The sequence below is a fragment of the Mesocricetus auratus genome, unplaced genomic scaffold, assembly GCF_017639785.1.
Source record: "Mesocricetus auratus isolate SY011 unplaced genomic scaffold, BCM_Maur_2.0 Super-Scaffold_100013, whole genome shotgun sequence".
In the NCBI taxonomy this organism is placed as follows: Eukaryota; Metazoa; Chordata; class Mammalia; order Rodentia; family Cricetidae; genus Mesocricetus; species Mesocricetus auratus.
The window spans coordinates 1,084,506-1,156,594 of NW_024429196.1; the positions used below are offsets into that span (position 1 = coordinate 1,084,506).

Genomic DNA, 72,089 nt, shown 5'->3' on the forward strand with positions numbered 1-72,089 from the left:
GCACTCCTGAGTCTGACGCTTTCTTCTCTGCATTGCTCTTCTTTCTGACATACAATTCTTCCTTGATTTCCAAAAGCATGCATGCTCTTAGCCAACCGCTCTGTACCCCAAGATGCATGTAACATGAGGGGTAGAGGCTTCTGAGCTCCTTGGGCTCTTCTTTCCAAGGAATATTTAGCTCCTGTCTCAGAGTGATGCTACTGAAGGGTCAGCCTGGTGAAATAACTGTAGAGTGTGCACACTCTGCGTAAGAAATAGTGCAGGGACTACTGATACTGATTGTGCAGCATCACAGAAATGGGTACAGGACCCTTCTAAGGCTGGTCACCAGCCATTGCACAGCTCCTTTCCCAGGGAGTCAGTCAAGCCTGCTACAAAGTCCTCAAACAGGTCAAACAAGAACACTGAGTGCAGTTCTGCCCTACCTAGCACCAGCACTACAGTATTTCCCACGGATTCGGGTAAGGGGCTGAGGATTTAAATAAAGACAAGACAGCGGGTCACTCATGCAAGGAGAATGCCGTTTATTACAACAAGAGGGGAGCCTTATATACCAGTCAGCAGGCACAGTGGAAAACTACCCAGGCCGGAAGTTTACGTTCCCAGGTCCATCTGGCAATCATGCATGGGTGGATAACAGGAACTTGTGGTCAGGCCTTCTCAGAAGGAGGGGAACAGGATGTTTTTGCTAAATAAGCTCCTAGTCACAAGCTGGTCAGCAGATCCCTGTGGCGGAAGGGCCCAACAGGTCCCATATATATAAATGAGCATCTGTGTTAGGTTACCTGGGACATCCACATCTGCTTTGCCCATCATTGAAAAGTCTGCCCAGGCCTCGAAGACCCTCTGTCTTAGGTTGACAGATGTCTCCCAAGTCTTATTGATTGTTCACTTGTTCTGCAGGCTCATCCAGGCCTCCTATGCTGAGGGGTTATCTGCTGTCAAGGAAAGCCTTATTTGCTTTTTGTGAAAATGACACTGGGCTTGTGGCTTTCCCACAAGGTAAAGGCAGATTAAGGCTAAAGCTGTGCTGCCCAGGGCCATAATCTGAGGGCTAATGACCCACTCCATTTCTTAATTAATCAACCTGCTAGTTGCAGTCTCCTTAAGAGGGGGTCTCCCGAAAGGGGAGGAACCCTGATTTCACTAATCTTAATAATTTGATTAGCCAATTGAGACATGTAATTTGTGAAATTGACATTAGAGAAGTTCGCTGATTAAGATTTAAAGTGCCCAATTGTACTAGAGAATTGATATTATTCTGGGAACTTAAGGCAGAGGCAAACTCCCTTAAGAGCTTATCCAGTGTGCCTGCTGTGGCAACTGACTGAGAGATAGCGATGCCAGAAATTGTAACTGCTGTGGAGACAGCTGCCAACAGCGGCTGCAATGGCCATGATGCCAAGATCTCTCTTATGTCATGTAAGGATGAGCTGGTTCTCTCCTGAGTGTTCCGCTGGTGTAGGCATGATACCAGGAACATATTTCACCACTCCAACAGCTTCTCCAGTGGCATCATGACAGGTAAGTTCCTCATGAAGGCCCAATGGCTGGTGTGTATCAGCAGGAACAGGGTGCACACAATGTTCCAGAACCCAAACTGGGAACTCGACATCCTGTGGGAAGACACAAACAGATCCCCAGACCCACACAAAAATCAGATCTAGCCCTTTCCAAAGGTCCAAAGGAAGGTCTTTCCATTTATCTAGAGGTTTTTGCTGTGTGTTGTGCCCAAGTTGCAAAGTCCCCAGAGACCACCAGGAAGGCAGACCCACTAAACTGTAAAAGCAAGGTTTTAATTGTATTGATTGTTCATCCAACCATGACAGGGACCCCATCTAGCAAGCTGATGCAGCAGCCTCCAGAGGGAGTGAAGTTCCCTGTCTACTGCTAGGTTTTAAAGACAAAAGTTACAGGATTATATCAGTAGATACGGGTTGGTTTCTGATTGGTTGACATTTGGGAATAATTAGGAGCATTTCTCAAAGTCATAATTTGGCATGAAACACATGTGTACCAATTATTTTCATTGGTCAGTGCTGAGAGGGAACATTTTGTAGTTTCTATGGCATTGTCTTGTTACTTGAAGGTGGCCTGTTATACATAGATACCAATAGTTTTTGGAACTATATCCTGGAGACTACAGGGCAGGTTTTGATCTCCCCTGGAGTTTTTTTGTGGCCAAACAGTTCCCAGGAACCAAGTATCTAGGAGGCTGTGGGGGTGGGGGGTGTCTGGAGTTTCTTTGTGTTCAGTTTTGGCTCTAGACTCCAGGAGGCCAGAGGATCTGGAGTTTCCTTGTGTCAGAGGCCTACATGTCTTTTCTGTAGCCTGTCATGGTTGCTAAAACAGGGGCTCAGTGAGAGTCTGGCCCATTTATTTCTAAATTATTAGAAGTGAAGCCTTTGAGTTTAGTTTACCTTTCACTGTGCAGAGGACCACCAATGATGATCTGCCACGGAGTTACCAGAAGCATCCACAATTAAAAAATTTAAAATATAGAGAATAAGTGATAGAGTAGAGTGAGGGGAGCCAAGGTGACCCTCAAGGTCCCCCTTCTTTACTTTAGCTAAATAGGCTTTCAAACTGTGATGGACACATTCCACCGTAGCCTGCCCTTGGGGGTTGCAAGGAATACCAGTCTTTGGCATAATTTCAAAATCTTGACAAAAATGAATGAAACCTCTGCTGACACAGGTGGGGCCATTATTTGTCTTATTTTGACTTGGGACCCCCATGTAAGCAAAAGCTGGTAGATAGTGGCTCTTAACATCTTTCACCAGAATGGGCAGAGGCGAATATCAGGTGGGAAAAAGTATCTACAGAAACATGGACAAATTGCAATTTACCAAAGGATGGCACATGGGTCACATCCATCTGCCACATGTGATTGGGCAAAAGTCCTCGGGGATTAACTCCCAAGTGAGGCACAGGAAGAAATGTGACACACAGAGGGCAATTCTTTACTATTTGGACAGCTTGTTCTTTGGTTATCCCAGTGTGAAAGCGTAAGGACCCTGTGCTGAGATGAAAGCACTTATGCAAGGATTGTGCTTTAGTGAGCTCTTATGAAACCACACTGATTTGAGGATACCTGTTGGCCATGCGATTTCCTTCACTGAAGGGTCCTTGGCAAAGGTGTTGGTTAGTGCCTCTGTGGTGAAGAGTTGTAGAGCCAAGGCCAGGACTAAAAGTTCGGCCATTTGGGCAGAAGCTGTAGCAATTCTGGCTGTCTTAATGATGGGATAAGATACAACTACAGCTCTACCCTTTGAAGAATGGTCCGTGAAAACTACTGGCTCCTTGGAAACAGACTGAGAGACTGCAATCTTTGGGAAAAATCAAAGGATGCACCTTAAAAAAGAAACCAAATTATTGGATGGGTAATGATTATCAAAGTCACTCTTGGTACCAGAGAGAAAAATGGTCCAATCACAGCTATTATTTTGTAGCCACTCTATTTGTTGATGGGACAAGGGTGTAACAACATGATTTGGCTCCCTACCAAAAGTTTGTAAGGCAACGTTTTGTGCTTTAAATAGGAGTGCAACTATATCTTGGGAATAGGATACCATTGATCTAGATGGGGAGGCTTGAGAATGAACCCAAAGAATAGGACCCATAGGAGCATGAGCAGAACAAAACACTAATAATTTTAAAGGATGGGAATAATCTACATAATCCAAAGGAACCCTTCTAAGGCCATTTCAATTAAATGAATGCACTCTCATCCTGCTGTAGTAAGGACTTGAGGAGAGTTGGGATCTGAATCACCTTGTAAAATATCAAAAAGAGGTTTAAGTTGACCAGTAGTAATTTTTAAACTAGGTCTGAATCCAATTGGTATCTCCTAGAAACTTTTGAAAATCATTTAAAGTTTAAGGGTATCTAGCCGAAGACTAATCTTTAGAGGGCACACTCTGTTATGAAGCAAGGGATGTCCTAGATAATGATATGGAAACTCTTTTTGTACTTTCTATGGTGTTATCCACAAGCCAGTCAATCCTAAGGTGGTCTGAAGATCCCTACAGGTAGATAGCAATAGCTTTTCTTTTGGCACAGCAGACAATATATCATCTATATAATGGATCATATACAGTTGAGGATATTTTTGTCTGACTGGCTTTGTAGCCTGAGAAACACTAGCTTGGCATATGGTGGGGCTATTGGCCGTGCCTTGAAGCAGAACTACCCAATGATATCTCTTATAAGGTTCTCTTAAAGATGGAACACAGAAAGGAAAGTGGTGACAATCAGCAGGATGTAAAGGAATGGTGAAAAAACAATCTTTTAAATCTATCACAAGCAAGTGCCAGTTTTTTGGGACAGCCACAGGGGTTGGCAACCCTGATTGAGTGACATCCATGAGCATCATGGTCTCATTAACCTGTCTCAGGTCTTGTATCAGCCTCCATTCACCTGATTTTTTTCCTAATAACAAATATGGGAGTATTCCAGGGAGAGGTAGAGGGGACAATATGACCAGCATCGAGTTGTTTCTGAACCAGGGCATGAGCAGTCTCCAACTTTACTTTGGATAGGGACCATTGTTCTACCCAAACAGGTTCATCGTTTTTCCAGGTGAATTGGAGGTTTGTGAGCCTGCAGAACAATGGCTCCCATTAAAAATGCCCCAGAACCTTTCCGGTCTCCAGGGAATCTCTGCACCTGGGGCTTATCAGACACGGGCAGGGGTTGCCCTGTAAATTCTTTCCAATCCCTTTGCCTGGGCAATAGCCTTGCTCCCTAAGCATATGCTGTATAGGAGGTGTGTTCAACATAGCTTCCATGGCTTCTAGGATATCTCTGCCTCAAAGATTGTTCGGGATGTGAGGCAAAGCCACTGAGATCTGCGCATATACCACAGGGTCGTAAATAATTTGTGGGCCTAGGGCTGCATAGGCTCCTGTGCCAGTAAGCATTTCTAAATTTCTTCTGGGGAGACCAGCAGCCGTGTTGTGCTGCGCTGTTTGGTTACATAGTTTTTGGTATTGACCCCTCCAAATCAAATAATCTCCCCTGACAGTTTAGAATGACATAATTGTTGCCAAACACTGGGGGTACAATTCAAAGCTGCAAAGGATTCAAAACTTGCCAGAGTGAAAGGGGCATGAGGCCCGTATGCCATAGCTGCCTCCTTCAGCTGTTTTATATCCTTAATGTTAAGAGGGGTATGTTCTCTCTGACTCTGGCCTTGAGGATTAACTGTCTCTATAACTGGGAACATCACTCCACCCCTCTGCTCTTCAGGAGAGTCTGAAGGAAGAAGAGAGAGATAGAATTCTTGGATTACAAGCAGGGGGGATGCGGCTCAAGGGATTTTCTAAGTGTAGGCTTTAATTTGAGGATGTCCTTCTTTTTTATTTTATTTTATTTTCCAGTTTAAATTTAGATAAGAAACAAGGTTGCTTCACAAGTCAGTTCCAGGTCCCTCTCCCTTTCCCTCCCCTCCTCCCGTGCCCTCCCCCCAGCCCCCCCCCCCAGGATGTCCTTCTTGAGTTGAAGTTCATCACCTTCCTCAGCCTCATCCCCTGAAGAGGAGAGAGAGGACTCAGAGGAAGAAACATCAGAAGCTTGAAGTGACTTAACAGACTCTTGGTCCTGAGCTTCTGCAAAGGCAGTTCTGGCTTCCCCCGACCTGCTCTCTCAAGTTCACATTATCACTAAGAAGCGCGTCCTTGACGAGATGCCACAGAGAAAAGGTAGCAATTGGTATGCTATTTGGTCCTTCTTTTTGTAATGTCTTTTGTAGATCTCCCTTCACCTACTCCCAATCAGGGATATTGAGGTCACTAGAGACCAAAAACCAAGGACTGACCTCACGTACAATTTTCAAGAAGCATTTTGCTGTCTTAGTTTGATACCTGTGCTTGGCATTTTTAACAATCGGACTAGTTGGTCCATCATAAGAGAGTGGGAACTAGCGGCACCATGTTCAACACACTAGCTCCTTACCTTAATGAGAATGCTGGCCAGCCTTCACGGGTGACCCTTCAGCATTTATCCTTCTTTTCTGATCTTGATGGGACCTCCATTTGTAGTGCCAGCAATATGTCTCACAGATTCGGGTAAGGGGCTGAGGATTTAAATAAAGACAAGACAGCGGGTCACTCATGCAAGGAGAATGCCGTTTATTACAACAAGAGGGGAGCCTTATATACCAGTCAGCAGGCACAGTGGAAAACTACCCAGGCTGGAAGTTTACGTTCCCAGATCCATCTGACCATCATTTGTGGGTGGATAACAGGAACTTGTGGTCAGGCCTTCTCAGAAGGAAGGGAACAGGATGTTTTTGTTAAATAAGCTCCTAGTCACAAGTTGGTTAGCAGATCCCCATGGGGGAAGGGTCCAACAACCCTAGAGTCTCTCAAATATAGGAGGTTAACACAATTTGGGAAGTATCTTTGAATTAATGATGGTACTAGGGATGTAAAAAAGACAGGATAGTTCAAGAATATAGATGTTTGTTTTGCTCTGTGGCACTGGAGGTGGAAGCCAGAGTCTCACACATACTAGGTAAGTATTCCACATTCATTTACATCTTTTAGCCTTCAAGAATACTTTCTTGAACTTAGAAGCATGAGGGTTCTATGGGGTTCACGATACCCATTGAAGACATCATTTCAAAGCATCTTGACTAATAATCTCCTATTGTTGACACTTTCATTCTCAAATCTGATACTCAGATCTTCACTGTTACACTTGGATTACCATAGTAACTGTATCAAATCATCATAAAAATGTGAGTTTCAGGTGGTACATTTAATTACTGCTTCAAATTCTGTACTTTTTGCTTTCTAACAAATGCTTACTGTTAAACTGAAGTTCACCCAAATGTCCATGCTTTGTATTAATCCTCCACCTCTTCTGTTACCTGGACCTTTAAATTTTTCAGTTTTCAAATATTTTCATAATGTTAGTTATTAACACTCTTTCAGACTCTTAGGTGGCCTATTAGTTTAAACAATTTTTTCATTCTCTCTCTGTCTTGCTCTCACTTTACAAAGGTAAGCTTCAAGCCTACAATGTAAATTGGCTTCTGAAGGTTGTAGAACACCAAGCTTGGCAGCTCCAGGTACTAAGAACAACAGAAAGGATTACCTCAGTCTTAGTATGCTCTGAAAACATTTTTTCTTCCTTAAATGTCTCTGTGAGAAACTGAAATCTTCATTTTCTATTCAACCACAGTAGCAAACAACTGTCTCAGTGATTCTCCTGCACCATAAGTTGAGTGGACCGAGGCTGTGACTTCTCAGAGCTGGTGATGACCTAGAGCAGCAGCATCTAAGGCTCACCAGGGAATGGCTGAGTTTTAAACTGCTGTTCTCACCACTCAGTCTACCTCAGGCTATAGATGCCAGCCACACACACTCTTCTAGCCTTTCCCCACCCTCCCTTTCTCCCTCCTCCCTTTCTTTTTCTCTTTCTTCCTTCCTTCCATCCTTCCTTCCTTCTTTTTTTTGAGCCAGGTCTTATGTATCTCAGGTAATTGGCTATGTAACCAAAGATGAACTCAAATTCCTGATCCTCCTACCTCTGAGATCTCGTAATTGTGGAGATTACAGACATGAACAATGCACAACCACTGGACATTTTTGTGCTTTCTTCATTTGGAGGTGGAATGAACAAGAGTAGAAGGAATACTTTTCCAGCTCTTATTTCAATAGAAATGTGATTTAAAAGCAAATGACATTTCATGTGCCCACAGTCATCCAAATTTGCTTCTTAAAGGTATGCTTCATTCCTTTCAGGGCTATTTGCCAAGTGAACATGGCATTGAGCACATGCTTTTCCAAAGGTTTGTGAGTGCAAGGCCTGGCGCACTTCTGGCTATTTACGTTTGCCAGTACTAGTGAAGGCACATGGTAGCATTGGGTAGGAAAAAACATGGCAGCTAGCTTTGATGGATTATGAGAGCTACTTGCTTTGTTGGATTAATCATGCAGGCCCTCTTGGGAGATAGAAGGACTGCTAAAGGACTATTAAAAGTTTTAGTTAATGCTTCTCACAGTACGTGGACCCAGAAATGTGTGGTCAGTGTTTTGGTACAAACTTTCCATAGCAGACAGCCTTGTCTAGTAAAAAAAAAACATAGCCTGCTAATTGGATATTTTCATCACATGTGTACAGGAATGCCTTTAGTCTGCTTTTGCTGATTAGAAGTCCCTTCTCCTGAGGTTATATTTCAATATCACAGTTTGATCAGGGCTGCTGCCAACTCTAAGACTCCAGAATAAAATGTAACATTCCTCAGGTATCACCATTTTTCTCTTCACCAATGAGGCTGGCGACAAAGCTCAATAGTAGAGTGCTTGATAACCACAAAGTTTAAACTCTGGGACTGACTGTAAAAGTTTGATGTGGTGGTTTGTTTACATCTTTGGGCGATAGAATCAGAAGGATCAGAAGTTCAAGGTCATCCTCAGCTGCATCTAAGGCCAGACTCAGCTAAATGAAACCTCACCTCTATATGAACAAACAAAAGCAAGGCTGAAATAAACCATTATTATATAGATCTAAGAATATGAGTGCACTATTAGTGGGTATAGAGTGTTAACCACAAAAATACTGGAAAGCATGGCTCATTCCAGTACTGCTGTTCTCCTGGGAGCCTGTCTTTGCTCTAGAGCTGCCAGTGCACAGAGTTCAGTTTTTCAATTTGTAAAATGGACTCTCAGAAGGCTCAGATAAGCATCACACAACAAGGCAGGAGGAATGGGCTCTAGACACTGGTCTTTCCACCCCATGAGCTCTCCCTCCTCTTTCCTACCTGTCCATATGTTGAAGTCCATGCTTATGTATTTGGGGAATATCTTCAGAATCAGCATTAGTGACTCTGGATAAGAAGAGGACAGAAGAATCCTCATAGGCTTTGTATTCTGGCCTGGAGTTTATGTTCCTTATTTCACAACAGCTCTTGGACATGCAGGCGATGACATCTTGGACATCTTTCATCCTGGGCTCTGGTTTGCATTTGCTTCCATTTGAGGCCAATAAGGGTTAAATATCCAGTCTTCAGATTTTCCATTTTTAGCAATAAAGACCAAGTTTTATAATGTCTGTTTTGTTCAAACTCTTCCCTGAAGTGATCCAATCGCCAGCACATATGGAAAACTGAAATTGTCTTAATCAATTGCTAAAAGAGACTAAAGAAAATCTTATAATCATCAGAAAAAACATTAACTTTCGGATGTGGTTCTTCAGAGCTGTTCAAATAAGTACTTGTTAAACCTCTGTACATGGGGAAGCCAAATTATGGCCACCACCAAAGGACCGAAGAGTTAAGCTCGAGACTTTTCAGCTGTTTTCCAAAGTAGCACAACAATGTGAATCCATGAGCACATGTGACATGAAAAAAGTGTCTGCATATGTACTGCCTCCAAAACTCTGTTTTGGCAAGCTAAGCTTCTTCTAAAACTATTCATTGTTTTTAATAATGTGACCAAGCTGTGTATATACATTACATTTTTATCAAGGTTGTTCATATCTGACAATAAGGCAGGCTTAGTCCAGTGGTTTAAGTAGGATGGAAGCTGAGGTGTTCAAACTACATAGAGTGTAGAGAAAACATCTCCCCTATTTTTTTGCTAATTTTAATCTAATTCCCTTGTTATCTAAATGGAAGGAAATCCCATCTTCTGCTTAAACACCAGCTACCCAAATCTGAATTTTGTGATTACGCCCCCTGTGATGGTCAAAGCTGGTTGTCACTTTGAGTATTTGAGACATACTTGCACAGTTGAGTACTACTTCTGCAAGCATCTGTAAAGGAATTCCCATAGACAATTGAAATGTGGCTCAGGAAGGAGTGAGGTAGTATTGTCCCATGGGCAGTATACATGATGGAGCAGGTATGGAAAGAGTGGAGAATCTTTCACATGGGCACAAGTTCTGTTCACCTGCCTTGGGGTGCAGGTGAGCTGCTCCATCACCCATAGATATCTGACTTGAGTGTCTAGCATGGTCTTGGACTCCTGATCCCATGCCTAGCTTCCAGGCTTCACCATCAGTTGGGACTGAGTCTCTAGTCCCCTTTGTTCTGAGACTTCCAGCTTTTTGAACTGAGATGCTGTGATTTTCACTAGATCTCCCACCTACAGCTGGCCACTGTAGGACTTGTCAGCCTCTGAATTTGTAGGCCAGTCTCATCAAGACTCTGGTTTGGGAGGATCTAGGAGGAACTGGGGTGGGGGGAGGGAAAACATAGTATTAAATCAAAAAGTGTTTAAAAGAGACCCATTTGTCTTTATGAACACTACATTGGATCTATTCCTAGGGACACCTCTAACACACCCTCTTTTGTTGTCCAGTGACTTCAGAGGATATTGTTGCCTGCTTGAGGACAGGCCTTAGGATCCTGTAATACTCAGCCATTTCCTAGCATAGAGAAGGCATTTGGTGTGTGGTATTGGGTGGAATCAAGTTTACATCAATGAATTTTGCTGTGAACACACACACACACACACACACACACACACACACACATACATACACACACACTTCTCTTTTCACCATCAATATGTTGCTTGTGTTAAAACTGATTTCTCACCATATAATTTTATTAAGAATTCTTCATAAATGAAAGGTTTGGACATTAAAAATATGCTATCATATAACATTCAACTTTCAGAAAATTCCTGTTAAATAAAGTAGTTGCTGCATTGTCCATGCAAAAATGTAATACCCTATTCTAGCTTTTCTGTTTCCTTGCAAATTAGTGATGGCACTGAAAATAACTCAGATTGCCCCCTCCACTTCCATTTTAGCTCTTAAAGTGCACTTCTGTTCACAGTCATCTTTTTATTTTGTAAGTTTGCTCAATATCCAAGAGTTGCCTTGAGGCTGTGCCCATAAAATGAGATTTATTTTCCTCTGGAGGAGGGGAAATTTGGCTTCTGCAAGCCACTTTTATTCACATGCCCAGTCTTCATTTTTCTCTGTCCCACCCTTGGAGTATAGCATGAGTCCATGGTGACAGCTGATCCTGATGTCATCTAGAGCCCAGCTTCTTCAATTGCGGGTTTTGACCATATATGGCGACTGAACATGAGTGTAGTGAAAACTCGGCAATAGCAAAACATACCTGAGAGTGCAAGAGGTAGTAACAAAAGATTCCTGTCAAAGGAAAAGTTCATTCAAGATCTCATGCATGCTTCTGATCTAACTGCGTTTGGAACTGTGTCTGGTAAAATGTGCTCCTTGAATTTTTGTTTTAATTTGGGTTCCTCCTTTTCTCTCTCTCTTCCTCCCACTCCAGTGTTGAGGATTGAACCTGGGCCCTGCAGATAGTAGGCAATTGCTCTACCACTGAGCTCAAATAGCCCCAGCTTTAATTGCTGCTATATGTATTAAAATCTTAAGGCAGTTCATTGTGTATAATTAAGAACATTCCACATTGAGAGTAGAAAAGCCTTGAGAATCCACATAAGCAATCATGAGTACATAAAGTATTTACGTGTTCAGTTGTAAATTCATAAATTATTGAGTCCATACTGTATCTTCAGAAAATGCTTTTTCTGGGGTAAGTTAGCCAATCCCCTGTTCTCATACAGGAAGCTCACTTCCCAGTATCCATCTAGCAGATCAGAGGAGAGCATGGCCCCTTCGACAGCTGTGGCAGTGCTGCCTAGTGGCTAGCTGCCTGCCTTCCCCTGGGCTCCTAAACTAGAGGTGGGCCATTTGGGTTCTGTCGGGAACACCGCGTGGTAGTCACTAAGCTTCTTCCTCCGTTGTACCATTGTATCAGGTTTCCATGTGGAACACTGTAGTCAGTTAGGTGATAGATCTTTTTATTGAAGTTTCCTTGTTGTTAATGCTTCTTTCCCATATCAGGCCATGTTTGACTGTTACTGTTTATTGGTCCTGCCTGGTTTGGGCTCCTCCCACAGAACTGTTTTCTGTCTCTCCCAGTTCTTCCTGTCCTCTGCTTTGAATGTCCCCTTAGACTTTGCTGTAACATTCTCTTGTGTCTTCCACTTTGAGAAATGACCGTTGTATTTTCTGATTCTTTATTTCTCTGGGATTTGCCCTTTTTTCAGAGTTATCTTCTCTAGCTACTTAATTCCCTTTTTATGCCTGATGCATTATGTAGCTTATCTGCAGAAGTTTTTAGTTCTTCTGTCTGTAACTTCTATTTCCTTCAAGGTTCAAATATCCAGAGTTATTATGTGTCCTTCAAAAGTGCCTAGGTTTTTAAATTTTTAAAATTTTTGTTTGTTAGTTTTTGTTTGCTTGTTTGAGACAATGTTTCACAATGTAGCTCTGGCTGCACTCAAACTCCTTATGTAGCTCAGGCTGGCCTGGAACTCACAGAACTCTGCAGTGCTGTGATTAAAAGAGTGTGTCAAAACACTTGCCTAAAATGCCTAGTTTTGAGTTTATATTTCATTACTTCTTTATTGTTTTTTCACATTCTTTTCAGAAACATATTTTGCACATAGTTTTGTAAATTCTGACAACCAGAGTTATATGCCACTAGAGGTGTACAGTTTTCTCTTTACTTATATAATGTTAGAGGCTTGTTTCATTATGTACATTGAACTTTTACTTAAAAACTCAAAAGCTGAGAGTAGTGATATTGTTATCAAAGTACTGTGACTGTAATATTAGCAAAGTTATTATTATCACAGTTATTGATAATATCTCTAAAAAACTCTGCTGGCTGCTGTACTTACATTTGTCTCAGAATGATGGCCCCATCATTTGTAATGGTCACATCGCCCTTTCCATCTTGAACCATTTTGCCCATTCTGTTAGGTCCAAGTTCTTTGTCCGTGAAATGTTGCTGAAACAGATCCAGGCTGGCTTGTTAGGGTCCTGGTGGGTGCTTTTTCTTCTGCTGCCCAGCCCTGTTCCTGCTGCCAGCGACTGGCTTCTGGGAAATACATTCTCCAACATGGCAACCTTGGTGATGTCTGCACAGGCTTGGAAGACAATGGATGCAGATTCCTATCTGCTGACAGGGTGTGTGTGTGTGTGTGTGTGGGAAACCTAGATTAATACATTCCAATAAAAAATTACCAGTTGACTAGTCTTCTTTATAATGTTAAAAATTCACATACACAATATGTAAAACATATGCATATAAACGCTTTGGGCAGTTGCATTATTGTGTTTATGCCAGTAGTTTTTAAATACAAATACGACTATATAAGTAATATATAATGTAAAATTTCCCTCATGTCCTTTTCCTTGCACCAGCTTACCTAAATGCAAATAGAAGCTCATATACTTTAATATTTTTCTACTATTAATGCGATTGAGGTGATTTCTAGGTTACTTGTTTGTTTGTTCATTTCAAATTTCCAGCATGACTAAATATCTTAAGGAGTTTGGACAAACATGATTAATAAAAATGTAATTCCCTTCCAAAGATGATGTAAAGTATGTGGTTTGCATGATTCCCAAATATGTCTGGTAACACATTTGGTTGTTTCTATTGCTGTTAATTGGTGGGGTTTTCTTTACAAGTGTTAAGTGAGACCAACTTATTACTTTCCAAGAGATTATTATCTAAAACTGTTACCAGATCAGGGTAAGTTTCATGGCTACCAGTAGCTACTGTATCTGCTTCTAGTGAAGAGAGTCCTAGTTTGGTTTTTTTCCTTTTCCCCAATTTGGTATTTTTGACACTATAACTAGGACTCAGAAACTGCCTTTGCTTAAAAGCATCGCCTCCTCCCCTGACTCCATGGGAACAAAAGCAGGATGGATGGGAGCCCACTTCCTGCCTTCACTTCATGTCCGTCTCTTTGAGCTTAGATCAGACTCCTTGCTTGACTTTGCTTCGTCTTGATAGTTGTTCAATGAGTAGGCAATGGCTGCTGTTCTTCAGAGACAAGACTATGCCCTATACCTGTAGTCAGTTTGGATTTCAGAAACAGTTGAGCCTTAAAGGGCAGACACCCCATCAGATGAGGACAAACTGCTACCATGATGAGGCTTCACCCCCAAGGAAGTAATGACCCTCTGAGAAACACCTTCTCCGCTTCAAGCAGTAAGGACTTCTTTGGACCACCTTGCAGAATCAGAAAGAAATAATTGGCTAGACTACTTGACTAGAAATGCTTCATCAGGCATCTCCTTTGGTCTTCTGCTAAACATATATCTCTTGCCAGTACTCCAAAGGCAGACTTGGAGGTAACAAGACCCTTTAATATATTCTTGTTCCCAATGTAAACATACTGAATCAGTTTGCTTTCTCGTATTTATCCAGGCCTACAAATAGACTTTGAGTGCCCATCCCACAATGAGGGAATGCTCTCTCAGCCTGGACTCTTGGGGAAGCACCTAGGTCCTACCCTGGATGAAATGACAGACTCTGGAGATCCACCATGGAGGGCCTCACCCTCCCTGGAGATCAGAATGGAGATTGGGTGAGAGGCTGGGGGACCTGGTAGGGAGGATGGGGGGAGGAGGGGAGGGAGAGTCAGCTGGGATTGACATATGAAACAAGCTTATTTCTAACTTAAATTTTAAAAAAAGGAAGAGGAAAAATAAGTTTGTTTTCTCTACTTTTTGCTACTACTCATTTCTTTGATTGGAATCCTGGGACAACCTGTTGAAACTGTCAGAGCCTGGGATTTCACCCTCAGACTCAATTCCAGCACCAGTCAGTTTTGTAGCTTAATATGAGACAATGAATAATGAGATTATCACAATGTCTTGTGTCTTTTTGATAACTTCTATGAGGTTTTTGAAATTACAGGTAGCAATGAGACTTTTTTTTATTACTTTAATTTTAAATAGCTTGCTTCACATGTCAATCCCAGTTCTCTCTCCCTCCCCTTCTCCCACAGCCCCCACCATCCCCCCCAGCCTCCCACCCTATCCCTACTTCCTTCACATAGGGGATATCCAGAGTCTGTCATTTCACTCAGGGCAGGGTCCAGGCACTCCCCTAAGAGTCCATGCTGAGAGAGCATCCTTCTTTGTGTTATGGACACATGAAGTCTGTTTGTCTGCCAGGGATAAACACTGATCTACTGCCCAGGGCCCCATATGTTGCCCAGGCCTCCTCACTGACTCTTACACTCAGGGGGTCTGGATCAGTCCCATGCTGGCCTCCCAGCTGTCAGTCTGGGGTCCAAGAGCTCCCCTTTGTTCAGGTGTAATGAGACTTTTGATATTCAGTAACTATAATTAATCTATGTGGCAATGAAAAACTATGTGCTTGACATTCTGTATCAGTGTCACCTGGAATAAATTAAAACACAGTGCTAGTGTCCTTTTGGTAAAGCAAACAAACAAAATATGACGATCTACTTTATTTTAATTTTATGTGTGAATATGTGCATTTGTGTGGGTGTGTGCATGTGAATATAGGTGTCCAGAGAAGACAGAAGGGGCCAAATATCTCCTGGAACTACAGTTACAAGCAGTTCTGAGTCAACTGATGTGGGTACTGGGAACCAAACTTGGGTCATCTGTAAGAACAGCATGTGCTCTTAAGCACTGAGCCATCTTTCCAGCCTTTTTAAGTACTTCTTGGATAAGTTTTCCAGTGCATGAAACTTTTCTGTTCTGATTATACAATAGAGAAAATCATCAGCAGGAGAACAAAAAAACTCATTGTGCCCCTTTTCTGTCACTTATCCCCTTCCAAAGAAGAAACGTTGGGCTCCAAATGGGTGATGTTTACTGGATATAAACCAAATTTTGAAATTTCCTGAGTTCTTCAGCAAGATTGGTTCACCCATCGTGTTTGCAGCAGAACTATCACCAGGGGAACATCCAGAGAAAAGAAGTTTTCCATAGGACTCCTGTCTATTTTGTCAGGGCCTACTGCACCAGAAGGGTGGCTCACTTTCATTTTAGTCGTAAAATCTATGCAGCTAAAGGCAGCAGTCTCATTGATCTATATTGGCTATGAGATCACAGCTACACAAAGGTTATGTTTCCTTCCTCAAAGTTGAAATTCCGCATATGTGTTTACTTGTTCAGTGTTTAATGCAACAGAGGTTTCCAACTTTAACTCTGTTCCAGGACTAGTGTTTGATAGCGAGGACCAGAAAGTGAATATAATTCTACACATTCCTTGTCTTTCCCCACCCAAAAGGGTATTGACACACTAAATAAAAAGAGGCACCCCTATGCCAATTGTCTGTAAGGAATGATCACTTTTCTCACAATGTGCCCACCTTCATCAGATGCTACACAGACTTTAAAGCCTGTCTGGTGATACTAATTCCAGTAAGATCTGAAAGTGGGCCAGGCCCCAAACCCCTGCTAGAATATAAAATAACCCTCAGCCTTGCCATTCTACTCCTGGAAAACCCTTTGTTATTGTTGGGCAATCTTACCTGCTTAAAACATTATGTCTATTTCTATCCTGAAGCTATACTAGACTTCCTTCAACCCTTGCTTTGGACTCACAATAAAAGCAGGGGCCAGGACTGAGGTGAGTGAATGGAGCTAGGTCTTTTTCTTTTCTGATCAACAGAGATCCAGTTAAATGCTGTGTATTTACCGAGGAGCTGACTGTTATAAGTTAGGAGAATCTACATGTTGGATGTGTAACAGCTTCAGCCACACCTCCTAGGCTGAAGCTCATGTCAGGCTCATGATAGTCATTTGACCCTAGCAGTGCTACAGATTCCTGTTTCCTGGATACTAGGCATAACAAGATATATTTTGAAGTGTTAGATACTCTAAAAGAATGTCTTATCTCTACAAAGGGTAATGTGCCTCCTTGGCTTCTTATGATTTTTCTTGAAATGCTTTTATGAAAATAAGATTATAAAAATGGACTATTTATTTTCAAGTTTATGCTGAACTGTATCAAATATTTCTTTCTAAAAGGCTGTTTTTCCCTCATGAGAGTCATATCAAGCTTTAGCTATTGCCCACAAAGATGAACGATGGTACGAAACCTTGCTGTATTTAGATCAGGAAGCAGCTTTTTCCAGACATGTGATGCTAACTTTTGAATATTCTTAAGAGATTGGGAAAAGTGAAGCAAAGGATGATGGGAAAATGGTAGAGAGTATCAACTTAACAGCAACCTGTGAATCCTACATACAAAAACAGTCCAACATGAGACACTGCTCTGAGCTCACACTACATTCATCTACAGTCACAAGCTCATTACATGGCATTATTGTGGGTGAAGCACAGATACACCTGTGCTTCCAAGGGCTCCAGCAAGATTAGAATGATACAACTCCCAGGGGGAGGGGAGATCATAGAACTCATCCAAAAGCTGAACACAGCCACAGCTAGGACTTGGAGAGCCTGCTGTAGCATTGAGGTTAGTGTCAGAGTGACCGTTGGCATAGTTGATGAGGTTGGAACAGAGTTTGGAAACACACACACACACACACACACCAAAGTGAAGCAAACATGGTGTAGAAACAATTGATGACTGAACACAAGCTCGATGGGTAGGAGTAAAATGCTCCAAGGAGACAGAAGTTTCAGTTAAAACTTGCTGTGAGACTGAAATCCCGTAAAGTACTCTATGTATTCTATCAACAACTGAGAAGAAAGAATTAGAAACACAAAGGCAGTAAGTCCCATATGAGTTGAAATGAAATCGCACAGGATGATCACCTCAGTTATCATTCCCACCTGTTATATACAAATATGGGGGTACTTAGCCATTGAAATTCATGTATAACTAAAATAAGCAAAGACCTTTGACCAAACAACAACAACAAAAAGAAACAGCACTTCAATAGTCTCTGAAAGACTCACCGATGACACAGTAAAGGTAACGACAACTGTTTCTGTCGTCACATTACTGATGTGATCCTCAGAGTTGCCCAATTGTAAGTTTCAGTCGGATTTTTAAAATGACTGCACCTGTTGGAAACTGTATAAAAAGATCTGGAAGTTATAAAATGTGGTTACTGGGCCACAAGCAAGCCCAAGGTATCAGGAAAAGAAAGACAAGACATCCAGCTGTTTGTACTAAGAGAATTCATGTGCTGCCTTTTCCAGGGAAGAGAGAGAGAGAGAGAGAGAGAGAGAGAGAGAGAGAGAGAGAGAGAGAGAGAGAGAGAGAGAGAGAATGTGTATGTGTGTCCTTATTGCAAGTGCTAAGAGGTCTCTCTCTTGTAGAGAAGGAGCAGCCTTATATACAGGTTTATAGCACAGTGGAAAAACCCCAGGTAGAAGAGACCGTGGAAAACAGGATGCACTTGTAGGCTGACCAGCAACTCACAGAGACCCAGTGGGGCTGGGGCTCAACAATAAAATGTACATGTAGCTATAACAGTGAACTCTTTACTAAGTGTCAAGCGTGGAAAGGAACCATCGTCCCCTGAAATCAGTGCTCTCACTGACTGTGTGTGAAGTAAGTTGAAAATAACTGAGTAACTTTAAGCCTGCCCTGCTGCAAATCTATGAGTTTTTGCCAGTTTTGAATTTAGAAGGGGAAACCCCTTTATGAATATGACGTTGTCTAAGATCCATCAAAGGTCAAATTCTTGTTGGTTATAAACACCTTATTTTGCACAGTAGGGAGACATTTGGGTCCTGTGTCCTTGGTGCAACCTAAACCACTGACTCAGGTTCACCCAGGAGACAAGCAGTAAGATTCCCAGTCAGGTATCAGGACATCTTGCTTGACACTTCTTGGCTTGCTGTTTGGTAAACATCATTGTTGAGATTCCTGGGGCTATACTCCTGTCTGCATTTAGCCCCACAGTTGATGATTATCAACTGTGAAGAAGCAATGGACTATGGTAAGGGAAGGCAAATGCCACATGTAACCCTGTCCCTGTCAGGAGTTTTCCCTTCCCAGCATGATTACACAGAAACGGCAACTTCTTCCATTGAGAACATTGAGAAAAACATCCAATACTGACCCAGCAACTACGTAGTACCATGAATTGTAAATAATCTAGATATTACTAAGGAAGACATTTGTAGCTTGGTTTGACACCTGAAGTTGGGGGAGGTAAGTCCTTATCTGAAACTACTTCTCCATGGACAGTGAGGATTAGGCCAAGCCTTCATGGGCACTATCATCTATAGCTCTTTCTTCCTCTCTGCCTCTTAATGGTTACTGTTGCTATTCCTAACATAGTCCTGCAGCCCATGTCCCACTCTCTACATTTATTATCTCATTTTTCTCTATATAGCCATATGCCAGTTTTTCCCATTGATACTGTGCCACTGGGGGGTGGGGAGGAGTAATAAACTGGTGAGAAAATTGTTGGGCTTTTCTCTCCTAGGTTAAGACGAGAGGTCATTGACTTCAGGTTGGTGTTCTGTAATGCAGGGGGAGACATTCTGTCTTAAAGGGACTTTGTTTTCATTGCTATTGTTTTTCTTTTGTTGTTGTTATTGTTTGTTTGTGTTTTTGTTTTTCCTTTATTTTATTTTATTATTTACTCTCCCCATTTCCATTTCTGTTGGGAAAATAAGGTGACCTATAAACACTCCAATTTAAAAAGTAAGCTCTCCCCACAAGGGGTGAGTTCTAATAGCAAATGGGCTCTGGGTTTGCTTTGGCCTGAAATTCAGTTTGGTTCTTGCCAATGATTCATTTGTGATTTCACTCCAGGGTCTTGGTTTACTCAAAGCGCGTGAACTGCCTAGCATGCAGTGGCTTCTTGCTTTCTTTGTTTTTGATGGGAACACTGTGGCAGTGTCAAGGAGGAGTCTAAATCCCACTGTGAGGACAGACTTTGCTGAGGAGGACAAATGGGGGGCAGGAGAGTGAAGTGAACAGACAGCAGTAGCAGTGCCCAGCAGTCTGGAACACAGTGGAGAGGAAACGCCGATCAGTATACAAGAGTGAAGTTTCCTTCCATCTCTCAAATGATGGAGGAGTGGCATCAGATATAGTGAATTAGAAGAAATAAGCAGACTTAATTATGACCTGAAGAGTGAGGCAGATACGCGTTGGTGGGTGTATAACCTGTCCCTGAAGCCAGTGAGTTGCTATGAGGTGAAGTCCCACAGGGCTTATTTGTCTGAGGACGGGGCACTTTCCTAAGCCAACTGGATAGGAAATGGTCAGAGTGGTCATGGAGAGCATGTTTTCTCCCTCCCTCCCATTCTTTCCACCCCACACATCAGAATTAATAAGATGGTTAGAATTTGTGTGTTGTCAAGGAGAAGAGGACCATCTCCAGTGGGAGTGTGTCTGGGGTGAAGCTTGACTTTGAGTTTGCAGCTAAATTTCTGGATATTTTTTTTGGGGGGGAGGGAGCAGGTTATTTACTTATTTCAAGTTTCAATGTCCTTAACTTTAAGATGACTAGCCCTTCACATGGATATTGAAGAGTATAATGGGCTAATTCGAGTATTGAGTGTGACACTAGAGTCTCCCTTATGTGAATTTGGTCATGTTCCTGCCCCCTGTGACCCAGCCTACAGCACTGTACATGCAAGACTGAGGCAAGCTGCCTAAGTCCTTGAGAGTCTCTGTTTCTGGGCTGAGCAGGATCTTGTCACACATCATTTACAGCTTACTGGGGGGCTTCTTCAAATATAACACACCCACAACTGGACGAAGAGAACAAGACAGGTGCTTCTGCTTGCTTATTTACTCCCATTGAGTGTTAATCCAGCATCTTCAATTTGGTGACCTTGGCTTTGTTAATGTCACTGCCACACACACTGTCATGAATGAACACTACTTTTACAGTTGCCATTGTGATGGGAAAAGCTACACTGTAAGGTAAAGTAGCTTTATGACCCTTTCTCAAGTAAAATTTGTATCAATAGGTGATTTTAAAGTAAAACTTTTCATGAGATTAGGCAGGGGAATGAAGTGATAATGATATGTGTAAACCATAGAAGCACAAATTGTTTGGTTCTGCTAGTATCTCAAATGTTAAAGACGTCTGTTGGATATACTACAGTTATTAACAATTCCATTTGTGGCCTTTGTATTCCTTTGTCACAAAAGTGAGAGAGTTTTCCTTCTTCAAACATGGGACCTAAATTGTGGGACCAAATCAGATAGCAGAAACAATTAGAAGATAAATTTGCCACAACCCCAAGATGGAAGGTACAAACTATCCACTCATGAATATTCTAGGTCTATGTGACCAATGAAAAACAAGCAGGTTGTTATGCAGTAAGAAGTACTGTCATTGTCAGAAAAGTAGGTAAGATGTGGGTAATCATAAAATGGGTATTTTTAATTTTTCCAGTCATCATCATCATCATCATCATCATCATCATCATCATCATCATGGTTTTTTTTGGGGGGGGACAGGATTTCTCCATAGCTTTGGAGTTTGTCCTGCGACTTGCTCTATAGACCAGGTTGGTCTCCAACTCACAGCCTGCCTCTGCCTCCCAAGTGCTGGGATTAAAGGCATCCTGTCACCACTGCCTGGCCCATTCATTAATTTCAGTCAAAGTACTGACCTTAAGTTTTTGCTAGAAGAGGCTGTGCCTGCCTTTCCAGGCGGTGCCCCGGGCACCACTACATGAACAAATACATGATGAAGAGTCGGGAAAGACAGAAGGATGGAGCAGCACATGTGTTGTGGAGGGAGGTGGAGTTGGAGATGTGACAGTGGCGACAGGTGTGGGATGGCTGAGGTCGACAATGTAGCATATCCATGCACAGTAGTGTTGAGAGGGGGCAGTGTGCGGCAACCTGGAGCTTATGTAGATGCAGGCTCAGTACCAGAACATGCCACTTGGCCACAGGATCATCCTGACTCTGGGCAACAATGGAAGCCCTAGACGAGGAACAGCTCACTTTCTGGATTGGACCCCCTCAAAGGATCATTGTGCTTGAGAAGCCACCAGAGGCCAGGTTGGTGTCTGTGGTCCATGTCCCTGCCCCATGCTGTGATGAGCCCTAGATTAATGTGGACATATGCAGTATTGCTGCTGAATGGAGCCTTAATGATGTCCTCTGGCTTTGTTGCCTCAGGGGCCCATGTTGACCTGAGTGGCCTGTGTAGCCATACGAGGCCATGTTGAGGCTTGCGGTCTGTGCTGCTGCTGAGGGCCATGACTGGATCTGTGGTCCTGATACAGTCAGCGGCCCTGTTGATGTCTGGCTTGTGTTGCCACCCAAGGCCATGTGGATGTGGATCCCATGTTCTGTGCTGCAGCGTGAGGCTATGCTGGTGCCTGGGATGGAGTATGCAACAGCTAGGGGATGCATTGATGTGAGTGGCCCACCATGTCACTTGAGGCCATGTTAATGTGTGTGGTCTAGGCTGCCTCTGCGGGCCTTGTCCAGTCAGTGGTTGCAGTCAGTCAGAAACTGTGTAGAAGCTCTGATCTATGCTCCAGGGGACGGTGAAGAGCAAGGAAGCTACTTTTCCTGTGATACTTGTTAAGTGAAGCTTTTTCTTTTGCTAGCCACTTTGGTTTATCCCCCGCCAGTCGCCTGGGCTCTGCCGCTCCAGCCTGGTTCTAGAGCCGCATCAGTCCCAAATAAACACACAGGAGGCTATATTCATTATGAAGCTGTTGGCCTTGCTTGTTTCTAACTGGCTAGCTCTGACTTAAGTAATTACCCCATAATTGTTAATCTAAGTATGTCTCTTACCGGAGAGGTTTCCAGGCTTCCTACCCCAATGGCGGTTACATCTCGAACTCTCTTGCCTTTCTCTTTCCCAGAATCCTCCTCGACTCCTAGTCCCTCCTATCTAGGTTTTCTATAGGCTCAACAGTACTTTATTGACAAATAACAGGACTTCCCCAACATCTCCTCTTTTCTGTTTAAACAAAAGAAAGGTCTTAATTTTAACATAGTCAATTGTATATAACAGAACAGTTATCAAATAAGAACATAGTTACAATATTTTAGCAAGATTTAAAGAAAATATCCATCCCATCCTTGTGAGTCCAAAGTCCTATATGTAGCTTATCTTTTATCATAACTAAGGAAAACTATAATTATAAGTATCTGTCTTCAACTCCATCAAAGACCACAGAAGGATAATATATAAACACTAGGATTGACAGAGACATCTTACTGCCTGGACAGTCACCCGAAGTTCCTCTGTAACGTTGGGGCATCCATCTTCAGCCCATAGGCCACAATGTGTCTGGAACACTTCTCAGCAAAGCAGGAAATTTCAAACTGTCCATCTGCGTTGGCAGTCTGTCAGTCATTTTTCTTTGTCCTGCAGAAAGTCTCGTAGACTCTTCATCAAGCAGGAACCCTGTAAGACTGAGTTCAGTAGTCACTTTCCTGTGGGTCCTGCATGTCCAGTTTATATAACAGCAGTCAAACAGTCTAGGCAAGAGCAGTTTCTTGCCCAAATGGCTAATCTTGCCATGTTGAAAGCAAACTCCATAACAAGTTTCTTCGATGCCCATCTTCCTCTCAGACATAATTGGTGCTGCCAGGAGCAGACATTTCTCATTGTCAAAAAAAACCCTAGACCATTTTAAATGCCATGTTCTGAAGGTCTTTGAGAGGTTTGAAGACTGTCTATCTGTCTCAAATATATTTCTGTATATCTAGAAAACCTAACTTACCTAACTATAAATTCTGTTATAAGTAACTATCTATAGTCTGTATTCAATTATGCATTACATTTTAAAAGATCAGTATAAGCACAATACTTAATCAAGAGGAGAAATATAAACATCACAAAATTGGCCTTGAATTTGTATCAATAAATGAAAAACAATACCCATACCATATTTCCCCTTTTTTACCATTAAAAAGATTGGCTGTGATCATTAGCCAATTATAAACAATCCCATTTAAATGAAAACAAAGATTTATAAACAAGATGGGAATTGGGACGTCACTCATTCCAAACTGCTTCCTGCTGGAAGGGGGCGCTGTTTATACCATGGGGATCATGACAAAACCCAGAAGCCTGTATAAGTCCTTATTTTTATGGTCTGTAGAGCTGTATCATCTTAGCTGTCTCAGTCATTGAAACACCTGGTCCACTGCTTCCGGGGGTCTTGGTTCGTGAAACCACAGAAGCCTGGAAGGAATTCTCAGCTTTTCATTTTCTGTAGAAACATAAATAAAAACTCCTTTTCCGAGTAACATATCCTTATGCTTAAATTTTGAAGTCAAGGTATTTTCAAAAGATATACGTTGTATTAATTTAGCAGCATTTATAAGCAAGTGTACTTTAGTAGCAGTTCCTTCCTGAGCAAGCAAAAAACTGAAAAACATAATAGCGTACAGTATCCAGACTCTCTGTGTATTTTCCATCTTTACGTGGCTTATTTATTTATTTATTATTACTTTATTTATTTTACTTTTATTTATTTTTCTCTGAGACAGGGTTTCTTTGGAAACCTGCCTGCCTCTGCCTCTGGAGCAATCCTACCGGCGTGCGCCACCACAACGCCGGCTTTTGTATTTATTTACCACTTTGCCATTTCATTTTCTCTCTCAATTTCACGTATATTTTTAAACACACTGTAAACCTTTAGAGGTTTTTCTTCATTTAAGTCTGACTTTAATGTAAATCTTTATGTTTTTCTGACCACGTGTCTTATCTGTAAAACCGCGGCCGTTTTAAACTGCCGTTTCAAGATGGCGGGCGTAAGCGTGACTCCAGCTTACCGCCTCAGTCCATGCTGACCTCCAGCAAAAGCTGCCACTTCCAGCTGTACGCACACACCTTTCAATCATTAGCAGAGTCTCTTAAAAGAACCTTGCTGGTTTTTTTTTTTTGTTTTTTGTTTTTTTTTGTTTTTTCTTTTTATGCCGAGTCAGGAAGACTCAGGTAAGCGAGCCACGTGAATCTCGGCTTGTCGCTAGCAAAACAGAGCACACCTGAGAAAAATGCTGCTACCAAAATCTGTGCTTCTCTCTGTTCTTCTGTTTTTAAAATTCCTTTAAAGCTTTTGTTATTTTGCATGGAAATTCATGATCCCACTCCTGACACCAAATTGTTGGCTTCAACGGACGCAAACCCAGAGAAGCCCAGCAGATCTCAGCTAGCGACTGTACCGGAAGCCAAACTCCAGGAAAAGAGAGCGAGACTTCCTGTGCGCTGTCTTTTATGCCTTCCCCCGTAACGCCTCTCCCAGGACAATTAGAAGATCCACTGCCCATTGTAAATAATACGGCACTGGATAATACATTAGCTCCAGAGGATGAATCAATTACATCAGGAGGAGATACAAAACATATATTTTGGCAAACTTCTATACATATCATAGACCCAAACTTCCGGTTAAGGTAAATAATAGGGTGATTTACGGATTACTGGACACCGGAAGTGATGTCACTATCCTTAATCAGCAGTCCTGGCCACAAAACTGGGCTTTAAAAGAGGTTAATGTTCAATTCTTAGGGATTGGAACCCTATCTGAAGTTAAACAGAGTGTAAGATGGATTGACTTTATTGGGCCAGAAGGACAGAGAGGAAGGTTAAAGCCATATGTGGCAGGTATTGCTATAAACCTCTGGGGTCGTGATCTACTCCAGCAATGGAATACGCAGATTAAAATTCCTCCTGTATCAGCTAGCAATTATAGACAAGCTCTTAGTGGTAGTAAGAATATAGTAAGACAGTACAGAAAACAGATGCCAAATGTACAGGCTGTACAGAAGCAACATGCTAGTGCCAAACTTACAGAGCAACCGAAAGCTCTACCATTAAAATGGCTGACAGATGAACCCGTCTGGGTGGGTCAATGGCCTATGACATCTGAGAAGTTAGAGGCTTTGGAGAAGTTAGTTCAGGAACAGCTAGATGCTGGACATATTGAGGAATCAACTAGTGCATGGAATTCGCCTGTTTTTGTTGTCAAGAAGAAGTCTGGTAAGTGGAGAATGGTTACGGATCTTAGAGCCATCAACAAGGTAATTCAGCCTATGGGGTCTCTACAACCTGGGATGCCGTTACCTTCTCTAATTCCTAAGGATTGGCCAATTATAGTTATAGACTTAAAAGATTGTTTCTTCACCATACCGCTACAAGAAAACGACAGAGAAAAGTTCGCCTTCACAGTACCTACCTATAATAATTCCCGTCCGGTACAGAGATTCCAGTGGAAGGTACTACCTCAAGGTATGTTAAACAGTCCAACTTTGTGTCAATATTTTGTGAATAAACCTCTAGAAATAATTCGTAAAAAATTTCCACATTCGTTAATATATCATTATATGGATGACATATTATTGTCTGATTCAAATAAGGATACTTTGGAAAAGATGTTTGAGGCAGTAAAGGAAATTTTGCCTCACTGGGGATTACAAATTGCCCCAGAAAAAATACAAAGAGGAGATTCTATTAACTATTTAGGTTATAAAATAGATGCTCAGAAAATTAGACCACAGAAAGTACAGATCAGAAGAGATCGTTACCGGACTCTTAATGATCTTCAAAAACTATTAGGAGAAATCTCTCAATTACAGACGATTATTGGTGTAGAAGGGCATGATTTAAAACACCTGAAAATGGCTTTAAAAGGAGATAAAGACCTAAACAGCCCACGAGTACTATCAGCTGAGGCTGAAAAAGAATTAGAATGGGTAGAAAAGAGAATATTAGAAGCACATGTGGACCGTGTGGATCCAAATCTGGACTGTATTCTGGTTATTTTACCATCTAGAGAATACCCCTCAGGAATATTAATGCAGAGGGACGACATCATTCTAGAATGGGTATTTCTGCCACATAAACAGAATAAAAAATTGAAAACCTATATAGAAAAGGTCTCAGATTTGATATTAAAAGGTAAATTAAGGCTTCGTCAACTGACTGGGAAAGACCCAGCTGAAATTATTGTACCTTTAACGAATGAGGAAATTTCCTCCTTATGGAAGGATAATGAGTATTGGCAAATAGCTTGCAGTGACTTTTTGGGAAGTATTAGTAATAACTATCCCAAAACAGAGAGAATCAAATTCATAAAGAAAACAATTTGGATTCTTCCACGTATCGTGAGGCAAACACCTATTTCTGGAGTTCTTACCTTCTACACGGATGCAAACAAATCAGGTAAAGCAGGGTATAAATCAGGAAAAATAAGTAAAGTAGTTCAAAGCCCTTACAACTCCGTACAAAAGGCAGAGTTATATGCCATTCTCATGGTACTTAAAGACTTTACAGAGCCTCTCAATATAGTCACGGATTCTCAGTATGCAGAAAGAGTTGTCCTGCACATTGAGACTGCAGAATTTGTTCCTGATAATACAGAATTAACCTCATTGTTTTTACAATTGCAGGAAATCATCAGAAACAGGACTCATCCTATATATATAACACACATCAGATCCCATACAGGTCTGCCAGGTCCTCTGGCACAAGGCAATGATGAAATTGATCGTTTATTAGTAGGTAATGTGTTGGAAGCTTCAGAATTTCATAAGAAACACCATGTTAACAGCAAAGGTTTAAAGAAGGATTTTTCTATCACCTGGCAACAAGCCAAAGAAATAGTAAGAAATTGTCCCAGTTGCTCATTGTACACTCAAACTCCATTACCAGCAGGTTGTAATCCTAAAGGTGTTCACAGAAATGAACTTTTGCAAATGGATGTATTTCACTTCCCAGAATTTGGCAGTTTGAAATATGTACACCATACTATAGACACGTACTCAGGCTTCCAATGGGCTACTGCCCTCAGCTCTGAAAAAGCTGACTCTGTTATTACACACCTCTTAGAGGTAATGGCTGTTATGGGTATACCTAAAACAATAAAAACTGACAATGGTCCAGCATATGTCTCCAGTAAATTGGAACAATTCTTCAAATATTATAATATAAAACATGTAACTGGTATACCTTACAATCCCACAGGACAAGCAATAATTGAAAGGTCTAACCGAACCTTAAAAGAGATGCTTCATAAACAGCCAGGGAAAACAAAGACACCTAGACACAGGTTACACAATGCTTTACTAACGTTGAATTTTCTTAATGCTGATGAAAAAGGACAAACTGCAGCAGAAAGACACTGGACTACAGAGAAGACTTCTGAACTGAACCAACCGGTGTATTTTAAGGATGTTATGACCTCAGTCTGGAAACCAGGATATGTGTTACGTTGGGGAAGGGGTTATGCTTTTGTTTCCACAGGAGAAGAAAAGATTTGGGTTCCATCAAAATTAATTAAAATTCGATCAGAACAGAAAACATCTCAGGAGGAGGAAGATAACAGCCCATCTACAAATTCATAGTCCACCATGGGTAAAGGGACCTCCTAAAAGGAAAGAGAAGTGTTTTGTTTTTTGTATTCACAGGTAAACTCAGCAAAGAATACTGGACTTATGGATTCCTGTAGAAGAATGAATAGCTACCCTGAGGACCATCAAACAAACAGTATCTCACTGTGTGGTATCAAAGTCTAAATCTCTCTATATTGTTTTTTCATAGTACCCTTTTATCTTTATTTCTTCACATACCTCAGTTCCCATTCATTTAACTGAAGCTGGCTTTGGAGTTGGATTGGCTCTCCTACTCTAAACCCAAGCATATTATTTAAATACAATTCAGAATTTCTGTATTATATCAAAGAGCCATTGATATAAGACAGAAGAAATAAAATGAGGGACTGTTATCTGTGGATTTCTTTTTCTGAACAGTCTAATTTCCTCCAGGTTTTCCATCTTCCCTATTGTCACCTCTTCTGTATGCATACATATGAAAGTTAAAATATTTCTTTGTTAACAGTAATGTTTGAGTTTTCCAGAGAACAAGGGATTTCCTGACAGCAATCTTCAACTGCTTCCGAAAGAGAATGAGGATCCACTTCCTTGACTTCACCTGATTCGACTGGAGGCATCTGAATTGCCCCACATCGTTGACTCCACCTGACAAGCACTATCCTGAAACTGGCTTGAAACTACATCACTCTACACATCTCCGGACCAAGAAACTGAAACAGCACATCTTCTACAATCTGACCAGAGCTTCAAGATAAGAGCTTCAATCAACACTAGAACCCTAGTCAGGAACTTCAATCAAGCATCTCCTGCCATACTGAGACTGTCTGATCTACTGAGATTTTGTTATACTAACATTTTCTTTTCACAGGTCCCCATGAGATTATCATCGTCCCATCTCAGCAGGAAGTAGTTTTGAGAATTCCACGCCCCCTCTCCCTACTATTGATATTATAAGATTACACCTGTTAGTGTTAGGTTTCAATTATTTTAGAGTTGGGATTGGAAGGAGGTGTTCATATTTGGGTGTTTCTTTCAGATAAGTTTAGGTTTAGATAGAAGTTTGATACATTTTGTTCATGGACACAAGTTAGTTGTCCTTTTTTAGACTAAAAGGGGAATTGTAGGAGGAAGTCTATGCCGCCATTAAACATGTGACTTACTAAGTCTATGCCGCCATTAAACATGTGACTTACTAGAGGCGCATACAGATGAGGTAATAAAAGGGCGGTTTACCACACCGCTAACCACACCCACTTTAGGCAGGACTAAAGACGTATACGGCTGGACGTAAAGACGTATACGTACGTAGGCGGAACTACGTCACTAGCCAAGCCCACTTTTGGGCATGGCTAGGGGCGTTACGAGGGAAGGCATAAAAGACAGCGCACAGGAAGTCTCGCTCTCTTTTCCTGGAGTTCGGCTTCCGGTCCAGTCGCTAGCTGAGATCTGCTGGGCTTCTCTGGGTTTGCGTCCGTTGAAGCCAACAGATACTGATGACTGCAGATGCACAGTTGAGAGGGAGGGACACGGGAGGCTTCTGTGACAACCCTCACCCACCAAAGGTAACAGTTTAGACACGGCACCATTGAAGAGCACTCTTAAAAAGTGTGATGGGAATGCTGAAGGATAGTGCTCCACCATTGATGGTTTCTGCTGGGGGTGGCAAGGGGCAGGATTCAGTCCCATTTAAGGGGCAGGCTACTGAGAGTTTGACCACGATCCATCTAGTATAGAGATCTTTTGTTGGGATAGAGGGAGGTAACAAGGGTGGGAAGACAGACAAGGAAGGACTGGGAAGTGAGTATGGTTTGGGCGAATGATGTGAAATTCCCAGAAGATCAATAAAAATAGAATGTTGAAAAAAATTGCTTAAATATACAAATGTTTACTTTAAGCCATAAATTTACTTCAGAAATAGGGTGTTTTTGGATGTAGTGTTCCATGAACAAAACCCAGATTTGCAGTCATTCAATGAATATTTGACAAATATATTTGAGTTAATACTCTTTTCACTCTCCTGTGCACTGGAGGCACAAGTCACCTTTCTGTCATGCTGTTGACTTTTGAACTCCTACCTTATGGATCAGTGCATTGTGCTCTTTCTTCGCAGTTCCTCCCAAATAATAAATGAAAACAATTGAATAAGTAGCACTGTATGACTGAACTACGTGATCTCCAAGTTTGGGTGTTTTTGTCTTGTTGTTTTCCATGTCATGCTAGCGATGAAAACTTGGTTGTGTGCGTGTTTTAAATCTTTTGTTGGTCTGAGGAATCATATCCAGGCCATGTGAATGATAGGCGAGTGCTTTCCCACCAAGCTACACCCATGATTGAAGATATGCCCCCCCCCTATATGACAAAATATGTGCGAGATATGGAATGACGTCTGGAAGCATAACCATCCCTGACTTCAATCTCTATTATAGAGCTATAGTCCTGAAAACAGCTTGGTATTGGCACAAAAATAGACAGGCAGACCAATGTAATCTAACTGAAAGCCCTGAAATTAATGCACAAATCTATGATTTTCTACAAAGAAGCTAAAATTGTACAATGGAGAATAATAGCATCTTCAACAAATGGTGCTAGCATAACTGGATATTGGCATGTAGAAGACTGCAGATAGATCCATGTCTATCACCATGCACAAAACTTAAGTCTAAATGGATCAAAGACCTCAACATAAATTCAGCCACACTGAACCTGTTAGAAGAGAAAGTGGGAGGTACCCTTGAACCAATTGGTACAGGAGACTGCTTCCTGAACATAACACCAGTGGCACAAACACCGAGATCGACAATTAATAAATGGGACCTCCTGAAGCTGAAAAACTTCTGTAAGGCAAAGGACACAGTTAGAAAGACAAAAAGGCACCCCCCAGATTGGGAAAAGATATAGAATGAATATAGCAGATTTTCTGTCTGTAAGAAATCTATAGCACAAAGAAGGAAAGGTAGAATAATTTGACACAATTGAAATGAAATTCAACAAATGGCATTTAATACGGTGATACGATACAATACTTGTCTATTTTTTTCAAGACAGGGTTCCTCTGTGTTGCCCTGGCTGTACTGGAACTCACTTTGTAGACAGGGGTAGCCCTGAACTCAGAGATCCACCTCCCTCTGCCTCCCAAGTACTGGAATTAAAGGTTTGAACCACCATGCTTGGTTAATTCTTTCATTTTTAAAGCAAGCAAAAACAATTGACAAAGCAGAAAACATTTCAGAATTTCCATACTAAATCCAGAAATGGTTAAATGTAGACAAACGGCTGAGCATAAAAGCAGGGGATACTTCTGAGTAACTTATATGCCAAGTCATGCTGAAGAGAGAATTTGTGTCTATGCTGTTCAAGTCTGAGTCCTTGAGTTCTTATTCCCTTTGGTTGGAATCACTGCATATCTCATGTAAGACAAAGGCAGATGGGCACAGGGAAAGCCAAGAGCACTTGCAGGGCGATCCCTCTATTTAAGTATTTGATAGACTTTCTGAGATGGTAGAAGTACAAATGTTTACTAATGACCCTTAAGTCTACATAGACTTTAATCCTTATCGACAATTAGAATTCATTAATATATAGGATTCTAGAAGACTCAAGAAGTTGAGTGTTACAAAGGCACAGGAACATCTTGTGCTTTGTGCTGACTGGATCTGAGTTCAGTGATACCCCTGAAGTTTCAGTAACACTGAACTTGGCAATAAATTTCTGACTCTTTATTAGCTGTGATCCTGGAGCGTTGTTTTAAACTACACAGAGATTGTTTGCAGTAGGTTATCTTCTTTAATGTAGCAAAGTCCTAATGTGTGAAATACAATGTGCTTCCAATGCTCACGTTATGCCGCCCAAACTCAGCGCTAAAGTTACTTAAAAGTGAAGGCTGGCGTAATGGTTTTAACACAAAAGGCAGGGGACAAGGGAGAATATAGGTAAAATGGAAATAATAAAATGTTCCATGGAGAACCAAAAACTTTCAAACAAGACACACATTTCATTGCATTTGGAAAGTGAAAAAAATCCACATTAAGAATTTTCTATAAAACTGTTTAAAAATAATCCACAAAATCTGTTTCAAAGTTATCTAGGCAAGAGCTCTGTGCATGCATAATGTTTCCACTTGGGTGTTTACAGTTGAGTTTCTCCAAATACACATGCGTTTTAAGATTTCTTGTGTATGTATATATAACAAAACCCTCAAAGCAATTTTGAAATAAAACACGTTAGTTTTTTTTTTAGTTTTACTTACTTTATTTTATTTCAATGAGAGTTTTGCCTGCATGTATACCTGTGAACCATGTATGTGCCTGGTATCTGCATAGGACACAGGAAGGTACTGGATACTCTGGAAAGAGAGTTACAGATGGTTGTTACGAGTCTTCTAGTGGGTGCTGGGAATTGAACCTGAGTCGTCTGGAAGGGCAGAAAGTGCTCTTAACTGCCAAGCCATCTCTTCAGTTCTTTAAACTGCTCTAATTGAATGACAAATCTGAATTGCAACCCAACAGCTGTTTACTTTTTTAAAATCAATTATCTTCTTAATACTAATTGGGCTTATAGTGCCACTGGTGACATTTCAATCCAGGACTCCACCTGAGGCAGGTGGAGACATAATGTCAGTTTTATATTCTCCTCCTCTTTCTCCAGAGCAGTGTGTGGAGGCTTTGCTCCCTGTCAGCTTTGTGAGGCTCAGCACATGCTGTGGCAGCAACACAAGCTCAGACTTTTTCTCAGAGGTTTCAGTCAAGGAAAATAGGAACTGGGTATTCAAAATAGAGTGGGGTTTTTAAGCTCAGTGGTCAAGCTCCTGGAGGTATGTACAGAACTCTGAACTCTATCCCCAGTGCAGTGGGGAAATAATAGAGAAATAAGTAACAAGATTTAAGTCAACATTTTGTGACACAAATATTCAAAGAATGGAGAGAGGTTGAGTGTGACTAGATTTCAGCTTATGTAGGAAGCCAGTAGGGTATACGTTTGAAAATCTAAATTTAAAGACATTTGTATTAATGGGATGAATCTTTTTTTTCTTTCTTCCTTTTTAAGTTAGAAACAAGCTTGTTTCACATGTCAATCCCAGCTCCCTCTTCCCACCCCTCCTCCTCCACCCTCCTCACCAGCCCCCTCCCCAATGGGATGAATCTTATCCCTAGGAGCTACACCAAGATTAGTTGGCCAAAGACCAGGGCTCATGTGTCAGTACTGATTTATAAGGTACTTGCATATATGTGGTCTGTGTCACAGACATGAAGGAGTCTGCTAGGAAGAGATAGGCGGATACCATATGCAGAAGAACTGACCTGAAGTGCTCCTGACTAGGGCTGGGTGAATCTTCAGAAGACAGCAGGAAACATGCAAAGGGTGCCGGAGAAAATTCAGGCAGAAGCTGACGCAGCAAAATCAGAAGCTCCGTGGGAAGGGCATTATTCATTGAACTGCACGGCATGCAGGCCATTTGGTGCCATTTCAGTACAGTGACAAGCATGAAAGCAGTACTGCACTGCGCCGAGTGTGACCGTGGACGACATAAACAGAACGTGAGAGATCTGGTTGTGAATGAAAGAGACCAATGAGGTTGAGGCAGTTGGGAACACACTGTGCGGAACCTTCTCTGTTTGGCTGTGGAGACTTCTCTGTTTGGCTGTGGAGACGCTTGGGAAACTGAGTTTTCAGTTAGTGGCTCAGTAGAATTGTTTTTGTGTTATACTGAGTTGACACAGCAGCACTGTCTGAGGTGGAAGGGCCATTTGCAGCCACACTGCCAGGTGGAAGCTGCTTAGTGGTCTGTTGCTGCGATCCAGGAGGAGATGACCATGGGTGAGTGTCTTTTAAGCTGGAAGTAGAGACAAAACAAACAAACAAACACCAAAATAACCATTTTTATGTCAAGCTTTGTAAAGTTTGTATTCCACATATTTGCATCAAATCATGATCTGCATTTTATACAATGTTCTAGTTTGTTTTAAAAACAACAAAGAATAATCCTCCTACCGGAAGATCCTTCACAATGCAGTATGTTTCCAGTTATACCAGTGTGGAGAAATGCCTAGTGGTTTTAAAAATAACTACCAAGTTAAAAACATGAGGGAGAAAAACAAAAAGCAGGCTCACAATCTATAGAGATTTCAGGCTGAATTTTCTTTTAAGTAATTTACTAGAGAAGCATAATTATGGCATCATATTTCAACCTATTTAAAAATCAAAGTTTGGACCTGGCAAGTCAGGACAGTGAGATACCTCTTTATTTTTTAATTTTATTTTTGAGATTATGTCATTTTTCTCTTCCCTTTCCTCTAAATCATTCCACATATCCCTCCTTGTTCTCTTTCATGTTCGTAGCCTATTTTTCATAGGCTGATGTTTCATGTATGTATTTAGGTATGTATATGTTCATGTATGTATTTGCTGTTGGATAACCAATTGGCGTGTGCTTCCCTGGGGAAGATTTCTCCCACTCTGAGCACCGCAGCTCAGCTGCCTACAGTTCTTTGGAGACACCTTCTCTTAATGGGCATGGGAGGCACATGAAGCTCTCAGGAAGTTCTGCTCACTACTCACTCTAAGAAGCAGGAGGCAATTGAGATGAGACTAGAAAATAAATGACTACTTCTGCTAGACAACTGTTAGAACATTGAATTAATTCACCAGAAGAAGTAAAACAAAGTCTGTGTCAATCTTTAACTTACGTTTTTTTCCCTTCTTTTTTGTATTCCTGAATAAAAACACTCCATAAAAAATGTGACCAAAGTGCTTTTGAATTCAAAATGACACTGCTTAAGAATAAACAGTCAACACACCAGAAGTATAAATCTGACTTAGCTAAGGGCACACAGAGGGAACCTTCAAGATAAGCGTAAATGGCCTGGAAAGCAGTTAAGGCAAGATCACAAAACACACGTGCAAATTATCAATTAAAACCATGAAGGTGATTGCAGAAGAAATGCATTCACCGTATTATTTACATGATACATGCCCCTGTCAGCCAGGGGTTTGCATTGCTTTCCATCAGTGGGATTAGATTTTCACTAACCCCCCTTAGGAAGGTGAGACAAAAACTAAATGTGGCTATATTAGTCAAGAGACAAAAGTATTAAGAGAAAAGAGGATGTGTGACTAAAAAATGCATTTTGTGATTTTTTTGTGTTTGTGTCTACTTGGTAGAATGATTAAAGTATTGAAATGAATTTTTACTAAAAATCCCACTGTTTCTCTTAGGAGTCATTAAAATGGAAAGGAATCTGTTATGAGAAAGAAGATATTGAAATATTTGGAATGCTTTTACTCATGATTGAGAACGGTAAAGCTGACAACAGCAAAAACAAAATTACGTAGCTGAGAAAATGTCCTGTGGCCAGTTGCACACGCTAACTATTCTCCTCTATATCTGTGTTTGTCTGAAGGTGCTGGTGTGTGTGTGCTGGCGTGTGTCCAAAATGGATGGGAAATGGAGAATAAGGCTAGTGAATGGGTCATGCTGAAAGGGCAACTTTAAACATACAGAAATGCTGCTGTTCTGTTTATGCCTATATTTCCTTAGAGAAGAATTTATACTGTGAAGTATGAAAAACGAAATTAGGAAAAAGAGCTGAGCAAGCAAGTCTGTAAAGAACAGATGCTGAGAATGGGGAGATGGCTCAGTTGGGAAAGCGCCTGCTTGAAAGCATCAAGTTCTGTGTTTGGATCCCCACAAGATGCCAGGCAAGTTGGCATGTGCCTGGAATCCCAGCCCTGAGGATGGAGACCGAGAATGCCTGGGGTTTGCTGATCAGCCAGTCCAGTCCAATCAGTCCAACCCAGACTTCTAGGTTCAGTGAGAGATCCTAGATCAGTCTCAAAAAGTAATGTGGAGAGGGATCTGGCGGGTCCTATGTCAGCTTCTGGCTCCTGGGATACATCCATAATAGGAACATGCACATGCATACCACAGGATCATCCCTCCCACACACAAAAGAAGATAGTCTCACATACAATCATGTTTTCAATATTTTTATCATCTGCAATTGTGACTTCTGATAGCCAAGAACTCTGTTTACTCAAACTCCCAACTTCTCTCTCTTTTGTTACATTTTGACTGTTAAATAACTGATTTTAGTTTTTGGAGACCCCATTGTAACTACCAATTGTACCTTGAAAGTTTAATTCATCAACATTCCGGGCATCTTTTGACTTGTTGCTTTTAAAGATGAGATTAATTGCCTGAGTGTTGTCTGGGACCCTATTCAAATTCTACCTCCAAAATTCTGTCAGCTTCCATATCTGCTTTATAACTAAAACTAAGTTCTTTGCTTTTGATTTCAAAATCCCACAACTAAGGTTGTTTACATTATTCTGTACATGTGGCTGTTGTTCACCAACAAACAGGTCAAGTGGTATGCTATTAATATTGTTACCGCTCTTAAATTCTGGTGTTTTGAGGTTTATCTAACCTTAAAGAAAGTAGTATATCCCTATCTTTATCATTTGGCAATTGTTCACTTTGCTCATACTGAGATTGTATGTTTCTTGGGCATACTTTTATTTTCCCTGGAATGTAGGATCACTTTCCAGTTCTCTTTTAGAAAGATGATGGTACCATACTTATTGCTATGATCATATAGGTTTTTTACAAAGTACAACCTTTCTTTTTTTACTCCATTGTTTTCTGATGCTGGAATTCTTGAAGCGCTTCTAATTCAATTTTGAAAAGGTTAACATATAGGCCTACTGAAGAGCTAAGAATTTAAAAACTGATCTCAGGCAGTTCCAGTCAGCTATTACCACATCCGAAGTCTCTTTTCTTTCATGTTTTCCATTCTTCCCTACTTGAATGTGAATAGAGTCTTCCCCATGGAGGATGCTATTGTTATAATATATACAAATATATGAATATTTGATAAAATGTATAAACATCTTTTTTTGTTTTTGTTTTTTTTGACACAGGGTTTATCTGTATTGCTTTGGAATGTGTCCTGGAACTCGCTCTGTAGACCAGGCTGACTTTGAACTTACAGAGATCTGCCTGCCTCTGACTTCCAAGTGCTGGGATTAAAGGCGTGTTCCACCAACACCCAGCTTAAACATCTTATAATAAATGCTTAGTTCATTCCCATACTTGATAATTTTGGGTTCTTAAGACTATTTTCTTACTTCTGGACATTAAAAAAAGATACAAAACTGATCCTATTTTTATAGTGGTTTTGTTTTTCTCCATAAATGTTTTAGAATCTCATTTTGATATGCTCAATATTTTAAAAATTCATATTTTCTGCTTTTCTTTAAAAACTTTTACTACAGGATAGTTAATATGTCTTTTAAATAAGAAAACAGATATTCTCTTTCAGTTTGAGAAATATTTTTCTAATATTTCTTTAAACCTCACTATTACTATTATTTTCATTACTGTATTTCTGAGAACTTCAAACACATATTCAATGGAATATGAACATATCTACTCTCTATTTCACCCCTCTAACTTTCTCTACCCCCTCCAACATTGCCTCCTCCTAATTTCATGTCTTTTTCATGATTCTTTTTTCTTTTTTGAAAATTAGCTAGTTAGATATTGAGTTCCTTGAATCAATAGTTTGATCATAAGTTTTTAGAGATAACTTTGGGTTTTCCATCTGTGATTTAATTTTTTGTTTAATCAATCATAGCAGTTTCTGATTCTATTCTTTTTTCCAATCAAATTTTCCATGTTTGATTTTTATCATTGATTTTTAACCTTTCATTGTACTTATTGAAATTCACCAGAAGAGCTACTTTTTAAAGTCCTTTCAGTTCCGCGATGAGCTGCTTCTTCTGGGGTCTCATGGTGTGTACTTAGGGCTTTCTTCAAGGAGTGGTGCCTTCTGTTGTTCCTCTATGGTTTACAGGGAGATATTAAGACTGGACAAGATGGAGACAGGCAAGTGAGTGAGCAAGGAATTCAGTTTGTCCCTAAGACATCTCATCCATGAATGCTTTTCATAAGAAGTCAACCTTTACTCTAGGTGCCAAATTTTCCAAACTTTATGTGTGGAAAGAAGTTTGCAGAGTATTTGACTTAGGGAAGAATCTTCCTTGTACCATCTGGCTGTGAACTCCTGGCCTCATCAAGGCTTTGGTTTGAAGCTTTAATTTTTGCAGTGCTTATCCCCTCCTCTTTGTCCCCCCTGAGTCTGGTTGAACAACAGGCTGAGATCAGTCTGCATCTCTCTTGTTGTCACTTCAGTGTCTTAGGTCTGTGTGGGGCAGCGTCTGCTTTCCGTATTTCCACAGAACCATTCTCTCTCGTTGTCTTTGTCATGATGAGCTCACCACACGCAATTCATTTGTTGTCCCCTTTACAGCATCCAAGAAAGGTTAACAAATAAGCATGTGCTAGGTCAGACTCCTTGAAGTAGGAGACCATGGTTTTCTGGGGGAACTTATTTAGATATATGTATATTTACACATGGGTTTAATCTTGTGTTTTCTTGTATTTCTGTTTAAGCAGAAATGATCTCTGAGAACAAACAGAATGAGTTCTTCCCATTTCTTCAGTTTTTCTACTTTCTTTGTGTATTAATTTTTTGTGGTCTGTTTATGTATATTCATGTGGTGTACGTAAATGTGTGTGCAAGAACATTCTTCCACATGTTTGGAGGCTAGAGGTTAATGTTGTATGTCTTCCTTAATAACTTTTCTTTTTCTTTTGTGGAGATGGGTTTTCTCACTGAACCTGGAGCCCATTGATTCATCTAGGTTGGTGGAAGAATGAAATCCAGGGATACATCTGTCTCTGCCATCTTCACACATCTCCCAGTACTGGTTATAGACACCTGTCCTCATAACTGACTTTCCATAGTGTTGGAGATCTGATCTCAGGTCTTCACACATGTGCAGTAAGTTCCTTATTGACTGAGACATCGCTTCAGTTCCTACTGGAGCTTTTATTTACGGAATTTAGGAGAAGAGAAAGGAATTTCCCCAAGAGGAAATGTTAGGGAAGATAAGACCCTGAGAACATAGCATAGTCCTGTGGCTTGGAGGGTTTCACCCAGCTGCAGGGCTTTCTGGAACTCTGAAAGGAAGCATGAGCAGAAGTGTTAGGTTTCTAGATAGAGGCAATGGCCGAGACTCTAAAGAGTTATTGTTCATGTCAGAGAGCTTGGCAATGGAATAGATTTCTTCATCGGAATTTTTGAAGCACTCATATAACCCTACTCACAGCTGTCACCTTGAAGACATATCACTCCTTTTAGTCTTGCCCTTGTCCAGTTTTAATGACCCATTCAGAAGGGGACAAGGGAGTCTTGGTGGAAGGGGCTCATCAGACTGTCTTCTTCTGCCTGCCTCCTTCTTAAAGCCACAAATGTCTAACACATTCATTGAGACAGAAAATGAACAGGCAAGCACACACATGGACCCTGACCTTCTCCTCTTCCCTCAGCACCTTCTTCATGAAGGGAGAGCTGAATACACAGAAGTGTGTGGCTGGATAGAGGCCCAGAAATCTGGAAAGTGTATTATGTGGTATCCCCATGGGAAGCACAGGGCTGCCAACAGCTCTGGCTCAGGGCTTCCACACACCATCAATCCAGTGCCTGGCAGTCTCTGCTACCCTCTTTACCTCACCTCATGCAGAGAGCAGACAGGAGCAACTATGAGTTTCAAGTTGCAGCAGCCAAGCCATGTGGGGAAAGGAAGGAAAGGGGACAGAAAGGGACTAGAGGTTCTGGAAAGATGCACCTTCCAGCAGGCCCAACAATTTATTTTGTGCACAGGCATTTACTTAATAAGCAGCCTTCCATGGACATTTGGATATAAGTGGTACAAGGAGAAATTAGAGTTTTTAGGGACTGTAAGAGCAGCATGCTGATCAGCCTTCAAGAACCGTCTCACAGAAGGAAATGAAACTTCAGTTGTCTTGAAAGGAAGGCTATGTTTGGAAATAATCAAGGTTAAATTCAGGGTCTTGTGTAGCACAAGGCTGGTCTCAAACTCAATATTTAGTCAGGAATCCTCCTGCCACCAACTACTTAAGAGTTTAAATTAGAGTTATGTATTAACACATCCACGTTTATGTCATGCTAGGGATCAAGTCTAAGCCTTCCTTCATGCTAGGCAGGGCTGTATCATCAGAGACACATCCTAGTCCCCTGAAAGTACACTTTGCTAGGAGTGTAGCAGCTGAGACCTTGTGAAACTCCTGGGAATCTCATTTACATGCTTCATAGAGCAGGAAACTAAGGTACATGGGAACCCATTCAACTGTAAAAAGTATGCATATATTATTTGGGACAGTGATAAACAAGCTAAACTTCCTGTGTTAGAATAAAATGCCCATGCTTTTCCTACCTTCTGTAGTTAGTGTGACATTCCCTAAGCAATTGGCAAATAGTGTTTTTGTAGAACTAATTTTCTCAGATCTCATGCTATCTGTGATTTGATGTGTTTCTACTTCTCCTTCTCCACAAAATCATCTGCTTTGTGGGCAGAGTTTTTTGTCAGGACCAATGGCTGCCCAATAACCACACTGAGACTTACTATTAATTATAAATGTTCGGTTGATAGCTTAGGCTTGTTACAAACTAGCACTTACAACTTAAATTAACCCATACATTCTACCACGTGTGGCTCCTTTTATCAGCATGGCATGTTAATTTCCTGCTTCCCCTGCTGGCGACTCCTCACAACCCTGCCTTCCTTCTTCTTCCCAGTGTCCTCTCAGTTTGGTTCTCCTGTTCATCCTCTGCTTGCCTAGCTATTGGCCAGTCAGCTCTTTACCAATAATAAGAGCAACACATCCTCACAGTATGCAGAAGCATTATTCCACAGCAGCATTTGGCTTGTGTCTGTTTGACTACTGCTTTAGCAATGGGAGGAAGAAAGCCAGACTGACTCAGACGGCATGCCCAGGACAGCTCAGCCATTGCTACTGCTAGCTTCAACTTTGACCTCAAGACAAGCACCAATATCCTCTTGCACAAAAAAAGGCTCCAAATTCACTGGGTTGGATTTTGTGAATCTCATCTCAGATTGGAACCTGAAGACAGCTGACCACTATAGAATTAACAGCCACCATATATGAATATAATTAGACAGCATGGGAGTAATAAGCATTTCTATATTCTTTCATTGCCTTCAGTCACACAAGAAGGTAAGAAGGTGTTATCAAAAATATAAAATGATTTTAGTGACTATAATGAGTACACAAGAATGTTGATTCAACCCTGAACATAAATGAATGCTTGAAGATGCTCTCTCCCTCTCTCTCTCTCTCTCTCTCTCTCTCTCTCTCTCTCTCTCTCTCTCTCTCTCTCTCTCTCTGTGTGTGTGTGTGTGTGCACGCAGTTGTCTGTTCTTTTACTCTCAGATGTCAATCCTCTAGAGACACCCTCTACCTATTTGTTTTAAATATAGGGTCTCTTGTTGGCCTGGAGCTTGCTGATTCTGCTATACAAGTTCCAGGTGTACATTCTAATCCCCACCTCCCAAGCTCTGGGGTGACAAGTGTGTGCCAGCATGGCAGGTTTTCTCTTTTGTTTTTGTGGAGCTTTTGTTTCTTTAGACTCTAGGGATCAGACTCAGGTTCTCATGTGGCAGGGGTTTTGCTGACTGAGTTGTCTTCCCAATCCTTCAAGCGTGTTTTATTTTATTTTTTTAAACTGAAACCCAGTTTGTGGTTTCTTGATTCGGCCTATGTGTTTGTCAAAATAGTCATGATCCCTACCTGGGTCTTCTGGCTCCTGTATGAGTGTCCATGGAGATTCCCACTGTATCTTGATAGAACTCGGTGAAGTTTCATTGTTGGCTTAAAATGGTTTATCTAGCTGGTGGTTACTTAGCTTTTTTTTGGGTACAGGAGAATTGCGGAGCAAAGATATAATTACAAATGTTGGATACCCTGAGCTTGGGGTGCTTTTGGTTTCCAAGAATCTTACAGAAGGTCTACTGTGCTTCGGAGCTTGGCAGTGTAGTCTTGTTGAGTTTCACCCTGGCAGTCGACCTGGAGCAAATGAAACCATAAGAGCAGCACACAACAGGGAATCATTCTTGGACTCTGGGCTTTGCTTATTTCAAATAAAAGAGCTATGCTGAGCAGCATTTGTGTTAGAGCAGTTTTAAAACTCACAAAGTTCACATGTGAGTGAAAAGGAAATAAAGGGGAAAAGAAGCCCATAAACCTTTTAGCATTTTTCATTTTTAAACAAAGATGTTTTCTAGTTCTTAACACCAAAACAATTGTAGTCTAAAAGGCCTTGCCTTCATAGTTAAAAACAGCAAAGCAATTATTTCCTTCTTTACTGCCAGAAGACTGGGGACTAGTGATTCAGAAATAATGTAGACAAGAGTGAGAACTGTAACTCCACTTGGTAGAGCACTTGTCCAGCATGCATGAAGCCCTAGGTTCTATTTTCAGCACCACATAAACTGGGTGTGGTTGCACATGCCTTTAATTCTAGGACTTAGGAGGTAGAGTCTCCTGCTATATGCTTAGTTCAAGGTCAGTCTGGACTACATGAGACCCTTATCTAAAATAAAAAGTGGTGAAGGCAGGCTTTTCCCCACATATATTTATAGTTTCTCCACTTTAGGCATAATTTGACATTGCTTTTTTCTCTAATTTCTCCAAATTATATCTTGTAATATCTTGTCCCATAATAGTATTTTAAATTATTTCCTAGTTCAGAAAGGTATTTCAGCATGATATGATAATATGGTATGCCTGATATTACTACTTAGCAGGTGGACAAAAGAGGGTCAAGAGTTTGAAATGAGCTTGACCTACATAGTGAGGGTTGGAGATGAGTCTGTGACACATGGAAAGAAGAAAGGAGAAAGGAAGAGAAAGGAAAGGAAGGGAAGGGAGGAGAGGGAGGAGAGAGAGGGGAAGGGGAAGAAAGGCTTATCAAGGGGAAAATAGAAAAGTGAGATATTTTTATTTTAATTTTAACTTAAGAGAATTATTCTCCTTCCATCATATCTGCTGTAGTTTATAAAGATCAGACACAGAAAACACGTTAAGGAATAATTTTTTGGTGGGAGAAGAGGAATGGAGGGTGTACAAAGTATACTGTCTTAGTGCTACTATTGTCACAATAAAACACCGTGACAGAAGTGACTTGGAGAGGAAAGGGTTTATTTGGTTTAAATGTCCATAATTTAGTCCATCACTGAAGGAAGCCAGGTCAGGTCAAACAGGGCAGGAGCCAGGAGGCAGGAGCTGATGCAGAGGCCATGGAGGAGCACTGCTTACTGGCTTGCTCAAGCAAGGACACCACATCAGTTACAATGGCTGTAGTAGGAGTCACTACCTCATTGAGTTTCCCATAGTCAACTGTCATTCTCCATGACCCATCTGTCTTCTACACTGGCCAGATAAGGAGAGTTAGAGAGGGAGGTGGTGGGAACTGCCACCCTGCATCTTTCAAATCCTTGATGGTGGCACTGATTTCTGCAGTTCCTCCAGGGGTGCAGTAACTATTCCTGTTTCACTGTTTTCATTGGCAGAGACAACTCTAAAGGCTTCCATTTAGCATTTCCAACCATAATAGCCCTCACTCTACGAGTCAGGCAACCAACGTGAGAATTCTGCCAACTTCTAAGTATAGCTATCTCAATTTCACATTTTGGAACTGGGGAAATAACCATAGGATGAGTTCAGGGCCTATAGGGCCTACTGTGCATTGGACATCAGCCAAAATGCCATTAATCCCTTGACCATGAGTCCATATTTTAACTGGAAGGCCACAGTGTTTCTTGGAATCTCCTGGAATAAGCGTCAACTCAGGACCAGTATCCAATAGACCTTGGAAAGTCTGATTATTTCCTTTCCCCCAGTGTACATTATTCTTGTAAAAGGCTGTAAGTTTTTCTGGGGAAGAACTGGAGAAATCCAAAAAGTAAAACTTTCAGGTGGTGTTGTGGTTTGAATAGGAATGGCCCCCAAAGATTCTTGTGTTTGAATGCTTGCTCACCAGGGAGTGACACTATTAGGAGGAGTGGCCTTATCGGAGGAAGTGTGTCATTTGGGGTGGGCTTTGAGGTTTCAAATTCTTAAGCAAGGTTCAGTGTCTTTCTCCTCTTGCAGCTTTCCAGTTCTGCTGTAGAACTCTCAGCACCTTCTCCAGTATCGTGTCTGCCTTCGTGCTACTTTGCTTCCTGCCATGATGATATCTGGAAAGGTAAAATTAAGCCCAATTAAGTCTAGATATTCCAGAATAGAGGTGATCATTTGTCCTTTATTTTGATGAATATGTCTTATTAAGACTGGAACTGGGAACAGTGTTGAATAGGTGAAGACAGGATTTATTGGTGAGTAAAACGCTTATGTATAATATTGTAATTTTGCATATATGATGTCTTAGTTACTTTTCCAGTGCTATGATAAAGCACTATGACCAAGGCAACTTATAGAAGAAAGCACATAACAGAGGCTTACAGTTTCAGAGAGTGAGTCCATGACCATCTCAGCAGGCAGGCAGATGGGCAGGTGGGCAGGTGGGCAGGTGGGCAGATGGGCAGGTGGGCAGGTGGGCAGGTGGGCAGGTGGGCAGATGTGCAGATGGGCAGGTGGGCAGGTGGGCAGATGGGCAGGTGGGAAGATGGGCAGGTGGGAAGATGGGCAGGTGGGCAGATGGGAAGATGGGAAGATGGGCAGATGGGCAGGTGGGAAGATGGGCAGATGGGCAGGTGGGCAGGTGGGAAGATGGGAAGATGGGCAGGTGGGCAGGTGGGCAGGTGGGAAGATGGGAAGATGGGCAGATGGGCAGGTGGGCAGGCAGGCAGGTGATCAGGCAGTGACCCCCAGGGACTGGTTTGTCTCTGCTTACCCAGCACTCGGATTACAGGTATGTGTCCTGCATCTGGCATTTTTTGTCTGTGAGTTTGGAGGATCAGACTCAGGTCCTCATGCTTAAAAGGTGAACACTCTTTTGATGGAGTCATCTCGCCAGCCTCTGATGTGCATATTTTGTGTTTGACACATGATATTGTAAATCTAAATAAAATGGTTGCCATAGTGGGAAAGTGTGCAAAGTGTTTTAGTGGCACCTTTTTTTGTCTAGGCTAGGACAGCTCATTTGTAAAAATGATGAATACAGCCTCTGTATGCACTCAGAGGCAGGATTCCTGGGTCGTGTGCTGTTTCATTTTCTCTCTCTCTCTCTCTCTCTCTCTCTCTCTCTCTCTCTCTCTCTCTCTCTCTCTCTCTCTCTCTCTCCTCCCTCCCTCCCTCCTCCCTCCCTCTCTCCCTCCCTTCCTTCTTTTTTCCCTTCCTTTCTTTTACTTATATTTTTAGGAATTTCACACACAAAATTTACATTATTTAAAATCCTCTCTCTGTCCCTCCATTTCCTCCTGTGTTTACTCTACTTCCTCTCAAATTCATGACCTAGCCAATTATATATGTATATAAACTACCAAATCTATTTAGTGTTGCTCCTATGTACATAAGGTTAGTTAGGGCTGATCGCCTGGGATTGAACAATATATTATGGGGCTTTCCCTTTTAGCAGCCATTCATTGCCTATAGTGTTTCATCTAGGGGCTGTGCTTCGTGAGATTTCCTCCATCCATACTAGGGTGTCCAATGGTGCTGTTATGCTTAGGCAGTCATATTGTTAGTTTTTTGTGGGTACCATTTTCCTGCCATGTGTAACAGCAGGTGTCCTGGTCCCCTGGTCCTTACAGTCTTTCTTCCCTCTCTTTCAAGAAGGTCCTTGAACCTTGGGTATAGGGGTTGCCATGTAGATGGTCTGTTGGGGCTGAAAAACCTACAGCTTGCTTGTTTTGGGAGAGAGAGCTGTTTGCTTTTTGAGAAAGATCCTCTTGTAACTCAGGCTGACCCCCATTCAATTCACTGTGTAGCTGAGGCTGGCTTTGAACTGCTGAACCTCCCCCTCCTCAATTCGGGCATCACAGGTGTGCACCCATCACCACGAGTCCTCTCAGTGGTTTCATTCTGTATTTACCAGGTGGCTTGTTAAGGTCGAATCCCTTCTCGTATACCTGTTACTTTCTTGTCATCTATTGGATCATTTGTTGTTCTGCTCTTGAGTCTGAGTAGCTGACAAAATTTGGACATTAACTGCATCTCAGATATGGGATTCCAGGTTGCCCTCAGTCCATGTCGTTTTCCTTCTGGGCAGAAGCTTCCCCATTTAATGGAGAACACAGCCCTGTTGTTTACAGCGTTCTCCTTTCCTCAGCTGGGGTGTGCTGTCTAGAAGACTTTACCAAGCCCAAACTCCCAGCCCTCCTTTTTCAGGGGTGCCTGGAGCCAGTCCTCAGGCGCATTCTTTACTCCAGTTTTACACTTGAAATCTAGTTTTCTCAGCTCTAGTTATTGCAAATAGTTTGTGCCTTCCTATAGCCTCTCAGTGTTCTTGTCTTAATACTTGGTGTGCCTGCAGGAAGTCTCTGCAGGTAAGGTCACCCATTGCCATATGCGATGACCTGAAGTCCATCTACCAGACCCACATGGTGAACGCAGAGAGCCAACTCCTATGAGCTGTCCTCTGACCTAGACATGTGCATCATGGCATTTGTGTGCTATGCCCAGCAAAATAAATAAGCATAATAAAATAGTTTTAGATTTATTTATTTATTTATTACATATACAGCATCTGTCTGTCTGTCTGTCTGTCTACAGGCCAGAAGAGGGTGCCAGACTTCATTATAGATGGGTGTGAGCCACCATGTGGTTCCAGAAGAACTCAGGTCCTCTGGAAGAACAGTGCTTTTAACCACTAAGCAATCACTCCAGCCCCCTAAAAAACATTTTTTAAAAAAGCAGTGGATCACAAACATTTAATTTGGCTCTATTTTCTTTGCTTCTGTTTCTATTTCTATACCATACTGCTTCAATTACTACAGCTTTGTAATGTAATTAAAAATTAGGAAGTGTGATGTCTCTACTTTTTCATTTCTTGGCTCTTCATGTTTTCTGTGGTTCCAGATAAGTTTTATGACTTTTTTGCTTGTTTGTTTCTGTTAAGAATTCTACTTGGATTTTGATGGGTATTGAATTAAATATGTATATTTCTTTGAGTCACGTGGACATTTTTATATTAATTCTTCTCATATATAAAAATCTTTATCTTTCATGTTTTTTCTTGTGTAAATTCTTTCATTGATGTTTTATAATTCTTACGGTACAGATGTTTCAACTCCTGTTGTTTTAATTCTCCGCAAACATTAATTAAGCTTTATTTCTCCTTTTTAAGATAAGGCTAAGAATTGTCTGTCAATTTTATTTTTTCAATCTAATTTTGAGTTACTCACTTTTCTAAAGTTTTTGTCTTTTTTCATTCATGTCTGTGGTAATTTTTATTATTTCCTTCCTCGTGCTAATGAGGTTTATTTTGTTCTTTTTGTAGCTGCTAGAGCCATGTTTCTGGGTTACTTATCTGAACTCTTTTTAAATGTAGGAGCATACTGCTATATACTCCTTAGAAGCGATGCTACATACCATCCACTTTGATACATTGTTTGCCATTGATGGTTGATCAAGTTTGTTTGAGTAGCTTCCTTAATTTGGCTGTGTGGTATTTTATTTGTGAACCCATTAAGCTAAAGTAGCTTTTTTTAAAAAAAACAACAAAAACAACAAAAGGATTGAAGCAAATTCTTACTGCATTGGTTAGGCAAAACTCAAAATCTTAGGCTTAGCCACCCAAGCAACTAGGACTACCATAACACCCAAGTTGTTTTATGTCTGAATGTATGTGGGGGAAGGGTACATGTGCTGGCATGGGGGAATATACTTATGTGGAAGCTGCAGAGTGACCCACTATCATTCCTTAGGAGCCATCTGCTTTGTCTTTTGAGAGAAAGTCTACCATGGGAGACCTTTGGCTAGTCTATTTGTCTGGGCTGGCTGGACAATGGGTCCCAGGTATTTTCTTGTCTCTGCCTTCCCTGTGCTAAGTGTCTCACCACACCTGACTTCCTGTGAGAGCTGGGGACAAAACTTGAGTCCTTCCCCACTGTGCTGTCTCCCCGCTCCCAAGTCAGATGGTTTTCAAGTTTTCTTTGACTTCTTTCTTAATTCACTGGTTAACTGTAAAGGAACATTTGGTTGTGAGGTATAAGAAGAATAAATGGAACAAATCCTATATTATATAACAAATAGTGGAGCAACTAAGCATATAAAGCAAGATTGATGGACATGAGACAAGAAGTGAGAGACAGTATGTCAACAGTATGGGACTTCATCCCCACTTTTAACATAGTTAGCCAGCCACAGAGAACACAAACAAGGGAATGCTTCACTTACAATGCACTTTAGACTAAATGGTTCTAGTATATGAATATGGAAGAATAGATAAAGAGTGGAACATTTATACAATGAAGTATTGCTCAGCTGTTAAAAATCAATGACCTCATGAAATTTGCTGGCAAATGAATGGTACTAGAAAATAATCATCCAGAGTGAGGTAACCCAGACCCAGAAAGACAAACATGGTATGTACTCACTTATCAATGGATATTAACTGTTAAGCCAATGACAATTATGCTACAACCCACAGATCCCTAAAGGCTAAGTAAAAAGGAGGTCTCTAAGGGAGAGGCATGGATCTCCCTGGAAAAGGGAAATACAGTAGATGTTGTGGGTGGGAATAGGGATGGGTGGGGATGAGGGATGGAGAGGGACTGCAGGGAGAGATGACTGGAATTGGAGGGGGTGATGTGGAAACTTCCTGAACCTATGAGGGTGACCCTAGTGAGGACTCCTAGTAATGGAGGACATGGATCCTGAACTGGGCATCTTCTGTAACTAGGTTAGGCTTTGAGTGGTGGGACTAGGACACCAACCCAGACACAAAATCTAATTTTCCTGTAAGATGTACAGGGACAATGGAGGCACAGAACTTGTGGAAATGGTCAACTTACAGTTGGTTTAATTTGAGGTCCATGCCATGAAAGGGAGCCCATACCCAACACTGCCTAGATGACCAGGGACTGGAGACTGGATAGCCTGGGGGAGGGGGACCAATAAAATGATTCCTAATGATATTCTTCTATATTCATAGATTAGTGCCTAGGCCAATCATCATCACCAGAGAGTCTTCCACTGGCTGCTGATGGGAGCAGATACAGAGACCTACAGTCAAATATAAGCAGAGAGAGAGAGAGAGGGAGGGAAGGAGAGAGAGAGAGAGAGAGAGAGAGAGAGAGAGAGAGAGAGAGAGAGAGAGAGAGAGATCTCCATTGGGCCCTCTCCTTGGAGCTCAGAGAATCCCATGGAAGAGTGGGAGAAAGAACTGTGGGAGCCAAAGGGGTGGAGGACACCAGGAGAACACATCCCACAGAATCAACGAATCAGAGCTCATAGGGGCTCACAGAGACTGAAATGGCAATTGTGACCCTGTATGGGTCTGTTCTAGGTCCTCTGCAAATATGTTATGGCTGTTAGCTTGGTGTTTTTGTGGGACTCTTAATAGCAGGAGTGGATGTGTCTCTGAATCTTTTGCCTGCTCTTGGGACCCTTTTCCTCCTCCTGGCTTGCCTTGCCCAGTCCTGATATAAGGGTTTGTAACTTGCTATGCCTTGTTTGCTTAATAGTCCTAGGAGGCTTGCCATTTTCTGAAGAGAAACAGAGAAGAAATGGATATGGGAGACAGGGGAGGTATGTGTTGGTGGGGGGAGAGAACTAGGAGGAATAGAGGGAGGGAGAACTGTGGTCAGGATGTATTATATGAGAGAAGAATTTTAAAAATAAAACATTGTTTAATCATGAAAATATATATTTCACTGGCTTTTATTTATGAATCCAAAGCTGAAAAGTTTTACTTGAGTGCCTGGAAAGTATGCTGTGGATAATATCTGAAGAGCAGCCAGCTAGCCTGTGCTTTAAAACTCACAGCAGTCACTGAGATGCACTAACCACACACATTGTTTTGGTCCGAGAACTTCATGTTGAATCCTAGCAATGCAACTGCAGAGAACACCAGACACTTTCACTAAAATCTCATAATTTATACCTGTCAGAAAATAGTGTCATGTTATTGTGTGGGCCTTCCTTCTTCCTTCCTTTCTTCCTTCCTTCCTTCCTTCCTTCCTTCCTTCCTTCCTTCCTTCCTTTCTTCCTTCCCTTCCTTCCTTTCTTTTTCTTTTTCTTTTTTTTGCAAGATTTTCTCAATTTAGTAATGATGAACATGGCTGGGTTAGACCCTTAGCCTTAGGGATTTCTAGCCATTTGAGGCAAGCTCTATTTTCCTCAATTATATGAGTTAAGGAAGACAATGGAAAACTGACTTTTAAATTAAGACATTTGCCATTAGGATCTTTTCAGAGGCCTATTATCCATATGTCTAAAGAATGTCTTAAAGAATAAAAAGATTTACCCTCTATGCTTACAGACAAGAAATTTTAACATTCGTTTTCTATACAATTTTTTGCATCATTTCTATCAGAGTTGCTCTTGCAGTTATACCTAATGTTAGCCCAGGTGCTATTAATTAGTGCTCAAATTTTCCTTGAACTTGGTATTAAAAGAAAAATCACTCCCTGGCATTTCAGAGAGAAATTGTTCAGGGAGAAACACATAAATCTTGGTATTATTTTACCTGGCAATCCAAGACAGGCTGGAATAAAAGAAAGTGAGTTTCTCTCTGGGGGAAAACATCTACATCTCAAGATTTCTTCATGAACCATTACTTGAGATTAGTTCAGTTATTTTCTTAAATTCAAAGTATACTGTATTTAATTTAGAATAATTAAGATGCCAGTGTAATTCAAATGCACTTTTTGTGAAGAAGCCTAGGTTTTTGAGGCCTATGCTCTTGCCTTATGTATAGTTTTAAGTTTCCCTAGGCTGAGTTTAAGTTTGGGATTATCTGTTCTCAGATTTCAAGCTCTTGATATGCGTCTAAGTCATAAGAGTCATCAACGCAAGCGCCCCATGGATGCTGATACCCACATCTCAGGCCAGCTTCAACCCTTTTACAGAATTCATTTGTGATGGTCAATGTCAAGAGCCTGACACATTAGTGAAATTTGCTAAACTTCCTCTTAGGTTGGCTTCTCCTTACTTTCTCTTCAACTCATCCTTCAAATGAGAGGGGGGAAAAGAACTGGAGAGAAAAGGAATAAATAAATCACACTGTTTAATAATCATAAGATATCACCAAGCACTAAATGCTATATGATTTCATAATTTTATATAGAAAGACAGCTTAAATCACTTTAAATATAAATCTCAGTACAGATCTGAGGGTAGATACCACCTACCTCTTCACCTCTTCACATGACCCTCACATCATTCTGGGTTAGCAGACTTCGGTCCCACTACTGTGATCTGTACATAAATAGTATGAGTGTATCTAATTAGTTTAAAATTCATGGAATCTTTAGCTGTACAGTCTAATTTTGCAATGCCTCTGAAGAAAAGCATTTCCATCTACCTATCTACATTTGTAGCTATTAACTTTTTTCAACAAATATCCCCATCAAATACAAAGATAGAAATTAATCACTGGAGTCAGGCTCAAATGACATGCTGATCAAATAAATATCTCACCGGAGTTATGTAGGAATATACAATGAAGGGAATATTCAGAGCAATGCACCATTCACCTTTGTTTTCCCACCTCCAGGAGTAATGCTGGAAGGTCAGAGATTCCATTCAAAGTAACCCAGAATTTGGAGGGATACATCCACTTTCCATAACTGAACCCTATAGACCTAATGCTATTTATTCTAAGCAGAAATATGCACAACGTTGTAGATCATCCATTGGATGTCTCAAGCATAGCTCACTTCATGTCCATTTAAAAACTACTTTATCATTATCATGAACAAATAGCTGAGAAAGAACTTCAAGACGCATTAAAGAGAATGGACAGTACCCTAACTACTTATCTGACATCAGGTACCTTGGGGAGCGGCTTATATCTGCGATAGAAAAACAGGAAGCCAACATTCAGCTGTGCAGCAATTTACAGATAGGGCCTGAAAAGATGCAGGCAGGAAGGAACATGAATTGGGCCTACTGCTTACCTGGCCTACAGAGTAGTGTGTGTGTGTACACACGCATGTGCGAGCGTGCATGCGTGTGTGTATGGGGGTGGGTATAAGGATTGTGCACTTGAAGACAAAGAAGACAAAGCTGGACTGTAGAGTGAGATGCTGTTTCCAAAAGTAGAGTGTGGTGGCTCACACTTGCAATCCCAGCACTTGGGAGGTGGAGGTGGAAAGATCAGGAGTTCAAAGTCAGCCTTAGCTGTACAACAAGTTTGAGGCTATCTGGGGCACAGTGAGACCTCATCTCAACAAAACAAAAACAAAAACAGAAAAGAAAATGTTTCCAATATCTGAAACAGAGATAAATGACAGTAATTGTCAGCAGTGTTTCCCTCTGCCCACTACCCAAAATGAGCAGTGTCCTCAATTCTGTCCTTCTAGATCAAGGGGAATCCCATCACTTCTCACTGTGTCCTGATGAGGCCATGTGCTTACAACTCTGCACCCCATTTTTGCCGATAAGTTATCCCCATTCTTGAAAGCACAGAGTTAAACAAATGTCTTTTCAACAGGGAAAACGTGGTAGAATTTTACTTGTAAATCAATCAAGTGTCATTGTCTTAAATATTCACATCCATTGAATATTAATTACTTTCTCTTAATAAGTGTAGTACTCCAGCAGAAGATCTTTGGAACTCAATGTAGCTAGAAGGAGTCAGAAATGAGGAAGGCCTCCCTCTAAGGCTCATTGTAGAGGTTAGACATGGTCTTACATTGGACTGAACTCTGCTAATGAACATGTGGCTTGCACATAGCACTCAGTGAGTTAAATAGTTGTTAACAAAAATAACATTACCTCAGTCATGCTAACATTTTTCATGATAGCTATTTTTCTGTTTTACATGAATGTGTCTACTATGCATAATGAAAAAAAAGAACAACCAAGTGTTCTTTAAATTTTCTTATAAAATGGAATTATGTTTCATGGATTCAAAGTGTCTATCTCATTATATTATCCTTAAAAATAGTCTCCATTTCTCCCAACTGCGCTACAATAAGAAGCTTTTATATTTATATAAAAATAGGAACAGAAAGTAAACGAAAAAATCATGGGGAATCATGTAATAGGGCCTCCCTTGAGTCTTTCTCCCCAGTGCCAACTCTGTGTCTTTATCTAGCTTCTACCCAGGCCCTGCCTGTGTGATATTCACTCTTAATTTGTCTCAGTATCTCTGGCTCAATCTGTCCTCTATCTCTGGTGCCTTGGTCATTACTCCCCACGCTGTGTGAAAGTAGATAAGGCCTCTACGTGGGTCTCCAGAGCTCACTTCCCTAAGATGGGCTGCAGCAATCCGGGGGGGGGGCAGACTCAGACACTCCAGTGGGCAGTGCACCTTCTTTCCCCAATGTGTGTGTGTGTGTATGTGTGTGTGTGTGTGTGTACGTGTACGTGTGTACGTGTGTGTGCACGTGTGTGTGGGCACTTGCTTACATATGTGAAGGTCAGAGGACTGTGAGTGCTGGGGATTGAACTCAAGTTGTCAGTGTCTTTACCTACTGAGCTATCTCTTCATCTCAGTAAACATAGTTTAAAAAATATTTTAAAAAAGAAATATGACTTCCAAGTAGTGTCTTCAAGAAGTGAGTTAAAATAAAAAATTGAATTGCTATTTGCTTGAAATCCTTCATTTAGACCTCAGTACAAACATTCCCATATTTGAGGAAAGGAAGGTAGGAGAGGAGGAAGGAGGCGGGGAAGGGGAAAGAGAAAAATGGAGGAGAAGGAGGAGGAAGGATGTAAGCAAGTAAGGAAGGGGAAGAAGGGAGGGAGGGAGAGGACAAAAGGGAAGTGAGAAAAAGAAAGAAGGGAAGAAAAATAAAGGAAAGCAAGAAACAAAAAAAAGAGGAAGAAAAACAGGAATTGGGGAGAATGTGAGTGGGAAAATAGAGACAGGCACATTAAAGTCTCTTTGGCAGAGACTAAATATAATGGACAAATGAATATCAAGTAGTTACAGACATTCATTAAGCCCCTCTGAGTGGCAAGCTTCATTCTACATGTTAGGCTGACAGCAGCAAGTGGCCAGGAGCCATGTTCTCTGTATAATGGAGTCACATGAGCACAGGTGTAGGCAGTCCACCCTCACTGCTCTTAACTCATGTTTTTCAGTGCTGAATCCCAAAGCCACTTGCTTCCAGCTCCAGACTTCACCTATGTTGGCTCTATTCTCTTTTGTTCCACATGGTGTCACTCTGTCCCTGCTGAGGACACTATCATCAACCACAGCTTAGTTTCTTCAAAGTCTCTAATAGCTTTCTGACCAGGAAGCATATTTATCTTGATGCACAAAGGGGGAGTCCTCATTGCCTTCAGTTGTGTTCCCTCTGGTGACTCCACCAGGTTACAATGGAGAATTCCAACCCAGTGCTTACACAATGGTCTTAGTTAAACTAAATAGGTCACAAAACAGACCCACAAGTCAGGAATCGGGGCAGGGACATGTAGGGAGGAGGAAGGAGGGATTGATGAGGGTGATCAGAAAACAAAGAGAGGATGGCAAAGAGGGTGACCAGAATGCATCATATGTTGATTCAAAAAAGTATCAAAGAACTAACTAACTTGATTAAACGGGGTGAAACAGAACTTGTTCTGCTGTCAGATGGCATTATGGTTTTCTTTTCTTTTCAGGCTCAGAACAAACAGAACAAAGCAAAACAACAAACAAGTCACAGTAACAGAAGTGACAGTTCCTGTTTCGTCACCAAACTGGCAGAGTAAGAAAGTAATACTTCTGCCATGCCTCTGCCATGAATTCTTTCCAAATCTTTATATATATCACAGTTCTATCACATAATAAGAGCTCAGTAAACCTCTTTTGATTAGTGAGAACAGGTAAACATTTATGAAGGAAAATTGCACTGTGAAAATGAGTACATTTGCATGTGGTTAAAAAACAAGCTCCCCTTTGACCCAATTTTGTCTAGATTAAGAATTTTTAAATGGTGGCAAAGGACGAAGATGCTGACGCAAAAAAAAAATACTGATTTTCAGACATTCATTGGCTCTTAGGGAGAAGGCTTGGACTGGTTGTTGGTTCTGGAATAGGAACTACAAGAGGGAATCTTAAGAAATTCTGAGGTTGGATGACTAAAGTTGTTCTGTCTAGAAAAATAGGGTCATTTGTTAATGAAATTGAAGGAGATGTTCGCACAAAGTATCCAAATAACTTTGTAATTCTTTTAGCCTTCAGATGTGGAATCCTGTGCTTCAAAATAAACCAATAAACCCAATGCTGACAATTCTGAGGTAGGAGGATTGCAAGTGTAAGGATAGTATAGTAAAACCTTGTCTCCAAAACGAAAAAGATAGATAATCAGACAAACAAAAAAACAAACAGGTAGAAAGAGTATAGATAGATAGATAGATGATATAAATATATATCTATATATGATAAGGTAGAATTAATATATATATAGTCTAACTTCTGAATATTTTGTGTAAAATGTATTTACTTTTTAATTATTTGGTGGGACAAAAATCTAAGTATTATCTATATGCTGCCATTTATATCTCTGAAAAGTTTGCAATTGAGTCAAACATAGCTGTAGAATTTTCTCTTTCTAGCTCTGTGTCTAACCATGTGCTACGAGGCGGGAGGAATGAAATGTCCCTTGTGAAATCAAGCAGGCTTACAGCTAGGACATACTGCCCCTCCAGGAATGATCTGCAAGAGTTTCTGAAACTCCAGGTGTCCTGCAGTTCTGTGCAGGTGTGGCGCACAGGAGCAGGAATTTTAATCCAGTCTGTAAACTCATTTGATTGAATGGTCAAGTGACGAGCTTTCACTATAACTGTGGTAGAGAATGCTCTGCATTCTTTTCCTAACTAAGACTTTCACATGTGTGTGTGCATGTGAGTGTGTGTTCATGTTCAGCTTGGCTTTTTCTTGAATGTAGGCCACACTATGGGTATCTTCATGAGTATCTTGTTGCAGCTAGCTTCTTACTATTTGTTAATTTAGGTACATACGAAATACGCATTTCATGAGGTTCCTCTGCTAATTATGAGGTACAGTGATAAATAATGGTGGCAGTAGAGTGGATGGGGATAGTAGGAGAACCTGCCCCTGAGCAAATTACAAGGCCTGTGGAGTTGCAGGCAGTGTGTGGTAGGGCCAGTCAGTCCTGACTTTTTCTTTTGAGCAAAGAGGATGTCATGATGAAGTTGGTATCTGAAATGGAGAGGGTTACCCAAGACAAGCCTGGAGTATATAAAGACATACCAGATCTGAAGATGGCACACAGTATGTGAAAATTAACAATAATATTAAAAAGAAGATACTTGTACTAAAGACCTGCTGAAGGCAGAGAGATTAATGAGAAAGAACTACCCTGAGATGTTTTCAGGTCCCAAGGAAGGCTTACCTGTGAGATACCCTGATTCTCTGAAGGCTTTGGGCAGGTAGGTAGGTCCTCAAAGCTCTACTTTAAAAAATCAGTCAGTTGCAGCTTGTAGAATGGATGGCAGACTGGCAAAGCTGTAATTGAGACACATGGAGGAGGCTGGTGCTCTGCTGTTCCAAAAGCAATGGTACCCGATGCAGGGAAGATGGGGTGGGAGGCTGATGTAGAAGATGGGGTGGGAGGCTGGTGCACTGCTGCACCAGAAGCAATGGTACCTGATGGAGGGAAGATGGGGTGGGAGGCTGATGCACTGCTGCAGAAGCAATGGTACCTGATGCAGGGAAGATGGGGTGGAAGTGCATGGACTAGAAGCAGATTGGGAGAAATGCGAAGCATGGACAGGTAACTCAGGATCTAGATGGAGAACTGGAGAGATGGCAGTTTATTAGATGTGTTCAATGATTTGTAATAATTTCAGATTTCATAAATATGTAATAATACATAACCATAGGAAGTACATTATCACATATATTTTCTAAATTAATTCACCAAAATTTTCAAATAAATTCTGATAAAGCAATTCATAATAAAAGCTATAATGACCAGATTTTTTCCATGGGAGTCATCCAAGCCCTTTTTCAAAACTTATTGACTAATATAGTCACTGCTGTGATGTCTGTTCTATTTGTATTGTGATCTTTTTGAGCTAGTTGATGTTTGCCTCTTACTTGTATTGTAAAACTGTTAGTCATTGTCTCTTCACAGAGACAATGTCTAAATTCACAGAAGTGTATGCTAAATATTTGAACCTGGTCTTACCTCTTTTCTCAAAATGTTTTTATTCTTTTGACTTTCTAAACCCTGTCTGGATGTTTTTCTGACCTATCTTCCTGATTCCTAATCTTCTCTTTAGCTGTGTGCAGTTTCACATTGTATCTACAGAGTCCTTAGCTCCAATTACTGCATGTTAAAATTCTGAATATTTGATTCTTCTACTCTTGAGTACTCTTTCATAAATTTTACACCCTTGCATTTAATTTTGTCCATATATTAATTAATTATAACTATCCCTAAGTCTGTGCAAAAAATTCTAATATGGATTGCCGGTGGGTCTGTTTTACATTTGTTCTTATTATCTATTTCTTTTCCTGGTTCTCAGGTGTGTGAAACCACATCCTGATACAATTAGAAATGTTGCCCAAGTCAGGTGCATGTCATTAATTCTAGAACCCTGGAGGCAGAGGCGGGTAGATCTCTGAGTTCAAGATTAGCCTGGTTTACAGAGTGAGTTCCAGGGTTACACGAAGAAGCCCTGTCTCAGAATAAAAACAAAGAGAGGAACAGGGAGGGAGGAATGGAGGAAGGAAGGAAAGAAAGAAGAGAGGTCAGTGAGTTCTGGACACTGTGCATGAAGACCATAACATATAAACTTCAGTAACACAGTCTTCTTGGAGGACTTATTGTTATATCTACCCAGCAGCTAAGGCAAGGACAGCCAGCTTGCACACATCAGGACTGACCCACAGCTACTCTGTTTCCAGTTCATCCCAATTGTTTGCAGATGATTATTTGAGAAGCCCCCCCTGAAATTCAGGAGTTTTGACCCTTCCTTCTCTTTCATGAACTCAGAACTCCAATTATTGTTTTCATAACTGTATAAGAAAATAGTGGTATGTGTTTAAACTTCTTGAAAATAAATTGCTTATTTAAGATCATTCTAAGGAGAAAAAGTTACTTTTCATTACACAGATTAGAAAATAAACCCCCAAGTTAAAAATTTCTATGTCATAGAACACAGAAATGAGAAGGCAATTTTATCTAAAGTAAAAATTAAATAAAGACCAAGTGTGCTGGTGCATACATAAACTCAGCATTCAGGTAGATTGAGATCAGTGTGATCTGCACAACTAGTTCCAGGCCATCCATGGCTACATAACATAATGAGACCCCATCTCATAAACACATAAATAAACAAGAATATGCTGTAAAAACCAAGTAAAGAGTAAAAGACAGAAGCGAAGATACTGGTGTGTTCTTAAAACGCATGCATTGTGTTAAGAATCAGTGGACAGTAAGGACTAAGTAAATAGAAAAGCCTGTATTTCTGTCTGGGCAGCCCCCTCCTCTAATTCTGCAATCCAGAGAATTCATAAAATGTTTAGGAGGATAAGGTGGCCCTCGCCAGTAGTGCTCCAAAGCAAACACTGTCTGTAAAAAGCTTCTCTCATTGGTCTTCTAATCTCCCTGCATTAGAATTGGCTAAGCACAGATTCACAGGCAAAGATCCCCTTGCACAGGCTTGAATGCAACCCCTCTGAACAAAAAAGTCACAAAGAAAGGGAAAGTCAGAGATTTACACTACCAAATATCCATTTGGGAAAAATATTAAGAAAGTGGTATATAAACTTCTGTGTAGAAATATTTTAATAAGTGAAAAGGCAGTAAAACTATAAAACCATTAGGTAAGAGGAAAAGTGAGACAGAATTTCTAGAAGCAAGAACCAAAGCGATTGAAATTGATGACCAGGTGCCGGGATACGCCACAGATGAGATAGTACTGTGTAAATGGGCACTGCCCTGAGGTTGTGTCTACAAATGATCCAACAGACATGAGCAAGAATGCCAGAAAGAGAAAAGACACAGAGCATAAGATGAGGTGGCTATAGCTGTATTTTTGCCAGAATGTATGATGGATAGAGTGAGGGTGACAAAATGGTCAAAAGAAGATGTCCAAGAAGAATCTCAAGCAGGAGAAAATCTTGTAAGAATCTACAGGGTAAGGAAAACCCGTTACAGAGGAGCAATCGAGTGATGTCATCTCTCTCAACAAGGACACCAGGAGAGGTTAGGAACCAGCTTGGGTGTGCTTCCCATTAACAGACCCACATCGACAGAACCTCTGAGGCCTGTGTTTCAGATCAGGAGGAGTCTGAGGTGTGAGGTAAACACAGCAGAGGGCAGTCATGTGCGCATGTGCACCCAAATCAATATGAATCACACAGACATTAAAAGCACATCCAACTGTCAGGGGCTTTCCTATTTATTTCCATGTTATTTATGCAACTGATTAGGTTCTTGTATTGACTACTGCAATTAAGGCGATCTGTTTTTCTAACTTTATAAGAGATTTATTTGTGTGTTTGTGTGTGTGTGTGTGTGTGTATGCACACATGCCAGTGCTCATATAGGCCCCCCCAAAAGTGTAAGATTCTTGGGAGTTAGAGTTATATAAGTAGTTGTGAACTACCAACAAGGGTGCTGAGAACTGAACTCAGGTCCTTTGTAAGAGCAATAAGCACTCTTAGGAGCTGAGCCAACTCTCCAACCTCTATGTTTTTTCTAACTTTTAAAATCAGATTTACTTTTTTGACCATTTCCTTCTCAGAAATAATGCATTCTTATTACTATCAACCCATCCTGCTTTATCTTCCTGCCACTTATGTCCGTGACCTCCAATACAAACAATACTGAGAGAAATCTCAATTTAGTGAAAATAATTTTCTCAGTCTTTTGCCTTTTTATTTTCATTTTTTAATTTAGTTTTTCTTTCCGATCCCAGTTCCCCCTCCCTCCTCTCCTCCTGTCCACCCACTACGGCCCCCATCTCCTATCTGCTCCTCAGAGAGGTTAAGGCCTCACCCAGGAAGTCTACTAAATCTGTCCCATCATCTCGTTGAGACAGGAAAAAGGCACCTCTCCAACTCACACCCCTATGTCTAGGCTGGACAAGGTATCTCTCTATATAGAATGGACTCCACTAAGTCAGTTTGTGCACTAGTGTTAGATCTTGGTCTCACTGCCAGTGGCCTCATATATTGTCCCAGCCACAACATTGTCAGCTGTATTAAGGGAGTCTAGTTTGGTCTTATGCAGGTTCCCCATTTGTCAGACCTGAGTCAGTGATCTCTCACTAGGTCAAATCAGCTGTTTCTGTGGGTTTCCCCATCATGGTCTTGACTCCTTTGTTCATATTATTGCTCCTATCTCACTTTGATTGTACTCCAGGGGCTTGGCCCATAGGTTAGTTGTGGGTTTCTGCATCTGCTTCCATTTGGTGAAAAATAAATTTTAACACAGAAAAATGGCAACAACATCAAAACCTGGGTTAGAAAGACGGTTGAGTTAAAGGCTCCATATTTTAGCCATGACACCTGATTTCAAATCCTGAGTTTTGTGATCTTGATTAAGTTAGCTCAGGGATTTTTACTTATCTGTCATTTGTGAGTTGATACAGCAACCATCCCCAGTGACTATTTTGAGACTGAATTATTTATACAAACCATGTTTAGGAAGGAATTCCATTTATGCCTTTAAAAAGGAAGGAGGCATCACTACAGTGAATGTGTCAATGTGAAATCCCTACTTTAAACTACTTTTCAAAATAGTTGCAGCAATAATTTCTTCAGTATGAGAAATCCAAGTTTTTCCTCTCCGAGTTGCTTCCTAAAAATGGTGAAGTATGTGAATAGTTGAAAAGCAACTGCATAGAAAACAAAGCCCAAGTAACCAGTCTGTCAAATACACGTATGTGAGATAAAGTATTAGGAAGTAGATTCATCCTATGTGGTGGTGAGTAAGCAAATAAGTAGTGTAAACCAAGTAGTCCATCCCTTCCCAAGTTGATTTTGGCCAGAACATTCATCACAGCCACAGAAAGCAACTAGAATGCCTGCTGTCTACATATGCCACACGCAGGGACTAGTGATACACCATGGCACTTTCCTGGTACCCATTTACATTGTTATGTCCAAAGCAATGCGATGGGGCATTGGAGAATCAGCTCAGCTCATGCAGTGTTTGCTGTGTGTGGATCCAGATCACCTAAGTGAGAGGTTGGGCACAGTGGCACACACTTGTGTGCCAGTACTGTGCAGGTAGAGACAGGAGGACCCCTGTGGCTCACTGGTCAACTAGTCTAACCCATTTGTGAGCTCTGAGTTCAATGAGAGACCTTGTCCCAAAACATAAAGTGGAGAGTGACTGAAAGAAACTCCAGATGTCAACTTCTGACATGCATGTGTGCATGTGCACACATGTAGGTATGCACATGCCCTCCTTCACACAAATGAGAAAACATTTAAAGTGATGTCTTTATTTTTTAGACTCGAAATCTGTTCCAAAAGCTTCCTTCCCTAAAGATAAAGGGTCCTGAGATATTGGAGAGAAGCAAATGAGTAGACCTAGGCTACCAGGTCACAAGTGGTCCTCTCGGCTTCCTGACTGTGAGTTTTCTTCAGTACTTTCTTTTAATGATGTCTTTCACCCATGTTGCTTCCTCAGCAGAGGACTTCAAGGCATTTAATATTGATTTTTGCTCCCTGTTTAGAACTTTAGAACACTGACTGCATTCCACAGATATGTTTTTTGTTTGTGGTTTTTTTTAGGGACATTAATAGTGTGGTTACTGCTACATTTTTTCCCCCAAAAAGACCAGTAACACAGAGGTGGGTTTCAATGGGACTGACTGCAGCCTTTTTTTTAAATCTACCAGATGAAACCTCCCTGCTTTGCCTTAATTTCATGGTGATGCAAACTGTACAATGCCTGCAGTGGTGGAGCCTTGTGTAGTACCCAGGCAATGGCAAGCCCGGTGCCTCTGCCCAAGGCTAGATGTTTCCCAGTCTTAGTCTTGGTGTGACAGCGTCAGGCTCCTGGGAATCCCCAGAAGGCACCTGCTTTCCCCTTTTTCACAAGATCCCGAGGAGCATATCAGAACTTTCAGAAATAGTACTGCTTCTCAGCCCAAGCCTCTGCCCTGAGTATAGCTTGTTTACAAGGAAAGGTCCACTACCAGCTCCCCACCATGAGAAAATTGGACTTTGTCCTGGTCAGCAACTGTAGGTTGTACATGCCAGGGATCCTACACATTAGGAAATGAAGTAGGAGAAAGGAATTGAAGGCCTTTGTCAAACACATAGATACTGATTGTGGCATCCTTTAAGTGTCTGAAAGGACTCGGGGCAGTTTGTGCCTAAGACCAAGGACTGAACCACTCAGGAGCCAACATCATAACAAGCCTCATTCCTTCGTAGATTATTTGATAATTGATAAAACAGAGCTAAGGAGAAGTGGCCCTTCTGAAAGCACTAGAGTGGAAAGCCACTGAAAGTCGCCGTAGACAGAAGTGGTTTCAGATAACTCGCTGAGATTAGCAGCACATTACATAATCATCAGACTGAAATCACCGATGATAAGTGACAGATTCATTCACATGTCAGAATCCACCTGCAGTGAAGACATGCTAATAACCAAGTTGATTTGGGTTAGTTTTCAAGGATCAGTAAACACAAATAAGAATGGTCTCCCGAAAGCTGAACCTAACAAAGGAAACACAGACAGGCTTAAAGGCAAATTTGTGACATGGAATGACAAATTTTAAGGTGATATGACTATTGTATTTTCAGATTTTCTTTTCTTCTTGAAATTACTACAAATAAAGGCAGGCAACTGATTAAAATAGCACCTCAACTTAAAAAGCATAGAAATGCCAATTTAGAAATGACCTTCCCAGCCTTTTCAGAGACATTTAAGGGATTACATGAACAGGACAAATGGTTATCATAATCCATTTAACCAAATATTGTGAACTGGTTTGTAGAAGCCCATTCTATTCTTTCTTTATTACTTTTGTGTTTCAAATGACTGTGGTCTGTTTTGTCGACATTCAAACACAGAAAGCACATTGCTGATTTGGACTGCCTGAAGATAATGTCATACATACTGTTATAAGAAACCTTTTCTGCTGTGCTTAGCCTGAATTGAAGGTTGAAAAAACAATGAAGAAAACAGAACTTCACAAAAACCTATGTATCAGTGAAGATATGACCCTGACTCTCACTGCTTAGTCCACGTGCTAAGTTAATGCTCTCTCAGCCAGGTTTCCACTTGGGATGGCACCTACAGAAACTCTCTGCCAAGACTCACTCTGCTGTGGCTTCACTCTGGGTGCTGAGGCCCAAGGCCCAGGAGCTGAGGGAAAGTCCATCTTTGCATGCAGCCTTCTTGGCAATGGAAGAAAGTGCTGTATTGTTCTGCACACAAACCATCCCCATTACAGCTCAAGATGATCTTTTCCTTCTAATCCTCATTTGTACCCCTTAGCCATTTGTTTAGAATTAAATTAACTGCAATTTGGAAGCTGCGGATGAAAGGTGCGGCATTGAGTGGATGTCACATGTTTCCTGAATGGTGCCGTCCGGCCTCTTTCACGGCCATTCACTGCACTTGAAAGGGTGTAGTGTGTGAATTGTTGGACTGTCACTCGGCAGAGAAGTCTGGCAGACAGCGTTACCATGGAAACAGCAGGAAAAAGACAATTAGCAAAATGGCTCTGATTTTTTTCTTCCTATTTCTTTTTCTCCTCTTGATTTAGGGAGGACCCCCCCTTTTTTTTAAAACACACACTCATACATACACACAGGCACACTGGACAAAAACCAGTATTTGAACTTCCACGTACTAAGTTGAATTCTTCTCCTATGGGCAGCGTCAGTGAATTAGAACGAAATCATACTTGTAATATAAAGTATTTATAAATGGTTCTCTCAAATTATTAGTCCCCTCCCCCAGTTTCTGTTCTCTTTAGACTTTGGAAGAATTCTTTGGCAGTGTCCTTAGGTAAACGACTGTTAATGAGGACAGCCTGTGATTTTAACCCTGGCACATTCAGTGGGCTTTTAATTACTCCCTCTCGTCATCACTCCATGACAGAAACACAATGTGGACCCAAGGGCTTAAACCAAAAAGAGGTTCTCTGTAGATTTCTCAGCTTTAGTTAGAGTTGAAACATGAGGAAAAGCTGGTCATGAGAGGCTGCCGCGGGCAGAGCCTGTGGTTCAGTAGTTAACAGGGGCATGATGAACGAATGTTTGATGGCGTCACCCGTGCTCAAGATGCAGCTCAATCCAAGCCTTGTCAGACTTTGATTCCCTTTAAAAGAATATTTATAAGTAAAGGAAACAATCAAACAGTTTAAATGTTATAATTAAGGCAAAGATGAGAGGGGGACAATCGAGGCCGTGTGTTAAATATTCCATTGAAGTAAAGCCCTCCTCCCAAAGATAAATTTGGGAGTGACGTGTAAGTTTTCTCACATGTTCCATTTAGAGCTGTTCTCCTCAGCTTTGTGGGAAAGTACAGTTCTGCAGGAGGCCCAAGTCCAGCAGCAACTTTGAGCTTGCATTGACTTTGGTGCAGATTTTTAAGTCTCTTCCAGAACGAAATGTTGCAAGTCTGTGATTTCATAAACCCTTTCTTGTCATCCCCCCCAAGCCCAGGCAAGCCTCCAGAAATCACTCTGAAAGTTCTCCCAGTCAATAGAGGTTTCTCTTGTGTGGTATCCAGGGTAGTTTACCTTTTGTTTTGATTTTTTAGACAGGTCTCCACTCTTGAAGGTCTCACAATACTCCTGCCTCAGCTTCTGCTCCTCTTCCTCTTTTTTCTTTTCTTTGTTTTTTATTGAGACAGGGCTTCTCTGTGTAACAGCTCTACCTGCCCTATAACTCACTTTGTAGACCAGGCTGGCCTTGAACTCACAGAGATTCACCTGCCTCTGCCTTCTGAGTGCCAGGATTAAAACTGTGTGCCACCACACCTGGCTGTCTCCATTTCTTAAATGCTGAGGTTACAAGACTGTGTCACCATGCTTGGTGGTCACTAGTCTCTAACCAACACAGAGAATTCTGTTTTCTTCTTCCATTTTTCACCATTTTGCCAATATTAAGCGTAACATGCATTATTTACCAAAAACAATGTGGGTAAAATTTTCAGGCAATAAATATATTTCTTTTGTTTTGGATTCTGTGTGAATTAAAATAACCAATTACTTTCTGACAAAAATCCTTTAGATTATATGGCAGTCAGGCTGAACAGATCATTGTCATGAAGTACATCTGAAGAAAACTGGAAGGTGTCCTTGACTTGAACATTTTCACTTCACTTTGAAAAGGTATCCCTTGTACCTACCTCAAGCTGGCTTCGAATTTGCCATGCAAACAAGGTTGATCTTGAACTTCTGATACCACTGTGTCTTTCCCCTGAGCCCTGGGATTACAGGCATACCCCTCTGCCCCTGGTGTATGAAGTAATAGGGATAGAACCCAGTTCCTTGAGCATGCAAGGCAAGCACTTTACCAGTTGAATCCAAGTCCCATGTCATATGTATATGTGTACCATGTATGCCTATTGCCTGAGGAGGTCAGAAGAGGGCATTGGATTCCTGGGAACGGGAGTTATGGATGGTGCTGAGCCACCATGTGAGTGCTGGGAATCAAACCTGGGTCTTCTGGAAGAACAACAAGGGCGCCTAACTTCTGAGGCATCTCTGTAACCCTTATTTCCATATTTTTGAAGTATATCATGCACTTTTACTATGAGGTTAAAAGGATTGGATTTGCTGTAACCTCTGTCTCTGAGATGGCTGAAATAACCTACAAAAATATTCATGGGATATGTGAAAAAATACTTAATTTTCATTTACTGTTCAGGATCGCAAAGAACTGAATAATAACAGAAAGTGAATATACATTATTCACTTTCATTTAAAAGAATAATGATGATAATATGTATCTCATTAGTGAAAACATGCAGTAGGCATTCTAGTGATGCATGCCATTATAACACCCAGCACTCTGGAGTGGAGGCAGAGGATGATAAGCTCAAGACCAGCCTGGGTTTCACACAGAGACATTTTTCCAAAAATTTCTATGGATTTGCCTAGCATTCACAAGGTACCAAGGTGATCCCTGACACCACAAAACAAACCAATAGGAAAGTGTAGAACTTCAGTTCTGTGCCAAATGACTTTGGGGTGACAACCCTGGAAAGCTTCTCTCTGGGTTTATGAGGTTCAGTGTGGTATCAGCTTCATTGACCTAATTACAATCATCCAAAAGAATATGCACTTAATGAGGGACACTCTCAGCTCTGCTCACTATTCAGTCCAACCCCAGGGTCAAACATCAAGTGCAGATGTTAAAATGCTCCCACTTAGTAAATGAACTTCCACTGACATGAGCAAAGGGCTTTAACCTGTCCTCTGTCCATACCTCCTTTAATCTGCTTTACTTTTTGTTCTAAAAATTTACTCCTCAGTAAGTTTCCTATAATATGGTACAGGTTATGGTTTTACATATCTCTAAAATGATAACATATCCTGTATATCTTTTATTCAATGCCTTGTGTTTTCTGTTTTATTTGTAGCCAGTGTAGCTAAAATGAAATGTCAGTCTCATTTCCCCTTGTATTTTCCTCATTTTTTTCTTTTAAAGACAATCATATATTTTCACTACATTTTATTGCATGGTTTCACTTTTTATTAAGGATACTCATTATGTGGTTCTGGGTTCCTTAGGCCATCTTTGTAGAAGCATGCATGGTACTTTGAATATTTCTTCCTATACACTACTCCCTCCCCTTTACTCCTTCTCCCCTCACTGGTTAGTCCTCCTTACTTCCCCAGACATTTTTTACTTCTACTTTCAAGTCATGTATCTAAGATTTGCAAATGAGAGGAAACACAATATTTAAGTTTGCCTTTGACTTAATTCATTTAACATGATAATCTCTGGTTGTATCTATTTTTCTGCGCATGATGTAATAAAATTCCATGGTGTGTATATACCACATTTTCTTTACCCATCCCTCTGTTAACAGGCTAATTCCACAGCTTAGCTGCATTAAGTGAATTGTGTAGGTATCTCTGTTGTGCGTTGAGTTAGAGTCCTAGGTGAACACCTAGGAACAACATGGCTGAATCACAGGGTTTCTTGGGTTTCAGTTTCTCTAGGAAACTCCATACTGACTTATTTAGTTGCTGGACTAGATTCCATTCCTACTGTGTATAGGAGTTCTCCTTTCCTACATCGTCACCAACATTTTGCCATTTTGACTGTGATGCTTTTATTGAATAGATCTCTGTATTAGTCAGGATTCTCTAAAGCAGTGGTTTTCAACTTTCCTAATGCCACAACTCTTTAAAACAATTCCTCATGCTGTGGTATCCCTCAACCATATTTTATTTCATTGCTACTTCATGAATGCAATTTTGCTACTGTTATGAATTGTAATATAAATATCTGATATGCAACCCCCGTGGAGGTCACGAACTCAGGTTGAGAATTACTGTTATATATATATATATATATATATATATATATATATATATATATGTATGTATGTATGTATATCTCCCTATATTTTCATGTGGATATGGGATCTATTAGAATGATGGCTTCCAGGCCAAGGCTGTGGTCCAGTTAGCACAATCATGAGGCTGATGTCTCAGCTGGTCTTCAGCATACACTGAAATCCTATAGAAGTAGGCTCTAATTCTAGTAAAGGAGTGAACTTGCTATCGAAAGTGAGGGTAAGCAGACAAGGAGAGTGAGCAAGCTTCCTTCTTCCATGTCCTTTACATAGGCTGCAAGCAGAGGCTGTGGCGCAGATCAAAGGTGGATTTTCCCACCTCAAAGATCCAGATTAGAAATGGGTCCTCCCCCTCAGACGGTTTAGTGAAAAAAAATTCCTCACAGGTGTGCCCAGTCATTTTGGTTTCAGTTAATTCCAGATACAGTCATGTTAACAACCAAGAATAGACATCACACTGGTCAAATTTTTAATGAAAGAATGAACTAAGGCAGAATAAGTATATGATTTTTGCCTTAATAGAATTCCTAAAGGGAAAGCTTTCCTAGGACCTGTGAGATGGTTCAATGGTTAAAGGTGTTTGCCATTAAGCCTAATGACCAGAGTTTGATTCCTAGGGTCCACATGGAAAAAGAAATTGACTTCCACTAATTGTCTTCTGGCATCTACATAGGTGTGCGTGCACCCACACGCTAAACAAATGTAATTTTTAAAGAGAGAGAAAAGTCGTTCCATCCACCTTACCTTAGGTCACTTCAGTGGTTAAGGCTACGCAAACAACTCTTTAACATCTAATTCCAGTTTATAATCATCCTTTCTAGCTTTACATACATCATAAGGAGATTGTTAGAAAATTGAAAATCAAACCTCTCACTGACTCAATGCACCAGAAAGAGCACCAGTTTGCAGTAGACCTTGGCAGGCATTCCATAGCTGAGAATGTCCATTGTGCCATTTTGGGCAGATACCCTTTTCTTCCAAGACTTGGTTTCTCTTGTGACGGGGTTAATGGTCCTACACAGTTGCTGTAAAGTAGGACATGGTGAAGACTTGACATGTGGATTATAAGTGGTGTGAGATTGACTGGAGCTGCCATTGTTCTGGCAAATGAGTTACTCTGCTTAATTTTTTCATCATTGTTGAGAAGTAGATGGCACCTAAAGATCTAGGTATTTTTGAAGTTTGTGTGAAGTCATGAGATTCTACTTGCTCTAGCTTTCACTGGAGAAAACGATTGTCTCTTATGTCCTCACCCCATGAAGCTGCTGGAGAAAGGACATTTCAACAGTTCCAATTATGGGCTGTGTGATACATTAGGTGACTGAATTTTAAAAGGAACTCAAAACTAGAATTCATGAGATCATGAATTTAAAAATTAAAAAATACAAACATATATATATTTGCATTTATACAGACAAAATTATTAGTAATATTACAGAATTGGCATTTGAAATGTAGTAGTTGTGATGGATGATAAGTAGCTTGGCTAATGAACTTTGGTATGTAAATGCAATATATTTGACAATCACTGTCTGTTACCAGTACCTCCCGAGGCCTTTTCCATATAATTAGTTATTAACTTCCTGTTCTGTAGAATTTATCTACATTTATTTCTACCTTTATGTCTGTCCACCATTTTCTTCTAAGAAATGAAAGATGGAGGGAGACACAAAAGAACACAAATGAAAGTCAAAGATTTGAGGTTTCGATGTCAGGTGCTGTCAGTCAAGCACACATCTTAGCTTGTGATCCCTGTGTCTGCTTCGTTATCTGGGACAACCTCCAAAACATCAGGCTTCCTATTTCTTTTGCACATGATGGCACCGATTCTTGATGTTGTTTTGTGTTTTCTATTTTAACTCATTTTGGAAATATGATAGAATGAGATGTTTGAACATTTGGATGTTTATCCACATTACAATTCCTTAGAAGAGAGTTGTCAAGCTGTGCTTGGTTCAGTGGATGGCTTATACCTTTTTAATAATGTCATCAGAGGCCAGGAGCTTAGGATTGATCTAAGACACATTAGGATGTGTTATCTTTACATACACTTACCAAACTTTCTGAAGGACAGTTTTCTGTCTAGAGAAATGCTAGAAAGATGGATCCCCATGTCATATTTCCACTCTTGTTGACTTTGAGAGCAGAATCAGCATTTGCTACTGACTAACATACTCTTCAGTCTTTCTCAGGCTGTTTCACACATGCTTTCTGTACTTTCAGATTCCACTGGGATGCACATTGTATTTCACGTCGCTGTTTCTTGAGGCTCTTATTGACTGATAGATCCTTGTTGCTGACTTTGAGGCTGTTCAGGAGAACTGGATTTGGCCAGATGGCTTTCAGTTCTGTTGAGTTGGCCACTTTCTCCTGTTTAAATTGAGGTTTGCATCTGGGGTGAGAAGTTACAAAGATCAGTGTCATTCAGCAGCATTACATACTCATCACAGGAGAAATCCACCAAGATGAAGTGTCTATCCTGAACATCTATGCCCCAAATACAAAGGCATCCACATTCATGAAAGAAACATTACTAAAACTTAAATCACATATAAAGCCCCACACACTTATAGTGGGAGATTCCAACATACCACTCTCACCACTAGACAGGAATACCAGACAGAAACTCAACAAAGAAGCAAAGGGTCTAATAGAAGTAATAACCCAACTGGGATTAACAGACATCTATAGAACATTTCACCCACATAAAAAAGAATATACCTTCTCACCACCACATGGAACCTTCTCAAAAATCAACCACATACTTGGCAACATATCAAACCTCAGCAGCTTCAAAATAATTGGAATAACTCCATGCATCTTATCAGACCACCATGCTTTAAAATTAGAATTCAACAACAACACAAATTGCAGAAAACCTACAAACTCATGGAAATTGAATAATGCACAATTGCACCATTCCTGGGTCAAAGAAGAAATAAAAAAAGAAATTAAAGACTTCCTCGAATTCAATGAGAATGAAGACACAACATATCCAAACCTATGGGGCACTTTGAAAGCACTGCTATGGGAGAAGTTTATAGCACTAAGTGCCCACATGAAGAAACTGGAGAATAGTTATACTAGAGAATTAACAGCACAGCTGAAAGCTCTAGAACACAAAGAAGCAAACTTCCCCAGGAGGAGTAGACGCCAGGAAATAATCAAATTGAGGGCTGAAATCAATAAAGTAGAAACTAGGAAAACAATACAAAGAATCAATGCAACAAAGAGTCGGTTCTTTGAGAAAATCAACAAGATAGACAAACCTTTGTCCAAACTTACCAAACAGCAGAGTATGAACATGCAAATTAACAAAATCAGAAATGAAAAGGAGGACATAACAACGGACTCTGAGGAAATTCAGAGAATCATCAATCTGGTCATACTTTGAAAACCTGTACTCCACAAACTTCGAAAATTTAAAGGAAATGGATGACTTCCTGGATAGCTATCACTTGCCAAGATTAAATCAAGAACAGATAAGCAATTTAAATAGACCTATAACCCCTATAGAAATAGAAGCAGTCATCAAAAGTCTCCCAACCAAAAAAAGGCCAGGTCCAGATGGCCTCAGTGCAGAATTCTATCAGAAATTCGAAGAACAGCTTATACCAATTCTTCTTAAAGTGTTCCATGCAATAGAAGCAGAAGAGTCTTTGCCATACTCTTTCTACGAGGCTTCAATAACCTTGATCCCCAAGCCACACAAAGACACAACTAAGAAAGAGAACTTCAGACCAATATCCCTCATGAATATTGATGCAAAAATACTCAATAAAATACTGGCAAATCGGAGCTGGGCAGTGGTGGCGCACGCCTTTAATCCCAGCACTTGGGAGGCAGAGGCAGGCAGATCTCTGTGAGTTCGAGGCCAGGCTGGACCGACAGCCTCCAAAACAATACAGAGAAACCCTGTCTCATAAAACCAAAAAAAATATGCTGGCAAATCGGATCCAAGAACACATCAAAACAAACATTCACCACAATCAAGTAGGTTTCATCCCAGGGATGCAGGGATGGTTCAACATACGAAAATCCATCAATGTAATTCACCATATAAACAAGCTGAAAAATAAAAATCACATGATCATCTCACTAGATGCTGAAAAGGCCTTTGACAAAATCCAACACCCCTTCATGATAAAGGTCTTGGAGAGATCTGGGATAACAGGAACATACATAAACATAATAAAAACTATATACAGTAAACCAACAGCCAACATCAAACTAAATGGACAGAAACTCAACGCAATTCCTCTAAAATCAGGAACAAGACAAGGCTGTTCACTCTCTCCATACCTTTTCAACATTGTACTTGAAGTTCTAGCCAGAGCCATAAGACAACAAAAGGGGATCAAGGGGAAACAAATTGGTAAGGAAGAGGTCAAACTTTCACTGTTTGCAGATGATATGATAGTTTACATAAATGACCCAAAAAACTCTACCAGGGAACTCTTACAGCTGATTATACCTTCAGCAAAGTGGTAGGCTACAGGATCAACTCAAGAAAATCAGTAGCCCTACTATATACAGATGATAAAAGGGCTGAAAAAGAAATCAGAGAAACATCACCCTTTACAATTGCCACAAACAACATAAA

At 40.9% G+C, this 72,089-nt stretch overlaps 1 long non-coding RNA gene across 2 annotated transcripts; it reads right to left on the bottom strand.

The window, feature by feature from the left end:
- Window positions 1-507: 507 nt before the first annotated feature.
- LOC121143461 lies at window positions 508-33,587 on the bottom strand. Of its 2 annotated transcripts, XR_005880644.1 has the most exons (3): window positions 33,325-33,587; window positions 5,956-6,076; window positions 508-1,616 (listed from the first exon to the last, which is right to left on the bottom strand). It is a non-coding gene; the product is annotated as an uncharacterized LOC121143461 (long non-coding RNA). The 2 variants fall into 2 exon arrangements; XR_005880643.1 differs by lacking the exon at window positions 33,325-33,587 and having other exon boundaries at window positions 5,956-6,834.
- Between the last annotated feature and the right edge of the window lie 38,502 nt (window positions 33,588-72,089).